Source organism: Saccostrea cucullata, unplaced genomic scaffold, assembly GCF_032062105.1.
Source record: "Saccostrea cucullata isolate Sc308-1 unplaced genomic scaffold, CSIRO_AGI_Scuc_v1 ctg3985, whole genome shotgun sequence".
Classification (NCBI taxonomy): Eukaryota; Metazoa; Mollusca; class Bivalvia; order Ostreida; family Ostreidae; genus Saccostrea; species Saccostrea cuccullata.
Window position 1 is genome coordinate 1 of NW_026932231.1, and position 50812 is coordinate 50812.

The window sequence follows — 50812 nt, forward strand, 5'->3', positions numbered from 1 at the left end:
TGAACTCGAATCTGCACTACCTGGAGATGCTTGCATAAAATATGAACTAATGACCTTGGTTTTATAGGGCTATGAATAAACTGCCCACTTGAAACATTGCTTTTACTCACCAGAATATCAAGAAACTCCACAATCAACGCTGTCCACCCTGTTTGATGGCTAAAATAGAAACAGACATTAAAATTCAAAACTGGGAATGATGTGAACCCAAGTATGTTTCAAAAATTAAGTATTGAATAAAATTATTTTAAAAAGAAAAACTAATTCCTACCTGGCACCACATCCTCTACCTGTTTCGCTGTCAAAGTATTCATAGAACAACACCAAGTCACGCCAAGATTCTTCATGTTTGTACTTCTCATAGCTCCCTGTAAATCAATGAATTTTTACTGTAAAAATAAGGACAGTCAAACCTCATTATCTCAAGCAAGATGGGATCAAGAGAAAAACATATCCAAGAGTTCAAGATATCGTGGGTAAAAGAAAGAGTGTTATGGACTTCCAAATCACTTCTACATTTTCATGGTATGTGAGATATTGATGTTCAAGATACCAAAGTTCAAAAGTAATTTTTTTTCCTTGTCTTTCAAAACAGTGAGCATATCTTGTCTTTGGTATGTTGCTCTGTCTGCCATAAAGTGAATATGAGGTCCTTACTTTGTTTACTTTCAATTTGCGTATTTTTTGGTGCAGGGTCATATCAAAAAGACAGTTAACAGAAAATGAAATATTGAATAAGTGTATAGATCCAGAACCATACCAATTGAGTCAAACATTATTATTTTCCCCTGCCCATTACCAAATTTTGTGCCAGATCTTGAATATTGTGATTACATGTAAATATGGAGTCAATCTATTAAATTCATACTGGGAAACTAAAATATGTGAGTTGTGATAATCATAAATGATTATTGTTTGCATATTTAAGCTTATAATCTATTCTTTCCATCCAAAGTTTCCTAAGTGAATTATGCCTTATATTTAATATATTATACTGAAAGGAAAAAGAAACGCCTAATAGCATAATAGCAAAAAATATTTAACTATGTGGCCGAAAATTATGAAAGTTGGTCAGATGTGCATTTTGGTTACTGTGCACTAAAATCGCTGGTCAAAATTACTCAACCATGAAATGTATGGTGTCACGTAGGGGAAGAGATAAAAAGCCAAATACACGTGCATTTTGATGATGACAATTTTGTGATCACATTTTGTAGTGCCAAGAGATGCATTAGAGTTATAGACATCGTTTTCCGATATTTGCAGTCAGTATAAATTTCTTGCAATCATGGTATGGCTGACGAAAGTTACATTGGGTCTAGTAATTGAATTGCATAAATGAATAAAAAGACAACATGTTGCTGTGCAGTTTGTTTTTAACTTTTTTGGTTGTCAGAGAGTAATTTAAAAGGTTTCTAACCAACCATGAGGGTGACACTGGTGCGTAACAACGTCACATCAAGATAAGGCTTTTCATCATGTTACCTCGATTATTGCCAAGTCATTATCACTGTAACCGATATTTTTACAGTAGGCAATCCTACTCATATTTTCACCCTAATACTGAAAGAAACTCTCTGCTCTAATTTGTTACGCAAGCTTGGCAACTTTACATCGATTTTACTCTCACACGCGCGCGTATGCGTAATGTCTTTAGCATGTTCACATTGGGAAAATGTAGCTAGTGTTTGTCGATACTTTCTTAAAACATTCACGTGTACCAAATCAGCTAGATTCTGTAAATTCTATCCTAAATCGAAAATTTGTGGGATTCATTGGGCGAGGGGATTTGTTGGCTTTGGAATAATACAGCTACTCTCAACCATTAAGACTACCGTCGGGAGACTTGAATGATAATCCTATGAGAAAGATAAATGCTCTGATGAACTCAATGCACAAGAAAATCAAGGCTGTTACTGATGCGCAAGGGAGATGATAAGAATTTTTATTTTAATTTTGGGGGGTATTGACATATCAATTTCAATATCTCAGGAATTATCAGTCAAAGTAACACAAGATTTCGGTTACTTGTTGTTTAAAGTTGAATTAAAATGTTTGATAACAATACTGGAAAACATTTTAGAAATAAAAGTTTCAATTTTATTCAAAAGTTTATTATGCGTTTCTATTTCTTTTATACATGTAGTACATACCATGACAAGGTCTAGACTGTGTTTTACTATTTACAGTGAAGAGACTGGACACTCTACTACAGATGTCCCCAGCCATTTCTCCTAGTCTCATGGCAGTACCAGATAAAGAGGGGTGGATCATTCTGAATTTATCTCCATAGAAACTGTCCATCTTCATCAACATCTCCACAATCATAAAGTTCACTGAAAAGATATCTTATGTTTAGACACAATTCAAATTCTGTCTTTGGTTTATCCAAAAATGTATCAATACTAATAGGTATATTTTTCATCAATTATACTATACATGTAGTTCAATGTCAATTTAAAGGTACATGTACTGTGGATGAGCTCACAAAATGATATTCCATTGCTGCAGTTTTCTTTTCAATTGCTGTATTCATGAGCACTTCCCTCAAGTAATGGATCACTCATCAATTTCAACTGGTATAACCTTGAAATGACCTTAGGTCAAGTTCATGACACATCCTCAGGTCAGTCTTTGTACCAGGTGTGAGCTTCCACTGCTTTTCAGGACATGATTACACAAACAGACAGTCAGCATGTAAGACAGCCAAATGGAAATGGTTCCTATATATAACCACTTCACAGGATAAAAGACAATTTCTCCACTGTCTTGGTCATTTACATGCCATGGTCAAACAGTGCCTCTTCAGTGACTGTTTGACTTGCTGTATAGCCAGACAGGCCTCTCAAATGACTAACTTACTACCAAACCTGAAGTTTCTGTTTGTATGACTTACTACATAGCCAGATGGGGCCTCTCCAATTACTGTTTCCACCCATCAAGCCAGTGTCAGATTCAGCAGGGGCATATGTCACCTTCAGTTCTGTCTTATCATCCAGATCCAAGTATTCTTGCACCTCTTTGCTAACTTTAAGACTGTATGGATCCATTTCATAAACCTAAAATATACATGTACCAAGTACATAAGTGTACATAAACTTACTAATTATATCTCAAAATGACTAGACAGTGATTCCTTATATTTCCATTTCCTTGTGAAATAAAATTGTAGATATAGACTTTAAAAATGTAGACATAGACTTAAATTACAAGAGGACTTCCATGCCAATTTCTATAGTCCTCGACCAATGACGTCAAACACCTAGGCAGTCGCACGAGATTTACATGCATATTTGGCCTCCTTAACGTCAGTCACAGAGATAGATGCGCACGAGATTTGCATGCATACTAGTATTAGGCCTCCTTAGCTCCCGACCTATCGACCTGCCTAATTTACATTCCGGCAGAATTATCAAGAAATAAACTACCCCTAACTTTCAAAGAGTTATCACAGAGAAAACTAATCGAAATGGTAATATCAAGAAATCAATTCAAGTAACTTTCAAAGAGTTATCACAGAGAAAAAAATTAGAAAAGGAAATATTACCGTATAAGTAGAATTTTTAGCGAGGATTTAATTTTGGCATTATTAGCGAGGGTGCCAGGATCGCTAAAATTGAATATAGCTAGAAATTAATTGCGTTTTATTTGTAATAGCTTCTTCAATATGCATTTTAAAATCGCTAAAATATCATCTCGCTAAAAATAAATTACTATTTTTTAAAAATAAATTTGCGTCTCGCTAAAATTTCCACTTATATGGTATATAGTATTAATTCTTAGCACTAGTATCCTTAAGAATGTCTTATATTGTAAAACCAGCTAGAATATATAAATGGTATGATGGAAACAAGTACTTTATGCTGTACAAGTAGGATTTTTAGTGAGAGACAAATTTGGCAATTTAGCCTTAAAAATCAGGGTATAACTTTAGTGAGGAGTAATTTTAGCATCATGCAAAATGTCTCCTCTATTAATAGTGCTGAATGAACTGATAATGATACCCTTTTTCAGCAATTTCAATATGCTTAATTATAATGCCAAAATTACTGTAAACATACTATATTTGGCTGCCCATACAAAAAAAAGGTACATATAGGCATACCTTTTTAGTGCCTTTTCTGTGCCTAATGTGTACCTACTATTATAGGTACAGAAAAGGCATACCTATTCTGTACCAAAAATGAACTTAATTTTTTTCTAGTGTACCTAAAATGTACCTAATTTGGACTTTGTCATTTTACAGTGTGCCTGAAATGTGCCTACTTTAGACTTTGTCATTTTTCAGTGTACCTAAAATGTACCTAATTTGGACTTTGTCATTTTACAGTGTGCCTGAAATGTGCCTATTTTAAACTTTGTTATTTTTCAGTGTGCCTAGAATGTACCTATTTTGAACTTAGATATTTTCCATCTTACCTACTATGAACTTTGTCATTTTTCAGTGTGCCAGAAATGTACCTATGTTGAACTTAAATATTTTCCAGTGTGCATAAAATGTACCTACTTTGGACTCAGTCATTTTTCAAAGTGCCTGAATTTAAATACTTTTTTAGATGACTGGTTCTTTGTAGCTGGGTGTGGGTGGGGTGGGTTGTAGGGGGCTGGGGTTGAATTATCATTCAACATTTTGTGCATTTAATTTTTAATAACATTATACTTCAGATTTCACATCATTATTTCAAGTCCTCAGTATAATATATAGCGGTGTTGTGGAAAGAAAAAATGGGGAGGGGTGATAACATTGTTACTCTCAAATGCCAAATATGTAATTATCATTTATTCAATTAATCTTCTTACGGAAAATAAAAGGTAAAGATCCATTTCTGTTCTTAAAATATGCACTAGTTTGTCTTAAAGAGTGTCAGTTCTTAGTAACTTTGATTAACATTCTCTAAGACATAGGGGATTGTCTTATAAACACTATACAATTATATTGACCTTTAACACCCACCCCCCCCCCCCCCCCCCCACTACACACGCACTTGCTAAATTATTATTATTTTTTTTTTACATGTCATGTTATCAAGTTTTTGCATTTATAAAACTAATTCTGCAATACTGTGAAATATGTCAATTAGAGACAGGAAATCACTTTCCGCTTGAACGCATACAATACACAGGTAATCCACAGAGAGATCAGGTTTAGTCCATGCACCTAGTGAAGTGGACACAAAGTCATGTAACCAACAGCCAAATCTGCTTAGTTACGATGCTTCTCTGTATTATTCTTGCAGTATAATTCTATAATTTCTTTTGCTCTTAAATAATTTAATGATAAATGAATGTTTTAACTATGTGAATAAACTGATAAACTATTAAGATATAAAACGTTTTAAAAACTAAATACATTTTTTTTTCAAAACCATGTTTGCTAGCAAACCCCTCTAGTTGTAACAGATACAACTTTTTATGATAAATTATCATTAATAAAATTTATATACACATCTCTATGTCCAGTAGAGGTCCCATTACGCGATCACTGCATCTCTATCTCTATCTCTCTCTCTCTCTCTCTCTCTCTCTCTCTCTCTCTCTCTCTCTCTCGTACATTTTGTAACTACAAAAATGTTTGGGATGTTTAGATTAATTTTATAGGGTGAGAATTTATATCCATTAGACCAGTTACTGGTGTATTTTGAAATGGACTTTGTTTATCTTTGAATGCAAAACGATGTCGATTTCCTCAGTATTCGGTGTTAATACCGGATGACCTTCACCCTGCAGAAATTGTTAGTGTATCACATGTAGTTCTCCAGAAACCACAAACATGACAAAACGGTGATTTCATTAGATTTTTCAGCTCAACATGAATGGGTAAAATACAGAAGAATAAATTACAGAATGAAATAAATAGAGATGCTTTAACTTTTACCGGTAGCAGGGACCTATATACTGGTAGTATATAGGTCTCTGCCGGTAGTTAGGCAGTAGCAGTAAAAAAAAGTGCACATTTACAGAATTTTCATACAAATAATAGCCCCCAAGATGCACAAAATACAGGTGCTTATCATTTATAATTATTCACCATGTTCACATACTAGGCATTTATGGATTGTATACTGTAATAATTTACATACATGTATTTCGATGTTTGTATCACTCTCTGGTGTTAGTTACATTAATTAAGATTTTATAGTTGAAATCTAACATGAAAGAAAATTATGAATAATTAAAAAAAATAGGGGGCCTAATCAATTTGAGGGTGATTTGTTATGTAAACAAACACAAAATAGTAATGGCGGTCAAGATGGCGGTTCAATTGTTTGCCCAAAATAGCCACGCTAAATTTCAAGGATTTCTTCGCAATCGGCTTTCAGTTTAAGTTGGGGCTTCATTAAATAATTGTTAAATGTTCATTGTTATAATTATAAATTGTTTACACGAAATATTTTATGAATAATTTAATAAATTTTAATAAAATCACGTGACTCCAGCGAAGTCTACGATTGGTCAGTGGAGAGCGCGGACATTTCTGAGACGTTTTGAAAATTTGCCGAGATGAAAGCCTAAAAAAGAAATCGGAGAATTATAGTTCGGTAAGTCTTTATTTTCATGCTGCTTGTTGTTAGTGTATTTGTGCACGTAAAGAATGCATTAGAATGTGAATATCAAGTGTAAATTTTACGAAGTTCTAGGTAATTGTACCGTAGATTTTTGGTTTGTTTTGATTCAAGATGGCCGTGTAGCCAGTGCTACAGCCTACACATGAATAGAAGACATATAAATAATAATTATTTTGTTTAACCTGATGTGTAACTAGACATAAAAAGTGTTTCACAGTTTCAGAGTCTTTTAAAAAAAATAATACCAGTAATTAACGTGTCAATATCGCGGGAACAGGTTATGTACAGTAGCCTCTGCATGAGCATGGCGATAATAACAAACAGAAATTCAAATGATCAGTGTGAAAATTTAATCATTGGCATATTAAATTTGAAATATAAAGTAAAGGCACTATTTAAAAAAAGGGGGGGGGGGTTCTTACATGTAATAGTTTTAATTTAAAGTATCAAAATTACAGCATTTATAAAACATAGTATAACAAAATTAACTGATTTGAATTTATGTTATAAGTTTACATAAAATCATTTAAACCCCATCTCTCCACTTGGTTCATGCCAGGGAAAATGAGGGGGGGGGGGGGTATGACACACATAATTTATTTAAGAGTGACAATGTTTCAGTATTATATTTAAAAAATATTATGTATACAAATTAGTGTAAACTTTGTTAATAATAATGTCAGATAATTTCATGAACAAACTTTCTTTTTCAGCAAAATTCTTGTCCCCTGTAGTCATTGTAAACTTGGGGGAAATGCATAAAGACTTTAACTCTGTCAGTAAGTATGAAATCTAATCTGATTTTGAAAAAAAATATAAATATAGTAATATAGTAAAATTAATCACCACTTTTCAAACTCCATTGTAAATTTTAGGAATTTTAGATGCAGATCGTAACAGGGTAAAGGGGGGGGGGAGTGTCCAAATCACTTTTAATTGATTAAGTATATATATACATTTAATTACATAATATATACATAATGCAAGTAGGAAGGAAGTTCCAGACTCCCTGGACCCCTTCCCTATAGATTCACACATTGGATTTAATATTTTTGAAAATAATTTCAAAGTGAAGACTCAAGAGCAACAACTTTTTCAGAATTGAAGGGAATGGCATGAAAGAAGGAATTGCGTGGTACATTCAAATGGAGGATCAATTTTTATAAGGAGTCCAGATGAAAATCGCAACTGTACAGAAATGAGTATTTACCCTGGTAAAAGGTCTATTACTGTGCAGAAAATTCTGTGGTGCCAATTGGGTAAAAACTCTATGAAAGTAATGAAGATTACATGAATTGCACATGCAGCAAGTGAATAATGTGTGGCCAAAAAAAGGACATGAAATGGAGTATACTTTCAATACCTTTACGGTGTCTTTGTGTATTTACATTGCATTAATTATGTTTTGTATATGCTGAAAAGGTGTGTTTATTTTTTTCTTGCAAAGAATGATATTACAAATATCATTATTTTGTTAAAGGTAACAATATTAATTTTTTTTAAATATAGGAGATTTGTCATATATAGATTCCGTTTTTAGAGCTCGGATTTAAAATAGTTATTTTTCATATATATTTTCATGTAGCATCATATAATAAATTTTTACTTGTTTTTACTTGAACCTGATAATAATTGTTAAATTCTTCCTTAATATAGTCCTGCCCCATTCACAAGGAATGATAAGTATGTATTTTTCATGTTAGGCCAAAAATTTAAAAATTTTTGTTGGAGAAAGAAATTTTTAACTCCAGGGTTTTGTGGTTGATTTGTCGACAAAAGCCCATTTTTTGATATGCCTAAAATGTACCTTTTTGTTTAGTTATGCGGTGTGCCAATATTGTGCTTTTTTTTAGTACCTAAAATGTGCCTATTAATGATTTTGGTACAATATAGGTACCTTGTAGGTATACTTTTGGTATACCTCTGGCATATTTTTGGCACAGCCTTGAAGGTACCTAATAGATTGATATGTGGGCACTTTTTAGGTATGCCTGGAATGTACCTACTGGTCTAGTTAGATGGTGTGCCAATATTGTGCTTTTTTAGTACCTAAAATGTGCCTATTAATGCTTTTGGTACAATATAGGTACCTTGTAGGTACACTTTTGGTATACCTCTGGCATACTTTTGGCACAGCCTTGAAGGTACCTAATAGATTGATATGTAGGCACCTTTTAGGTATACCTAAAATGTACCTATCTGACTGTTAGAATTATATGCCATACTATGTATAGGCATACTTTAGGTATGCCTCACTGCTCAATCGAATGTTTTATGTGTGCCTAAAATGTACCTATATGTGAAATAGAAAAAAATGAATCATTGAAAAGTATACCTTTAGTATGCCTTTTTTGTACCAATTTGCTACCTATACTTGAAGAAGTGGTTCCAAACTTGTATACTTTAGGTATACCTTTTTTGTGCCTATATTTATCAAGAATAGGCATGCCTAATCTGTACCTTTTTTTGGTATGGGTGAGTATTCTTTTTCGCACTTTCAGGGGAGAGAAAATTCAACTAATTCAAGTACAACGCTAAATGTCTTGCACATGTATACATAAATAACAACATTGAGAAATGGGCTAAATCAAATTGCACAAACTTGTTCAGAAATCCATTTCCACCACTCTAAATATAATACATTTACAGTAATCTCTTGCAAAAAATTTTGCTTATGTGGTAATTTACCTTTGACAAAGATCTTATTCCAAATGGAGAGAGAAACTCTTCCTCATCCGTGAGGTGTTTCAGAATGTTGTGAAATCTGGCCTTGGGCACTGCACAGAGGAGAAAGTCCCCATCCTCATTTCTGTCTATCTACAAATAGGAAATAAAAACAAAAGATAAGTAATGGTAAGTATGGTTAAATTTCAATACCTGAAAACCTTTATGGACTGACAATAAAGTAGAATGAAAAACTTTATGGAGGCTTTGTGAATAGGGTCCCAGGTGTTTTCAGAAACAGAGTTTTACCACATACATTTGTTCTTTCATAAAATCAAACTGATAAAGAGGTGTATGTAAATTGAGCTTTTTTGAAAAAAAATCACAGATGATCTCTTACAAAAGGTGATTTCTTTTCCATCAGATTCTCCAGCTTTTCCAGTATCTTCTTCCCTGGTTTGTTTTTCAGAGAAGACATTTTGATGTTCAGACAGGCCAGTGCTGGAATAATGCCGACTAAAGAACGCAGGGCAACAGGAGTTCTGTCCCCTGATTCTGTTTCTATGACATCATAGTAGAATTTGTCATGGGGATTCCATAAACCTGGAAGTATTAAATAATCATCTGCAATCCTGAAGGAGTAGTGTTGGTAAATCGGACGATTTTTAGTAACCGGTTACTCACTCAATCTTCCGATCGAGTATCCGGTTACTCGGATGATTTGTTCATATGTATCATTTAATATCTCATCTTTTACTCATCGGTTCTAATAAAACACAAAGGTATTGTGAATTAGCTTTATTTATAAACTTAAAAAGAACATGCATGCAATATCTTGAATTTTGAATATAATTATAATCAAAAAATTAATTAAATCAGAAGAAAAATAAATATTCAATGTTTCACGCTATTTTACAATGGCGTTCATCAGTTTAACTTTTCAACCCCCGATATATGTCACGATCAAAGAGAATAATTATTTAGAAATTTGAAGTCACGATAACTCCAATTCACATTAATTACATTTTACAGGTATAGAATCAGCTGTTCTTTAAAAATACTTCCAAGCTATACATGTCTTTGGCGGCATCTTTTTAAATTATTTAATGAGGTAATTATAACTTGGGTCTTCAAAACTTGTATAACCTGCTGGTAATCCAATTAAGCTATCAATTAAGTGTGAAAATCAATCAATCGTATTAGTGAAACCATAGATCATTAAGTCTAATGGTAAAGACAAATAGAGAAATGTTTATTTGTACGCTTATAAACAAATAAACATTTTATTTTTTAGTTATTTACCATATAAGATGCATTTTATCCGAGTAACCGAGTAGCAATTTTACTAACCGATACTCGCATCGTTCGACGGTTAACCGGGTACTCGTTGCCAACACTATGAAGGAGATTTATCTCACCATGATTAAAAGTTAACATACATGTACATGTACTTATATATAAACATGACTTGTATAAATGTACCCCAGTGCTCATGAATTTTAATGGTTTCAATTCTTTGTGAGATGGTCCCTTAACTGTTAGCATTCTATACATTTTATATCTTGATCTCTGCCCTAAAAACTTATTTCACTGAAAATTCTTTACCTTCAGGCTTTCTATTGATGAAGGTATTCGGAATGGGTGGCGGAATGCCCTGAGCAACAACTTAAATAATAGATTTTTTAAGCTAAATTGAGCCAAGTGGAGTGAAACATGTCTGGACAAGTGATATCAGATGGAGGGACATACATGCCTAAAAAATCCCTCTGCAAGACAGGGCATAAATTAATCCTCAAATAAGAACATGCCAGATATTACCTTTGACCCTACCATTAGTATTCTTTCTAAAATGTATTGTATTTATTTCAAGTCATACCTCCATCACTGATGCTTCTGTTCATGGCTTCTGCAATTGATATGAATTTGTCGAGATAATTGACACATGCCCTGTAAAACTTGTGATCCGCCCCAGGTTCTGCAGACAGTGTCAGGGCTATTTCAAACATGGAGAGAGAGAAGAAGGCCATCCAGCCCGTGGCATCTGCCTACAATCAAATACAGTCAAACCACGTCATCTCAAACTTTGAGGCATCTGAGTATTTGTAATACTGAGGTAAAAAAAACGCATAAGACGAGAGGTTCATGGGCCACAATGCTCATCTGAGTAACTTTAGCCATGCTTTTCTTTATACCAACTTTTCCCAAGGATGTTTTGTTACAAGTTTGGGTAAAATTGGCCCAATGATTCTTGAGAAGTTGAAAATTAGTGAAAAGTTTACAGACAGACGGATGGACAAAGGGTGATCAAAAAAGCTCACTTGAGCTTTCAACTTAGGCTAGCTAAAAAAAAAAGTGAATGGAACTTCCAAATCACTTTGACATATTTATGGTTTTTGAAATATCAATATTTTAGACACTTTTCAAAAAATTCAATTAATTTAGTCAAATTAGAAAATCATTTTCAAATCATCAATTTTTTCTTCAATAAGACTATTTGTTCCCAGAATTACACATCCACAAACTATACAGAACAAGAAATGATGGTATGTGTACCTGTATCAGTGGATAGCCCTGCTTAAGGTGGTATGACCTGTCTACAATACTGATGTTGTCCAGTCCCAGGAACCCGCCAGTAAAGAGATATCTGTTGTTTCTAAAGTGCATCGACTTGAGCCACCTAAAATAGAAGTATATTATTTTACCCGGTACTTTTTATTTTCCATCAATTGATTGAGGATATGGCTATTATCTGAGAAAAAAAAATTGGAATTCCATTCATGCAAGAATACGCTGTGTCAAGTTTGGTTCAAATTGACCAAGCGATTCTGGAAAAGAAGATGAAATTGTAAAAAGTTTACAAAGACAATGACACACAATGAACAAAATTTGATAAAAAAAGAAGAGAAAAAGCTCACTTGAGCTATTACCTAATTTGAGCTAAAAAAAAAAATAGGGGTGGGGTGGGGTGGGGCTTAAGCATCTAAGCCCTTTGGGAGACAGGTGATCTTAACACTTTACTTCTCAGAGTGACAGGCAAATTGAATAATTTGAAAATACCACTGATAATTCAGCTGTAATTTCTGGAAACTTTGCTTTAAGAATTCTTTGTCTGCATGCCCAGTTCTGGAGAACACATGGTAACACGACCAAGCATACACTGGTGGGAAGGGTATGTCCATATCCCACTCACAGCCTGGCATCTGAATAGAACAAGCAAATAACTGTATACAATTCTTTGCGTCAACTTTTATTTGCGATGCGTCGTTTGAAATCATTTTGTGATGTTTAATTTTCATGACTGAGATAGGGGTTCCTTCGCGGAGATAAAAATTTGTGAATTAGAGGTCGTGAAGCTCACAAATACTTCTCACACATGAATAAAAGTTAGTTTACAGTATTGAGATACATAACAAAAATGGATAAAAATACAAAGATATTTATTTGAGATAACAAACAATTCACCTGTCCATCGTCCTTCATAAATTTCTCACTCAGAAATAACAGGAGTTGATTTTTGGCAAATCCTGGATCTAGTCTGGCATACGGCACCATCTGAAAAGCTGTATCCCAAGTGGCAAACTAGAAAAAAAAGTAAAATATGAAATTTTACTGCTGCACCACTGAATTACTTTGCTAGTACTGTGTTGAATACTTTTTGGTGTACAAGAATTTTTATGTACATACTGAACCCACATTTCATTAACTTTTGACTTATACTATGGGATCGTTGCAGCCCGGAGGACCGGGCTGCTCTATACATATAAGTTTAAGTGTTGGTATATGGGGATTGGGGTGGGAGTAGTTATTTAGAATTAAAGGTTTTCTAAACATTAAAAAGATTGTTAATCGAATGTTCTTTCCGTTTATAAATTACATGATACTTAATATATTTTCTTCCATAAAGTGAAAATGTAAAAATATATGTTTTTCATATTTAATATATAAAATTGCTTTTCATTTACTATCGAAAAAACGACAGGTCCTTTTTTTTTTAGAACATCGAATTTTACTTCTCGGATAAAAACGTACTCTGTACAGTTCGTGTTTTACATTCTAAAATTGAAAAGTAATACATTTTTAAATATAGGTGATGCGTGTGTCTAACTTCAATTTATATTTTATGCAGCCAATATTTACTCGAGGAATTATTCAAGTTTAAAATGGTATCGTTTTTGATTGATTTTTATCCGACTACAAGTTTTCAAAATATTCGCGACTATCGTCTCCATTAATTAGACGCATGCCTTTTAACACATATCGAAGCGGTTTGATGATCAAGACTCATTTTCATTGTTTACTTTATATATTTCCCGGGCGACAATTGCTGGTTACATCAATGTTTTCTTGTTTTAATTGTGGGGAGTCAACGTTCATGGGCAAGCAAATAAATATGTTAACAAAATGATTGTTCCTGAGCGTATAAATTCATGGATAAAACAGACCCACAAAATTCTTGAAAATTGCTCCCTCACAAATATCAATGATTCCATGGTGATTTTATAAGCAATCATCTTATTTTTTTATTTATCCTTAGACCATCTCTAAGGTTGTATAGCACAAGCTGTATTAAAAAGTTCTGTAAAGACATACCCAAGGGAATTCCCACTTGTCTGGAACAGCTAACACGTCATAGCTGGATAGATGAGTCCAGTCTTTGTTGCGACACAGAACATCCCAGTTTATTTTCTTATCTAAAATAAGCAAATGATAGAGATGATTGAGAGAATAAAGGGAGATAATTTAAAAAATCTCTCAGGAAAATAAAGAAATGCACTCTAAAGAAAATAATTTTCTATTAACATAATAATTAATATCAAGTTTTACATTAAGACTTGGTTATAAATAGAGATTTATAACAATGTGGACTTGTATTTCTATTTTAAACGAGAGGCCCATGGGCCACATAGCTCACCTGAGCACTGTGGCTAGGAAAAAGTAGAAATTGGTTTATTATTGAAAAGTTTAAATCCAAAAGTAGTCCCATGACCAATCATGGCTTTGCTATTCTTGAGAAGATGATTTTTAAAGAATTTTCTTATATATGTCTATGTAAAACTTTGATTGGCCATTGTGGCTCTGCCCTACCCCCGGGGGTCATGATTTGAACAAACTTGAATCTACACCACCTGAGGGTGCTTCCATATAAATATGATCAATTATGGCTTTGCTATTCTTGAGAAGAAGATTTTTAAAGAATTTTCCTAAATATTTCTATGTAAAACTTTGGTTGGCCATTGTTGCCCCGCCCTACCCCTGGGGGTCATGATTTGAACAAACTTGAATCTACACTACCTGAGGATGCTTCCATATTAATATGATCAATTATGGTTTTGTTAATCTTGAGAAGAAGATTTTTAAAGAATTTTCCTATATATTTCTATGTAAAACTTTGGTTGGCCATTTTGGCCCTGCCCTACCCCAGGGGGTCATGATTTGAACAAATTTGAATCTACACTACCTGAGGATGCTTCCAGGTAAATATGATGAATTATGGCTTTGTCATTCATGAGAAGAAGATTTTTAAAGAATTTTCCAATATATTTTTGTTTAACTTTGGTTGGCCATTGTTGCCCCACTTACCCCCGGGGGTCATGATTTGAACAAAATTGAATTTACACTACCTGAGGATGTTTCTCCATAAGTTTCATCTTTCCTGGCACAGTGGTTCTTGAGAAGAAGATTTTTAAAACATACCACCAAATTTTCATTAATTCCCAATTATCTCCCCTTGATTGAAGGCGTGGCCCTTCATTTAAACAAACTTAAATCTCCTTCACCCAAGGATGCTTTGTGGCAAGTCTGGTTGAAATTGGCCGAGCTGTTCTTGAGAAGAAGTCGAAAATGTGAAAAGTTTACAGACAGACAGACGGACAGCTAGACAGACAAACGCCGGACAAAATGTGATCGGAGAAGCTCACTTGAGCCTCCAGCTAAGGTGAGCTAAAAATCCACACAATTGTCATGCATCCCCCCCCCACACACACACACAAATGCATTCTTTCAAAAAAAAAATTAGAATACATGATGTGTCATATTTCTTACTTTCACTTTTCTCTGCCAACTCTTGCTTCAGTATTTTGAATTTATGTTTAGCAACAAAGCCTTTATACTCCTTTTCCTTCATTAAATCACAACATGGGGATTCCATTAGAATTTTTACATCCTCCATAGTAAAGCTGCCGCCATGAGGAAAAAGCCAGCGATATTGGTTTAGATGATACTCATCAAGATTTTTTCGCCAACTCCCAACATCATAACAATACAACTGCTTGTTCCACAGAAGTCCAGCAAATGCTTGTCTTGCCACTAATTTTTGTTCTGGTGAAAAATTCTGTAAAAGCTAATAAGAGAAAAAAAAACATCAAGAATTTGTACTTAAAACTTGTAATTGAAAATTTTTTCTTTGAAACATGAGTCATATCATTTACAGATTTACAAGTTTCAGAGTGAGAATTTTATCGATTTGTGCAATAATGGGACAAAAAAGAACAAGAGGCCCATGGGCCACATCGCTCACCTGAGAAGCTTTGAACATTCCATTCTTTACCAGATTTCCCCTTGTTATACATATTGTGACCCCACCCTACCCAACTGGTCATAATTTAAACAATTTGAAATCTACACTACCATAGGATGCTTTGATACAACATTGTAAAACTTTGATTCCCCATTGTGGCCCCACCCTAGCCCCGGGGGTGATATGATTAGAACAATTTAGAATCTACACTATCCCAGGATGCTTCCACATAAGTTTCAGCTTTTCTGGCCCAGTGGTTCTTGAGAAGAAGATTTTTCCTATATATTTCTATGTAAAACTTTGATTCCCCATTGTGGCCCCGCCCATCCCCCAGGGGTCATGACTTTAACAATTTGGAATCTACACTACCCTGGGATGCTTCCACATAAGTTTCAGCTTTTCTGGCCCAGTGGTAATTCTTGAGAAGAAGATTTTTAAAAATTTTTCCTACATTTTTCTATGTAAAACTTTGATTCCCCATTGTGGCCCCGCCCAACCCCCAGGGTTCATGATTTTTACAATTTAGAATCTACACTACCCCTGGATGCTTCAACATAAGTTTCAGCTTTTCTGGCTCAGTGGTTCTTGAGAAGAAGATTTTCAAAGATTTTTCCTATATATTTCTATGTAAAACTTTGATCCCCCATTATGGCCCTGCCCATCCCCCAGGGGTCATGACTTTAACAATTTAGAATCTACACTACCCTGGGATGCTTCCACATACGTTTCAGCTTTTTTGGCCCAGTGGTTCTTGAGAAGAAGATTTTTAAGGAGGCTGGGGGGTCAACAAATTAACCACAAATTAACCATCAGATTTATCTTATTTTTTTAGATACAGTATCTTAAGCTGTCAACTATCATTTGGCAAAGAAAAATTTTAAAAAATTTAGTTTTAAAATTTGATCTATTTCTATATCTTCATATGGAGCTCTTCTTCTAAAGGAGATAAATATAGCCTAAAAATGGCCACAACCCCCCAGCCCCCTTAAAGATTTTTCCTATATATTTCTATGTAAAACTTTGATTCCCCATTGTGGCCCCGCCCTATCCCCGGGGGTCATGATTTTTACAATTTAGAATTTACACTTCCCCAGGATGCTTCCACATAAGTTTCAGCTTTTCTGGCCCAGTGGTTCTTGAGAAGAAGATTTTAAAAGATTTTTCCTATATATTTCTATGTAAAACTTTGATTCCCCATTGTGGCCCCGCCCTATCCCCGGGGGTCATAATTTTTACAATTTAGAATCTACACTACCCCAGGATGCTTCCACATAAGTTTCAGCTTTCCTGGCCCAGTGGTTCTTGAGAAGAAGATTTTTAAAGATTTTTCCCATATATTTCAATGTAAAACTTTGATTCCCCATTGTGGCCCCGCCCATCCCCCGGGGGTCATGATTTTAACAATTTGGAATCTACACTACCCTGGGATGCTTCCACATAAGTTTCAGCTTTTCTGGCCCAGTGGTTCTTGAGAAGAAGATTTTAAAAGATTTTTCCTATATATTTCTATGTAAAAGTTTGATTCCCCATTGTGGCCCCGCCCTATCCCCGGGGGTCATGATTTTTACAATTTAGAATCTACACTACCCCAGGATGCTTCCACGTAAGTTTCAGCTTTCCTGGCCCAGTGGTTCTTGAGAAGAAGATTTTTTAATGACCCAACCCTATTTTTGTCTTTTCTTGATTATCTCCCCTTGTGAGAGGACTTGGCCCTTTATTTTCGAAATAAATTTAAATTTCCCTTCACCCAAGGATGCTTTGTACCAAGTTTGGTCAAAATTGGCCCAGTGGTTCTTGAGAAGAAGTTGAAAATGTGAAAAGTTTACAGACGGACAGACAGACGGACGGACGACGGACAAAATGTGATCAGAAAAGCTCACTTGAGCCTTTGGCTCAGGTGAGCTAAAAAGGAAAAGAGGCCATGGGGCACAACGCTCACCTGAGCACTTTGGCTATAGGAAAAAAACAGAAATCAGTTCAGTATAAAAAAAGTTTAAATCCATAAGTGTCCCAACCTACGCTTAAAGGGGAGGGAGGTATGATTTGGACAAACTTGAATCTACACTAGCTAAGGATGCTTGGATATTTCTTTGACTAACCATAACATTTTTACCCTTTATATTTGAACTTAAATGAATATCAATATCTGAGGATGCTTCCATACAAATATGACCAGACAGACGCTTGACAAAATGTGATCAGAAAAGCTCAATTGAGCTTTCAGCTCAGGTGAGCTATAACAAAACATATCAAAGATTGTTTATGCAAAACATTTATTTAACTTTGTTCTACATGTATTAATGCTTTACAGTACATATATTTCTTTATCCAAAAGTTTACTTACTTGGTTATAAAACTCCTCTGCATTCTTCTTACAAATGTCTAAAATGCCCTTTGGTGAGGATTTTGACTCTTTCCTTTCTTCGAACATGGACCAAAAGATTTGTGTGGAATTATGAGGTTTGACTGTAACTTTCATCTGACAACCAAACTTCTCTATGTCTTCGCAATTGTTACTGGGATCATCTTTTTCTTGATTACCTATATAGACCAAACAATTATAAAATGCATTCTATAATGTTTAATTCAAATAAATGTGGCAGTCAGCTGGGCTCGATCACCAGTGGCTGGATAGTTCAGTCAGTAGAGCACCTGACTGGAGATCATTTATGGGGCCTCTGTGTTTGAATCCCAGTCTGGTCCGCTACACTTTCCTCATCTCCCATTACACAATAAAATGCTTTGGTGGGGAATTAATCTTACAGCATTAAATGCATAACCCACTTACTCAACATTTCTCCCCATACTATCAAGCCAAAAAACTGATTAATCTGATGTATAAGTTGCACAGAGCCATTACACTGCTGACCTACAAAATTTTTTTTATTCATCTCAAACATTTCGTTCTTCATGCAGATATAAGTGAATCAATTAAAGGCCTGTGGTAGGTAGGTTGTGAATTCTAGATTTTTACCTATCAAGTAAGATGGAGTCCCTTTCAGTAAATTCAATTGTTTAAAATGTCTGATCAGAAGAAAATTGTCCAATCTGATGATTTTCTACTGGACTGTTTTTTAAAAATGTTATGCAAAGATGTTTTAATCCTTTACCAGTGCAAATAACATCTGTAAATTGCTTTCCCTTTCCCAGGAATATCTTATCCTGATAGACTTCTTGGTCACAGTCAACTCGGATTCCAAATTTTCCTGCAAAATAGTGAAAAATGGTCTTTTACTTATATGACAAATATTCATACTCCAGAAAATAGAATTACACACAATATATGAAACTAACTAAGAGCATCTTTAGTTAATATAAATTATATTGTGATGCTTTCTGTATCCTTCTTAAAAATAAATTTCCTCATTTAAAGTTTGTCTGTGATTATAGGCAATTCATTCATCAAAGAAAGGCACTGAATGACTGAAAATATTCATGGAACTATTTTCAATAATGTACATGTTATGAGCCTGTAGTGTAAAACATAGAACAGTTGAAAGAGAGACCTTAAAACCAAGTGTGCATTAATTATTATACTACTTGTGACAAGGTTGATGGGAAGTATAAAGTATTTTAGTTAAAGGTCACTGGAAATTTGAATATATTGGGGGTAGGGAGGAACAAAATAGTTCAATACATGTATAGGTATGTCACAAAATGTGTTTTCTGTTGTTTTTCTGATAACAAAATTAATAAAAAAAAAAATTAACATATAAATCATCAGCACATTTCAAATCTGCATTTTTTTTTAAACTCAAACATAAAAGATGCATTTTTTTCTGTGGTAGATACATATAACAAATATGTTTCTCACCTGTTTACAAGTAAATTAAGCCTAATATATATTTTATTTTTATTGTACAAATGACTTCAAAGATCTTCAAAATCTATCACCTAGTCAAAACATGCAATCCAAACACATGGAATGTAACTCATCTCCACTGGGTTTCCTACTTTATAGTGTATGTTTATACAAGTACCATTTAAGGACAAGTATCAATAAAATTCCAATTTCAAGATTTACATTATAAAAATTAAGATGACAGAGGAATCAAAGGCTGTATCTGATTACCAGTGACCTTTATAGAGGAAGAAATCTTAGACAAACAAAGATAATTGGGTGGATTTTAAATTTTAAATTTAACATTTTGTGAAAAAAAATCATTAGAAGGAAATGTGAGGGAAAACAGCTTGAATAGGTTAAGATCCTCCTATTTTTATTTGAAAAGCTTACTTGCCTCCTTTTGCACAGGTGAGCTAATAATAAGAATTTGAGGAAAAGGGGTGCCAAGGCTCACCTGCTGTTAATCTCATAGTTCTGCATCATACATATATAGGTATAAAATTATTGGATTTTTGTATAATGTTTCATTATAGAACATAAACTTCATAACAAATGATCCACAAAATGTAATGAATCATTAAGTTGGATGTAAAATTATTTTAATTAAGGTCCATAAAACATACATGTATACCTTTAGAATAATCCACTCTAACTGTTTTGCCATCCTGGGCCAATGAAATCCTGGAAAAATAAGCAATTCATTATCTTATTAAAGTCTAGATTCTTTGAAATTGCAGAGCTTACATAAATCTAAGTAAAGGAAGATCCAGGTCATAAAGAAGGTCAAGACCAAAAATACTGATGAATTTGAATAACTCTCACCAATATGTACCTACGTATGAAGAAAAACATGTAATTTTGAATACCAGGTAGTTTCTTCAACTTGAGCTAAGTGCATGTTTAAAAAAGTGAGGTGAAGGTCAAAGGGAGGGTGAAGGTGAAGATAATTTTTTAGGCATTTGAACAGTCCTCACCTATATGTATCAGCATATGAAAATTGATAAAAAAATATCTTGAACAATTTCTTTGAAACTGAGCTAAATACAAAAAAGTAGGGTGAAATGCAGGTCAAGTTGAATAGCCTTCAACAACATATATCAACAAATAAAGTTTGATAAAATAAAAGCTTTGATTTTTTTTTTCAATAACTGCACTAAATGCAAAGTGTTATGATGGATAGATGGATGGAAGAATGGTCAAACAGAAAAATGGAAGGAAGGACTGAAAGATGAAAGACAAACAATTCAAACACTATATATTGTAACGAGACCGAGGGTATCGTGTAATAAACTCGTGGGCCGCTATTGGTTTTCTGGTCACTTGGTCGAGGTTTGATGGTTCCGTTGGTCACAGTTTATATAATGGTTAATAACCAATTTTTGGTCACTTGATTGGTAGACGTAATGACCAACTTTTGGTCACTTATTTGGTTGACGTAGTGACCAACTTTTGGTCACTTATTTGGTTGATGTAATGACCAACTTTTGGTCCCTTCTTTGGTAGACGTAATGACCAACTTTTGGTCACTTAAAATAATGTTTCTTAGGAATAACACTTGTTAAAAGTTTATAACATTTATTAAGACGATCAAATGGTCCACTTATAAACACACAAAATGGTACACTGTAACTTGGTTGGTACAACGTTATTTGGTTAACAAAAAGGTGACCAACCGATGGTCAATACAGGACGTTCCTACTAACTTGGTCTCCTTAATGGTTTCGTATACATAGACTTGGTACCGTCTTATAACCGAAGTATACGGAGTCGTTCCCAAACCAGGGAAGGCTGTGTGCTCCGAGTCGCTCCCCACAGCCGACTGAAGTCTAAACCCAAAACAGCTGGTTTATATAGCCAAAAGTTGTTATGATGACGTAAGAGACAATCAGATATCTAAATTACGTCACAATCAATACAATCAATAAGTTAGCGGGTTTTAACCAACAAAATTACCTACTAAATTAATAACGTTGTACCCATATAAAACATACAAAATACATCACTTTCTCATTAAATTATACATGTTAAATTAATAAAGTCATTAAATCAATTATTGTTCATTTCTTTCGTTAACTGTTCATTGACAATTATTTACGGAGTTTATAAACATCGGGTTCAAGTTCCATATATTCCAAACTTGTAAACAAGAATTAACCCGAATTTCACAGGTACACTTTGTAAAATGTAACAATATGCTCTGAGCTATATTCATGCCCCCCCCCATACAGAAGCACTATAGGAGTCTACACTTGTGTTATATTTGACCTTTATGCTTCCTTATGCCAAGGTCAAGAAGAAATCTCCAACTCAAGTCAAAAGTTGTAAATTGTTTTAAATTTCAATAAAATTTTAAAGTTTTTCCCCTTTTCATGCTGTCAGTTTTAATTTTCAAGAAAGAGTTTCAAAGAAGAAATATTCATTTAATATATAACAAAAAATTTATGACTTTTATTTACAAACAAACTTACGGATGATAATCTTTACAAAGGAACTGAGGGAGAACAGTGAGCTCTGCTGATTGGTCAGAATGGTTTGTGATTGTGTAACAACAAACAAGATTTCTCTCATTCTCAGGATCTTTCCCATACTCCACCATAACATCAAAGTACTCATTGTCATCAAATATACCTACACAAAAGTATTTTATGGTACAGTTCGATCAACATTTTAAATGTGAGATCAATATCAATTATTTATTTTTTAATTTATTGGGAAACAAATCAGTTGCCAGGAATCATCGTCGGAAACCCGCGGTCGGTCTCGCTTCACCAGGAATCTGCTATATCCATAAATTTGCTATATTAATGTACTGAGGAATTTTTCCTGCATGTCCCAAGTACTGTAAACCAACTATTATTCGCGTCATCTTTTATTCGCGAAGCGTCGGTCTGAAATCCATCCGCGACAATTAATTTTCGCGACCGAAGAAAAATTCTCTACAAATAATTATCAAAACTAGAGCCGAGCTCGTTGCAAAGCAACGAGTAGGTCTTCCGTCCTGTTTGACCGGAAGTAGCTTTCATTTTTAACAAAAATGAGAAATAACGCCTAAAAATGGTTTGAATCTTCTAAAGCTATGTTAATTAATGCAAAAATATGCAAAATTTTTGCTACTTCCGGTTTAACCGGAAGTGATGACGACGGACGGAAAATTAATTTTTATGCTCCCAGAGACATATGTTACCCGAAAACTTGACAAGAACGGCAAAAATAAGCGTTTTTGACTACTTCCTGTTTGACCGGAAGTGACGTCGCCGGACTTATTTTGACGACATAAATAGATTAAGCTTGACATTTTGAACAACTTTGCTTCTTTGACGTATTACAAATTCTCAATACTTTTTGAGATATCAATTAAAAATTTCTGGCCCCTTTAAGCCCTTAATTTTAAGGGCCAGCCCCTTTTTCGAGATATCATTTGAAAGGTCTTGGAATTCCACACTTCTTTTGTTCTATATGTTTTAACAAAATGTTTCAAGGTAAAAAGATATGGAAGAAAACGTGTTAGAAATTTTGAAATTCACGATAGGGCTATTTTGGGACCATAGCGAGCGCCGACGTGCGGCGTTTCCGGAAAAAGCAAAATGCGAAAGGCACATCTACAGACCTAGGTCTATCATACCTGAAAGTTTCATATTTCTATCTTAACCCATTTTCCAGAAAAACTCTGGACAACCTGAACCTTTAAAATTCATAAAATCGGCAATATCTCAGACCGGAAGTGACGTCATCAAAAAAGAAAAAAAATGCATAAGGTTCAAGTGATGATACATAAGTCCTGAAAGTTTCATGAAAATTCATCAAGCCGTTTTCGAGAAATCGCGTGCACAAAATCGGTAAGAAAAAAAACAATAATAAAAGTGAAAAAGAAACCTAAGAATAACAGAAAGGTCTTCCGCTGAAGACGGAAGACCTTAATTATTGGTTCGCGGCAATTAATATTCGCGAGCAAAAGTAGGTCGCGGAACTCGCGAATATTTCTCACACGCGAATAAAAGATGGTCCACAGTATTACATGTACACTTTTATCATAAAACAGGTCTAGACTATCTGATTCTGATAAACAAGAAATAGTCAATCCTTCAAAAAATTTCCTTACATTTCACATCAACAGTATTTGGCTCAGGTGAGCTAAATGGAGCTATACATTATAAATATCTTTTTCAAAATGTTAAAAATACCTGTATCAGTGAGTTCAAACTCTGGTTCTTGTTCATTTCTCTCCAGGTTCATCTGTAGGAGTTCATCGTATGGGAACTCATTCTGGGGATATCTGTATAGGGCTTTCATGTACGAGTGATCGGGAAGCCCGTCCAAATAATAAAACACTTCCTTAATGTCTTCACCATGGTTACCCTGTAAATTAGTATATGTGAAATACTCCATAAAAGATAGCTGAAAAACAATTCCTAAAATGAATATGTTGAATATCTATGAGTGGAATCTTAAGTCGGAGAGGCAATTTTGTTAATTTGACCTTAAAGTTAATAAGACGTTAAAATATCCAATCATTAATGTGGTGCATGATGGCAGACGAATACCAGTTTTAATATATCACCTGAGTAACTCAGGTGGCATACAAAAAATATTTGTAGATATTTAAGGTTGAAAGAAAAAACCTGAGGTCCAGATAGTCCAAAGAATCTCTCTTTTAGGAACTCATCCTTGTGGTTCCATAAACTCAGTCTTGTGATTAAAGTGCCTGATGAATCACAGAATCCAAACATGCCATCTTCTCCATGTTTATAACTCCTCTTCCTGGCATCTTCAAACGGAAAACTTTCCCAGCTATCAAAGACATTACAAACACCTATCTTATATACTAGGTACACTATTATCTTCCCATATCTTTTTTTTACCACAATTAATTTAAAAAATTAACTTTTTTAATCAATTTTTCTTCTTAATTCACTTGACCTCTGCCCATAAAGCACTGTGATCGAGTAAGTAGTCATCATGCATACTTAATCTGGAATTATGCTGAATAATTATAAATCAGTGTTCATGTTGACTAGGACAAGTTCTGTCTGCATGAATTTCATTCGGAAAATAACTGTTGGCTGGGCCACAATACAGAACTTGAAGAACTTTAAATTTGATTGCTTTGAAGGAGACACTATAATTGGATAGTGATATATTTTCATAATGCACCTAAGATGTTAGTTAGAATAACTGGTCTGACTGCATGTGGCTCAGGCTAGCCCTCACCGTTAAACCGGGTCCATATGACATTTATCATTTCAACGATAGAACATTTTATCTACTTATACACTGTATGTAAGATTTTTGATTAAAAGCAGTAAAATTCTTGTTTACGAAAAGAATCAAGTTTTTTCTTCTCTTGAGTTGCTTAATAAAGCTTAAAGTGGTAGCTGTACTGGACCTATTCAGTGTTAGTATAGCATCTTATTTATCTAAAATTTCAAACGTTATACGTTTTTTTTTACCTGTGTTAACAAAATACTTTTCACCTGTTTCCATCGGAGCTAGTATCCTCTCTAACAGTTCCCCACTGTCTGTTAGAAAGATAAGGTCCCCAAAAAGGGTTCGTCATGTTTGGTAAAAGAGTGTAACTTTTTTTTCTTCAATATTTGGCGTTGTTAGTGACCAATTTCTATTTTCACTTTTGAGTCTGACAGAATGACAAACCCGACCTATTAAAAAAACAATCCTCATTAATCATTTTTAACGGGTACCTTGCTTTAATTTTACAAGATAATATGAATTACTTTTCGAACGTCTATACGTTAAAATATTGAAGGTTCTAAAATGAATATAATCACTCAATATAATCTGACTTTTAAACATTCAGTAAACCTAACCCGATGTAATTAACTGACGTTTCCTAAGGTTGTGAAATACTTACCGGAGAGAATAAAAACAACTTATCTTTATGGATCTTGTATATTCAAAGTGTGAGTGGAAACTGATAGTTTTGACGAATAAGGTAAATGAACTCTGAGTAAAATATAACAATCTATACATGTATCAAAAACTATAATAGCAAAATAAACAATCTTTAACTGAAATGGCCGGGAAACAGCTGGGAAACTAGCTTATATACTTGTCTATTATTTATTGGGAATTAGATGGCTCGTTTTAACACTCTTGAGAGGGAATACGAGTCGTCAACTTCTCAAAAGAAAATAGTACTTACTTTTTTTGTTGCTTGTCAAGTTTTTTTTCAGGTTTGAAATTGTTTTTCTCTTTTGAATTAACCCCCCCCCCCCATTCTACTTGCTAAAATGTATTCGAACATAGATAATGTTCCCACGTTCGCGCAATGAATCGTTTGCGGATTGATTTCAAACTGCATGACGAATCGCAAATAAAAGATGCTAGAAATACCATGGTAATACTATACATTTATTGACTGTGTTTGACAGCTGTTCAAGTTGAGCAGTTGAGGACATGTGTTTTGTCAGACCCAGGCTGAGCAGGGAAACAGTTTGATTTCAGGTTCGACAAAATGCATTTTATCCGAGAACATGGTCAATAAATGTTTGTTATAGCTTTATATAGCGCATATGAGCTAAAAAAAAAATAATAAATTTTAAAAAAGGAGATTAAGTGATTTATATGATATTTGTTTTTTTACGTCAAATTTTCGCCGATTTGAACTTAAATATCCCCATGTTTCTACAGTAAAAATGACTTTTAAAAACTGTGTCTGATATTTATAAATGCCGAGTCGGAAATAAATCAGTTATTGTTTTTGATGTCTAATATCTATGATTTTAACATTTATTAGACATGGATGATTTAGAATATTTTAAAACGTAATTATAATTATTCCAAAATTGAATTATCTATGGGCAGCAGAAAGGGCAAAAATTACCATAATGAGAAAACAAACAATTATTTTAATTTCAATGACCATAAAAACTTAACAAATGATATACAATGCATCATCAACAGACCTTTTCGCAGAACAAATATACATTAACGCAAAACCAACGACCACGTACGTAACAAACATATACAGTGAGGTTGCCGTTATCGAATCACTTAGTAAAGAATGTTTCCACTTAAGCATAGTGCCGTGGCCCCTTTTTCGGACCCTTCTAACTTTATCTAATTAACTCAAATGTTAATTATTTTACACCTAACTCATACTTTGTTATCTTTGTGGTATATTACTTGCAAAAATTCACACTGAAAACGGCGTCTTAGTTTTATAAATGGTAATTTAAAAAGCCATATACTTCGTGTTAAATCCGGAATGTTGCGCTTGTCCGAGTTGGGTTTTAATTGTGTCACATTAATATTCAGTGTAGGCGGGGCATTTCATCGATCGATTGAAAACATGTAATATTTAGCCAGTTATAATGGCATTTGGAATTTAATACAAAATACAAACTGTATACAGAAAAATTAACACAAAGAATTTTTCAAGAATTACGACATTTTTTTTTTTTACGAAAGATGGTACTGGGGGAGGATCTTTGAGATGTATATGATCCCTATAAACAGAGACCGTGGTTTTATATGTCTCTGCTATAAATCCAGATTCCCCATCTTGTGGTCGTTCCTCGGTGGAAATTTAACACTAAATTAAATAAACTGAGCCTACTTGAATATGAAAACGGAGAAAATCTTATTTAAGAAAAACGTCTATATTTTTTAAAAGATTAGTGCCGTATTGCAATTCTAAACATCTCTCTCTCTCTCTCTCTCCGTACTTTTTAAAGTACAGTAAATACCCCGAACTTCTCACAAATAATGGTGTACAGAATATTTTTTGTGATGCTGCATGTGGTGACATTTTATCACTAAAACAATTTTATTAATTGTATGTGCGATTTTTTTTGTTTTATGATTTTTTTGGGGGGGGGGGGGGTAGCAGTAAGATTTCATGCTAGTGTTAAACAATCTACATATTCTACCCTGTGTCCTTATATTTTTTACAATCAAAAACACTTTGAGGAATGATGCTACTTCGAAGATGGGAGCTAAATCTTTGAAACTCGTTGAGCCTCTAAACGTGCCCCTTAAATCCAAGGACTAAAAATAAAATATCGTTACATTTTTTTCCAATTTAATATTCCAGCACCATATTAAAAAAACACTTGACAAAAGAGAAATAATTCTATATTGATTGATTGAAAATGTACATGTAACGGTCTAAGTTGGACGCCTTTCGACGGAATCTACAACCACTTGGTTTATCGATTTTTTTCACAATGTTACCTGAGTCTACAAATCACGTGGTAAATTGGAATATCAAACAGGTCACAATGAGGTCAATGACATGTAAATACCCGTAAACAGTGAAGAAAACTGTCGGCGTTTTGTACCTTTTTTCAAAAAGTTTACCCCGAGCGCAGGCTGGCCCAAAATTCTCCCCTAAATATGTTGAATTTCCAAAAGTTCTACACCTTCTGTCCTTTTGAGAAATTTGGGCAAGCATGCGCTCACTATGTATTTCAGCTCTTAAAATCGGAATAACTTTGAATAACAATGGAGATTCGTGATTTGCATTGACCCCTCTTACAAAACACAGTCTCGTTCTTCAATATTACTCACTTTTAATTTCTGTAATTTTGCAAAGTTGCGATCTAGACCTTGAAGAATTGTTTTATTAATTTCATAAGGCTACTTTCTACACCTTATTTTTGCGCAATTTACCGGGGGCCACGTTTAGTACACTAAGTGCAATCATTCTTTGCTTGGATATTTCGTACCTGAGTATGAGTTAAATTCATTTTACAACATTGTTTGGTGGTACTATGTTTTACTTATAACATCATATATATTTCCCCAATAACCACTGATTAAATAAAAAAATATCGCTGTACTTGTGTTAACATTGTTTTCTCCTTTACCGGATCATTTTCTCCATTACCGAATCACGTGACATAAAGCTGATTATTCTGGTTCGGGACCGTGTAAATTTAAAAATACCCTTATTACGTAACGTTTTACTATGCCTTAAAATATTTCAAACCCCACCCACCACCCAAAAAAGTAGAAAAGCTAGGAATTTTTTGAGTTAATTGTTTGCATCCGACAATTAATGTAAAAACAACAGCAATGAAATCATAGGGAAAACAAATGACTAGTTGGTATAAGAGGACGTAAAAACTTATATGTGCATGATGAACTGCAAACAGCCGAAGAATTAATTTTTGATTCAAAAATTGTACTCATTGAGCTACCACACCCCCTCCCCATAATTTTGTCGCTATTTAGATAGAAAATATATTGCTAGATATATGATTGTGCCCCCTCAAAAAAAAAAACAACAACAACGTCAGATGACCTTTTTATGCTTGATTAATTAATTGTCAAGGAATTTTGGTGGTTGATAGTGCCTCCTCAACTGAAAATGTATGGCTCTGCACCCCCCCCCCCCCTACCTACCAACTGAAATTGCTTCCTACGAGCCTGGCTTCAGAGATACCTAAAGCTGAAAGGAACAATTATATTTTCAAAATGTCGAGACCCAAGACCTAAATTTCCTCCAATGAGCAGAGACAACTTTACAAATAATGATGTTGGGATTCATTTGCTGGATCTCTCCATTCCAATATCCACAGTAGACTAAATACCAGTATTCCGATTTATTAAATACTGGAGGTTGTCCTTTCACTTTATATGGGTCTACTTCAACTGTCCATCGTCTCTATAGAAATGACTAAGACAGCTCATTCTCCTCAGTCTAGCTGCTTTCATAGTGCTCTTTCTCCCTTTTACGTGAAGACAGTGGTGGCATATATTCCATATAGGCAAAAGGCTGCAGTCTGCATATCATTTTCTCAATATGTAATTTAAATCATATGTTTACTAACTAGTATATGTTGAAAAAAAGGGGGGGGGGGTATCATAATACTCTGTTTATAATTTGTTTAGCTTGATGTTGAATTGAAAAAGTATTGTTAGCAATATGCATTTTATATTATACGAGCTTGATCTTGATCATGACAAGAAATAAAAATTTATTATTGGAAATAATTTTTTAGGGAATAGGAAAACTGCAAACGGGGTATTGTTGGAAATAATGATTTAGTAGGGAAGTTTAAATTGCAAAGGGATAAATAAATAAAATTTCTAAATCTTAATTTTGTTTGGTAATCATGACGATTTTTATTTGGCTATCGTCGATGTCTTCACATTAGCTTACATGCACATATACCACCGGGAGACATTCTCGAATCCACATGCTCTGTACTTCTTACTGATTTTGACTGCTGATTTTGTTTATGTGTATTTTAACCACCTTTATTGTTTGTACGCTTTTTGTAGACATCTTCTGTTGTTGTTTTTTTTTCTTTTACTGTAACTGGTGTGCAAAAAACCGCATACGAAAAATTATAATTTGGACAGGATCCCTGCATCTCATATTTCTTGAAACAGTGATTCGTTATTGGAAACCTAAGTACCCCCAACTTTAAAGCGAATACTATTAATTTCTGATTTAGAAATTGTATGACGCTTTCAGTGCTTTTAGACACATAATTTTATTAAACATCTGCACCAAATTTGTTTACCTAGACTGTACGATTCACATTGGAGCGGTACCGAAAAGTGAAAGTAGTCTGCTTGCATATACGCTTCTGGTCAGCGTCACAAAAAAGCTTGTTCATGTTTATTTAAAAATTAGGACATAAAACGAGTTGAATTTAATAATTTCATGATATATGATAAAAGCAAGAATAATTCAGCATGACAGGGAAGGTTAAGCTAAGTATTGGACTTTGATAAGAAAAATACAGAATCTTCATCTGAAAGTGATTCGTTAACGGGTGCGATTCGTTATTGGCAACCTCACTGTATGAATGTAAAACCAACGATCATCTTTGCAGAACAAACGTACATATAAAAACACAACAAACGAAAAAAACTTAAAAACGTGCACGGGGTAAATCTAGTCTTCCCGACACCTGGCTCCCGATCGACGGTCCCGGATTTTTTTTTTTTTTTTTTTTTTTTTTTGGGCGATTTCTTTTTTGTCGGTGCACAGAAACTCTTCAAACTTCTCAGGCACATTTTCTTTTTAAATAAATTCAATGATATGTAAAAAAAAAAATTAAACCAATTTGCGTATTCATTACTGAACCAGCAGTATCACCTGTAAATGTAGTACTCGGTTATAAAACGGACATCGATACAGAGAGACGTAAGGTGTCGTAGATATTAAAGGTGCATGGACACAGATTTGAAGTTAATATTTTCTGCATAATAATACGACTTTAATATATATTCTAATAGCATTTCACACAAAAATATATTAAAAATCTTATTTCATATAAAAGTTATTGAAACTTCAAATTTTTAGACGGGTTTGATTGACACATCCTTGCACTCTCACAAATTTCAATTTTATTCTTAATACTTAGAAAAAGTGGCAATCTTGTTTCAATAACTTTAAGATGAAATAAAATTAACTTCAAATCTGTGTCCATGTATGTTTAAAGATATTAAAAATATTGTTATTGAGAAAATATTTCCTTTCAAAAAGATGGAATTAGTAATTCAGTAGAAATTGATGGTGTTAATAATAAAAAATGAACATTTGAATTCTATAAAAATTCATAACATCAAAATGATTTGATTTCAAAAAAGATTTTTATCAAAATTTTCATAAAAATAGCTAAATCTAACATTGTACTTATGGTAAAACCATGCAAATTGAAAGTATTGCATTGTTATACATTGACGTAGCATCGTTTTTTAAAGGAGGGGCCAACCAGAGAAAAAAATTCAATCTAGCCGAAAAAAAGATTTTAAAAACTTGACAAGTAAAAACAAAAAGGAAACTAAAATGATATAGCCCACACTCGAAAATCCTATTTCGTTTGTGTGAGTGAGGGTGTGTGTGTTGGGGGGGAGGGGCTGTTAAATTCAACTTCTTTCAGTACCAATTTTTTCCTAATATACATACTACATAACCCTTTTTCGACCTTACTCTTAAATTTGGGAAATGTTGCTGCGGGCCTGTCATATGATATGTCACTGTAATTAAAAGTTATCATAATAGATTCTAGATAATAGATTATATATTGATGAATTTTTTTTAACCCAGAAATGTGCCTGAGAAGTGTGAAGAGTTTCTGTGCACCGACAAAAAAGAAATCGCAAAAAAAAAAAAAAAAAAAAAAAAAATCCGGGACCGTCGATCGGGAGCCGGGTGTCGGGAAGACTAGATTTACCCCGTGCACGTTTGTTAAGTTTTTTTCGTTTGTTGTGTTTTTATGTACGTTTGTTCTGCAAAGATGATCGTTGGTTTTACATTCATATATGTTTGTTACGTACGTGGTCGTTGGTTTTGCGTTAATGTATATTTGTTCTGCGAAAAGGTCTGTTGATGATGCATTGTATATCATTTGTTAAGTTTTTATGGTCATTGAAATTAAAATAATTGTTTTCTCATTATGGTAATTTTTGCCCTTTCCGCTGCCCATAATTATCCTCATCATTAGAGTTTGTTTAATACTGCTTTCTATCTCTTTCCTCTGATAAGCAAGGATGGCGCAACAAATGAATCAAGAGAAAGGAAAGACATCTGTTGTAAACATCAGAAAGTTCAGTCTGAAGAAAATGGGGTACAAAGACTTGGAGGATTGGCTGAGGAATCCTGATCACGTGTACATAGGGAGGGACATGACACATTACGTGCCCGGGGCAAAGGGCAGCAAATGGGGGAACCCCCTTAAATCAAAGCAGTGTGGGAGAGAAGAAAGTGTTCGTAAATACAAAGAGTACATAGAAACTGACAGGGAAATTCGTGACAACGGCAGAACGCTGTACGATTCGCTGGAGGAACTGAGGGGCAAAACTCTGGGGTGCTGGTGTTACCCGGAACGATGTCACGGCAACGCTCTAATGGAATTATTGGAGGAGACGTCCAAGTGACATTTTATACATTTGTCCATGTTGAATGGAATGAAGAGACATGGAGGGGGGGGGGGGGCTGAGTGTTTTTGTTCGACGTTAAGGGGACGACTATTTTGATTCGATCGGGGGGGGGGGGGGGGGGGGGGGGGGCAGATTATTTATTTTCGTTTCAGACGACAGAGAAAGACATTTCTGTAACTGAAAGAAAAATAATCCATTAATTTCTTCACTGAGAAAATGATGAGAGGGGGAGCAAATGTTTGTCTCCAGAACACTAACAAAGTGCAGCTATTAAGATTGAACTTTTTCAACTGTGATAAAGATTCTCTGTTATAGTGTAAAATATAAGTATGCACTAATATCGTCAGCAAAATGTTTATGAATGGTATTTATTGACTTTATCTTGACTTTACAGACGAACCTTGGTGGCACATTGTATATCGGTATACCTGCTATTCGCAGATAAAATAGGTTGTGAAAACATTTTCATAGTTTAATTGCTGTTCATCGTTAAACGATTAAAAATTTCTTAAAACCATACTGTCCTAAGAATTTTTTTAATGAAAATATGAATTTAAAAAAATGAAAGTATTGATAGTTATAGTAAAATACCTCAATGGAGAGCTACAGTCCTGGGAGTTTCGACGTTACCCTGTTAAGAGCAGAAGAGACGGATTTCCGGGAGGAAGCGCAATATGTTGCTTTATTAAATTACAATGTACATTTATAATTATTATGTACTAGTATTAATAACAATATGACGAACTTTTATGAGCTCATTATTTTTTTTACAACAAAAATAGTTCATTTGTCAAACATGGCTAAATCTCGGCAATAGTATTGGGGGATAAGGATATCCTTTTCCAGAATGAGCATAACCCGAGGCTTAACTGCTTAAAATCAAGTAAATGTAGTTATTTTCCCCAAATCACTTCAAAAAAACTTCTAAGAGATTAAAAAAAGACAATTAAAACAAACAGCAACGTTTTTACGAACACTCGCAATACTGTATTTGTATGACAGTACATATTTTAAACATTAATATTTCTAAATTACATATATGAACACACATTTATCCTACCTTCCTTCTAACTTCTTTGCATGCCCATTACATACTTTGCTCTGGGTCCTTACTTATTCTTCGTGTATTCCCATTTCTTCAACTGTTCTCCTTGTCAATGCTTTTTGTATCTTTCCCATTTTATCAATGCACCTTTAGCTCCTCTTTACTCTTTGGTTATTCAAAAGCGTACGCTGGACGAATGAAGTCGACATTCCCAGGATTCCTTTCTGCCGCTGCACGAAAAACACCCTTCTTTACTTCTTTCGATTTGACGTCTTAGATCGGTTTATTCTCACTTAGCCAAAATTCTGAATTTCTTATTCCCATCGAGCCAAAATTGGGATTTTCATACCTGAGTCGTGGCTAGGAAAAGCAGAAATTGGTTTATTATTGATGATTTTTAAAGAATTTTCCTATATATTTCTATGTAAAACTTTGGTCGGCCATTGTGGCCCCGCTACCCCCGGAGGTCATGATTTGAACAAACTTGAATCTACACTACCTGAAGATGTTTCCCCATACGTTTCATCTTTCCTGGCACAGTGGTTCTTGAGAAGAAGATTTTTTAAACATGCCACCAAATTTTCATTAATTCCCAATTATCTCCCCTTGAATGAGGACGTGGCCCTTCATTTGAACAAACTTGAATCCCCTTCACCCAAGGATGCTTTGTGGTAAGTTTGGTTGAAAGTGACCCAGCGGTTCTTGAGAAGAAGTCGAAAATGTGAAAAGTTTACAGACAGACGGACAGCTAGACAGACAGACGGACGCCGGACAAAATGTAATCAGAAAAGCTCACTTGAGCCTTCGGCTCAGGTGAGCTAAAAAAGGAATTGAATTAAATTTACTTTGCAGAAATGTACTAAATAGGAATTACATGTATTGAAAAATCAATTGATGGTTAATTGAAATAAAGAAACAAGTGGTTGTGATTGTATACTTATGCATATACTTATGCAATTACATTTTGTAAAAATATCATATAATCTGATTCATATAGTTTAATACTGGAAATGCATCAAGTTTCCATGCAAACCTGATATTAAGTCCTTAATGTACAAATTTAAGTTTATAGTTTAAGAACTAGGATTTTTAGAAAAATGTTCATATCACTTCATGTAAGTTAGAAAAGTTTGTCAATAATCTTTAAAACTTTCAGTATGCATCTTATGCATCAAAGAAGAATTGGTTTCTTAAAATACCTATAATGAAAAAAATGTTTTAATGATAATATTGTATATTTATCAGATTTTTTCATAGGCATATCTATTTGTATTTGAAAATGCAGTCATTTTAATTTTTCATTTTTTTTTCTATTGATATGATATAACGTCGTAAAAAAAAATAGGTCACCTGTAATTAATTTCTTTTGTTCTCTCCCTCCCCTTACCTGTACCCCATTCCCAACAAACCACCAAAACCAGTCACCTGTATAAATTTTAGAATTTTGGCTAAGTGGGAAGACACCCTTAGATCATGGGTAATGATCTTTTGACATACCGTGGAAAAATATTACTCTGGGTGTCTCTCAAGATAATCACCCTGAGAAAAAGATTTTTTATTCTAAAATTCGGCAAACTGAAAAAAGAAATATTGTTTTTCTTATTTGAATTAGAAGCTGCGCATATTGTCACTGGCCTTCCTATTTATATATGCCCCTCGTAAGTCTCTATATTATGAAACAGGATGGGAAACACTAGCCTATAGACGGGAAAAGAGAAAATTATGTTTATGTATGAAATATGGTATCGCGCCAGAGTATCTCTTAAATCTATTACCTCCTGATGTCTCAGAAACTACCCATTATGATTTACGTAATTGCAATAATATTACTATTCCCCATTATTACTGACTTATTGAAAAATTCATTCTTTCAATCCACGGGCACCTGACGTTACTTATTTTTCTTTTAAGAAAATAATACACTCCTACCTTATTAGGTAGGGGGTATATATTTTTTTTATTAAACAGGCGCGTAACCAGGCGTATGTTTGTACGAAAAAACTTCCACATCATTTTAGGGAAAAAAGGAGAGAGGGAGAGGCAGGCGAAATTTTTATGCTCTTAAATCATTTTGCAATAAATAAATACTTTTAAAAATAAAAGAAATGTTTAGAAACAATTTAATAAACGATAAATAATAACTGAAAATTAACAGAATCAGTTTTAGGGGAGAATGTGAAAGTAGACATCTCTATTTCTGAAATCATGGTTTACGTATTGCTGATTTTTTTTCTAAGTGCATTACATTCTTATATACATGTACCACTCGAACCAATTACTTTATCATAAGTATTTTGTCTCTTCAAAAGTCTAAAATTGTTTAAGTGGGCTCTTCATATTACATAAACAACAATACAATGTATTGGGCATATCCTTTCTCATTTTAGAGTGTTTGTCCATATTTTGTACAAAAAAAGACCTCGAAAACATGGGTGCGTAACAAACTTAAAAGTGTAAGAAAAATGCGATCAGGAGGGTCGAACATGCTCATCGAAATTCAAAAGCTGTCGGGGGCATCGCCCTCTGGATCCTGACCAGGGCTTAACCACGGTCCCATAGGGGACATTAGGCCCCCAAACCCCCTGCCTACTCCTGCGTCCACACCAAAAGTGGCCTTGCTACGACACTGAAAATAAGTAACGCGTCAGGTGCCTGTGGTTGCGATTAACTAAGTACCAGTGGGGGTACAAAGTAAACAAACCGGAGTGGCATACCTTTCTCTCATACAAGTAACAGCTTTCCAAAAAGCTTGCCTGACTTAATCAATCAATATCTGTAAGAGAAGTGATAAACCTTTTGAGCAATACTTTTTTTGTGTTTGAAATATGTCTTTTTATTTGAGAACCTTGTAAAAATATTTAATTATTTAACGTGTAGAAGAACGATGCCTTTCCTGCATTCTGAAGAGTTGTTAACAGAATGGTTAATGTGTGGGTTTTCTGCCAATCGCAACTCCCCGGTCCCACTCCTCGGGCCTTATCTAGGGAAGAAGACCACAAATGTATTGTTAATTTATACGCCATGACACCCCCCCCCCCTTTCACAAACTTCACAAAAATAAAAGCATGGGTGATGTATATAAACCTATTATCTGTGGAATATGGAGTTAACTTTATTCAATGTAATGATATTATCTAAAATATACTATAGAAGGGACTTCTAACTCCGTTTTTACTATGAACAGGAAATGTAGAAACTTTTAACATCCGATGATGTCGATACATTCGAGTTTGCTTTTCGACCTCTGACGAAAAGACCCGAGATGATGCGATTGACTTTTCTGCAAGTAGATTGATCTACCCCTTGATCTAAATTTAAAGCTACACCTATTCTGAAATCTGTTGTCAAATCATTCATTGTGAACTTTTTAGAGAATGGATATAACTAAATACATAATTGTAGGAAGCTATTTTCGCCAATGAAGTAAACAGTAGTAGTTTGTGTTCATTGATCTTTTTTTCTGAAAGGTGGGTACTATAATTTTTTGAGAACGAAATAGGTAAAACCAACATTTAGGCCTTTGTGGAAAAGAAATCCAAGATTTCGCACAGGTAATTTCTTTCGTAAAATCGTCTGGAATCTGGTTGAACTGCGTCGATCGTTTGTGGTGATTGGACTAGTCCATTAAAATTTGGAATAAACCAACAGAGGGGAAACAAATTAGAGAAATCATTTCTTTTGTTTTGCATGTCTATATTCTGATACATACGATTCATATGTTGTTTTAAGGAATAAGATAAAATTTGTAGACCGAATTCCTGAATCATAAGAAGATAGAGGTTACAACTAGAGCAAAGCTCGTTGCAAAGCAACGAGTAGGTCTTCCGTCCTGTTTGACCGGAAGTAGCTTTCATTTTTAACAAAAATGAGAAATAACGCTTAAAAATGCTTTGAATCCTCTAAAGCTATGTTGATTAATGCAAAAATAAGCCATTTTTTTATACTTCCGGTTTGACCGGAAGTGCCGACAACGCACAAAAAATTAATTTTTAAGCTCCCAGAGACATATGTTGCCCAAAAACTTGTCAAAAACGGCAAAAATAAGCGTTTTCCAACTACTTCCGATTTGGCAAGAAGTAACGACGCTGAACGTATTTTGACGACTCCATTAGATTAAGCTTGACATTTTCAACAACTTTGCCTCTTTGATGTATAACTAATTCTCAATACTTTTTGAGATATCTGGAAAAAACTTTCGGCCCCTCTAGATCCCTTAATTTAGGGGTCAGCCCTTTTTCCGACATATCATTTGAAAGATCCTCTAATTCTGCACAAATTATGTTCTATATATTTTAACAAAATATTTTTAGTTTAGAAGATAAGAAGCAAAATATATGTAATTTTTGGTTCTTTTAAGCGTTCTAATTTTTGACCCCTATATAGCGCCATTTTGAATAGAGAAATCGAAAAACAAAAACCAATGTGCACAACTTCAATCCTTCTATTATCTAAAATCAGTAGAATTTCTGCTCCAGCTTTAGCCGTCTCTGAGCCTTTGTCTGGAAACGAAAGCCTGTAAATTTCCGTTTAAAGGAAAATAACTCAAAACCGGAAGTGACTTTTTGAAATTTTAGTCAGAATTCTGATAGAGTTTATGAACGTCTATAACCTCTGAAAATTTGAGCGAAATCCGTTGAGAAATGAGTGAGATATGAGGCCTCAAAGATGCGGTCTAGGAAGCAGAAGAAAAAAAAAGAATAACTAGAGCAAAGCTCGTTGCAAAGCAACGAGTAGGTCTTCCATCATGTTTGACCGGAAGTGGCTTTTATTTTTAACAGAAATGAGAAATAACGTCCAAAAAATGGTTTGATTCCTCTAAATCCATGTTAATTATTGCATAAATAAGCCACTTTCTGTTACTTCCGGTTTGACCGGAAATGACGACGACGGACGGAAAATTAATATTAATGCTCCCAGAGACATATGTTACCAGAAAACTTGTCAAGAACGGCAAAAATACGCGTTTTCCGACTACTTCCGGTTTGACCGGAAGTGACGACGCCGGACGTATTTTGACGACTTCAATAGATTAAACTTGACATTTTGAACAATTTTGCTTCTTTGACGTATCACAAATTCTCAATACTTTTTGAGATATAAAGGAAAAATTTTCGGCCCCTCCTGGGCCCTGATTTTAGGGGCCAGCCCTTTTTTCGAGATGTCATTTGAAAGATCTTGAAATTCTACACCTTTTTTGTTCTACATGCTTTAACAAAATATTTCTAGGTAAAAAGTTATCGTTGAAAAAGTGCTTTAAATTTTGAAATTCTTGATAGGACTATTTTTGGGCCATAGCGAGCGTCGGCGCTTCGTACTTCCGGTAGTTGTGATATACATAGTGCACTTCTCCAAAAGTTGCTCTAGCATCACTGAAAATTTCAAGCTTCTGTGTTTAGTGGTTTTTGAGAAAACTGCCGGACAAAGTGACCCTCTAAACATCACTAAATCGCAGAAAACTCCGAACCGGAAGTGACGTCATCAAAATAAAAAAAAATATATCTAGATTTTTTTATGTTCTGTCAGACCTGAAAGTTTCATGAAAATCGATCGAGCCGTTCTCGAGAAATCGCGCGTACAAAATCGGTAAGAAAAAAAAACAATAATAATAAAAATAGTGGAAAAGAAACCTAAGAAAAACAATAAGGTCTTCCGTTGAAGACGGAAGACCTTAATAATCTTTACCAACAGAATCAGTAGAAGGTCTTCCGTTGGAAACGGAAGACCTTAATAACAAACTTTATTTAATTCCATGGAAGTTAGCACCCCCATTCATACAATAGAACAATCCAAGAAAAGGCGCGAAGATCGCTTACTCGTGACATTTGGCGCGAAAAGAGCGATTCACCCCTTTCGTAGAATATAAATGGACTGATCCAGTAGTATAGAAATGCAGAAAAAAAGATACACGGACACGTTGAAACGGTAAATCACATGGAATAATCTGTTTCATGCAAACAGAGTAAACAAAGTAAATACTGCATTATTTTGCATCAGTAAAATCATTGTTTCCCTGAAAAATGTTTCTTTTAAAATGCAGGTAAAAGATTTCCAGCAGGCGCGTAGCTGCCTATACGCAAGTACGCGAGTGCGTACACATCATTTTCAAAAAAAAAGAAAGAAATAAAGAAAGAATAAAAAAGAAAGAGAGATTCTCCTTTATTCGGAGAAAAAGAGGCACTATCTGTCTTTCAAATTATTTTACGTCTTATTGTTTCTATTCAAATTTTGTTCAGAATATTGTTAAAATCCAGTCTTTTATAAAATGAATTTCAAAACTCTTTCAGTAAGAAAATATTGTTGAACCAAAATTTTCAACCATTAACCTGCGTACTCCTGATTACTAGTATCCGGACAAATACACGTTTATATTTGATAAAGAAAAGCGATCTAAGTGACATATTGATCTAAAGAAAAAGTTACAAGGGTTTTGGACAAAGTATGTACAAGAAATTCCGTTGAAGTAATGAATAAATATCGATAAACAAAAAAAATATGGCAAAGTTCAAATTACTGAACAAAGTAAATAAAAATATAAACATTGTTTAGGCTATCAGAATACAAAGGTTATCAAAAGACCCACATCCTCGTTTATATTTTGAAATACTTTAACTCCAATGATAACTTATTAAATTACACCTCTGTTTTATCCTGTCACACTTGGAAACATTTTTTATATATTCGTTAATTAATTTGATCAAATTATCCTTCTCTTCCTGAAGTATCCATGGAGGTATAACTTAGCTAAGTGTTTGCATGAGATGTAGCATGATTTCTTTTAAAGGAAAATGACTGAATGATTTCATAAAATCCAGGAGCTTCCAGGGGCCCCTGGCCCCACACCAGGGCTTCGCCCTGGACCCACTTGGGGCCTCAGGGCGGCCCCCAGACCCCCGACCATTTTCTGCGTACACTTCATGTCAATGCTGGCTACGCACCTGTCCAGTGTAAATCAGCTTGCACAAAATCTAGCTCTCTGGGTATGATCTATTAGTTTCGGATCAAGCAATTATCAATCCTTATACAGCCTGACGCCGTGACGTCAGGTAATAATGTATAGTGGGGTATTTTTTATATAGCGATTGTTTTGGGGGTTTGACGATTTTTTCATATGATGAATAAGTGTAATAACTAGAGCCGAGCTCGTTGCAAAGCAACGAGTAGGTCTTCCGTCAGAGCTGCGGACAGGGAGAAATGACCTTGGGTCAAGGTCATGCCACGTTCTAATGTTAAAGCAATCTTTGAAGGGTAGATCTCATCTTATTTAAGTTTTTACTATTTTTACTATTAAAAAAGATAGTAAAGGAATGTTTGCTACCTTGATCTTGTTAAAATGACCTTAAGTCACACCATGACACACGCTGGTGATAAGCAAAGCCCATTTGTGTGCTACCGTATTGACGAATTCTTAAGCTATACTTTTTTCGATAGGCCTTGTCACAGCTAATACGTGTATAAATGTGTAAATCTAGGTATGAACGCGTTAACCTTCCTTTATCGAAAGTCATGGTCAATTTTAAGCAATGTTTAAATTTTGGAAAAGCCGGTTAAACTTCAAGGTCAAAGTTCATTATATGCTAGTATTTGAAAGTTTTTATCACAGGTTACATACATTTGATTTTTGTGTAATACGAAAACCCTATCTCTTCTCATTCAAAAGTTATGATCAAGATTGAAATTGTGAAAAGTAAGTCAAGCGTCAAGGTCACGTTGTCAAAATCAGTGCATCGGTATTTACAAAAATGTTGTTACAGGTAATACACAGTGGTAAAATAAAAGCCCTTATCGATCTCGATCTCTTTTCGTTTAAAAGGTATGACTACAGTTAATGTTTTTGAAAAGCGGGTCAAACTTCAAGGTCAAAGGGTCAAAATCATAATGAATTTTCAAAGGCGTTGACACAGGTTATACAAGTACATGTTTATAAAATGAAAGCTTTCAATAGTTATGGTCAAATTAAAGTATTGTTATTTTTTAAGTAGGTCAAGCTCCAAGATCAAGGTCACGGAGTTAAAAATCACAGTATATTTGAAAATCACATGTCACAAATAATGTACATGTGAAATATGAAAGTCCTATTTTAGCTCATTCAATAGTTATTATCAAGTTTAAAGTTCTCGTGACAGATGGACACTGTCAGACTGGTTGACATATAAGGTTTAATGTGCCCTAATAAAAATAAAGACACGTTATTTGAACATGATAAATTGAGAAATACGAATAATAAAAAATTAGAAAATATTAGAAAAAATTGCGCTGAAGCTATATTCAATATCCGTGTTTTTCAACTGCTTGAATCTAAAAAATATAATTTACCGTGTGTCTCTAGCAAATTCCTTCAATTTTTCTACAGTTAAACATTCCTTACAACCGTTTTTAATAGTCCTTCTGAGCCTGAATTTGAGATAATATGGGCGGCACTGTAGCTCTCTGGTGATCCATCTCAATTTTTTTAGAACAGCTAGCGAGCTACAGATCTGCAGCTAGACAATCGTCATAAAGTTAATTTTACAAATTCAATTGAAATGTAACAGAATTGAATTTTATGAAAAGAATTATTTCTAATGCTTATTTTTAACATATGCTAAAATTATTTTCCTATCAAGTTAAGTTAAGACAGTAAAAAGGAATTTGTCACTCCGTATTTATCTAAGGAATTAGTGTCAATCCTCAACCTCAAAGAGCGTTCGACTTGTATGATAATTGCGTATGTGTGATAAAACTGCCGTGGATTATCCCGGACGTGAACATTAGATGTACTGGACATTCCGTCATCAAGAAAATATATTTTTGCTCTGGACTATTCCGAGTTACCAAAACGTTTGTGTGTATGTCCATGTGTGAGCGTTTCAACCTGTCTTTGTTTTATGTGACTTGACTTGATTTATTTTTCAGAATACAAACTTTAACTTTTTATTGCTTGACTTTCGTTTTATAGATCACTTGTGTTACTTTCACCAATTATAATCTATTAACTTTGTTAACGTTGAACTGCTAAAAACAATAGTGTAAAAATCCAGAATTAAAACAATGAATGTAACAAATAAAATTATTAATTGTCGGAAATGCAATGCAAAATTCGGGAAATCAAATGCAGCGAAAACTGGTAACAACTAGTACATGTACACACTTCGGTGCTCGATTGTACACTCTAATCGGCACAAGTTTTAGAAATTAAAAAGTTTGTGAAAAAGAAAGTTTAGTAACGCATACTAATCTTTGCCGACCTTTTTTTTTAAATTTATTTGATAACCTGCGAATTAAAAACAATATCGCATATGATTATTGGTTAATATTATAATAGGTTATGGATTAATCATCATGGATTTCAACACCTGCCCTGACCTGCCATTCTCCACTCTGAAGGAAAGCATTGTATCATTTCAGGGGGGTTACGTATCGCAATGAGAGGAAATTTAATAATTTAATCTCTTTTAGTCCAATAAACACGAAAGAATGGCTTGGAACATTTGTGTGAAATTACAGGAACCAATTTTGCATTTGTTAGAAAAAATTCTAATTATCATTTTTTTTCACGTATTCTTAAAGCTCATGTTGGGTACTCTTCTGTGTAAAACAGCATATACTTAGTTAATATCATGTACATGCACATAAAATTGTGTCATTGTGATATTCTAGCTTTTTATTCGAGGAAATAAAATAAATTTATGAGCATTTCATTTCGGAAAAATACAATTATAAGTTATGCAGCTAATTATGCAAAACTCAAAGTTATATAATACTTAATTTAATTTTCGATTTTCATGAGAATTGAATACGTCCCCAAACGGAAAAGATTTTTAACAAACTACTATCAAACCATCAACAAACTACCAACAAACTATACTTTTGTGGTTTGTTAAAGTAGTTTGATAGTATAGCATTTAATGAACCACTAACAAACCACTTTTTCTAAAAATAGCTGCAGTGGTTTGTTAGTCTTTCATTTCTGGTGATTGTGATTTCTTTATAGTTTGTTAGACTTGGTATCTTGCAACAGTGTTTTATTAGTATAGCATTTGCATCTAACCACATGGGAAATTACTTTACAGATGTGTTTAGGGTTGAATTATCTAGAATTGTTGAAGTTTCCAAGAACAGCTTATCTCTTTACATCCGGTGTTATAGCTATTTGCGCCAATTTTCAAACCACCAAGCAGGTCAGAAACAAAGGAACTGGTGAAGGGACATTCAAATTGTTATAGTATCATTTTATATGATCCCTGACTGGAAAAAGCAGCAATTAACATTATTAAAAGATGGATCTGGATACAGAAGAGGTATTTAATGCATGTCATGAAGTAATTAACCTTCTGTGAATGTGGATGCATATGCTTTTTACTAGCTTTGGATTTTTATTCATTTTCAGATTGACCTATAATTCCTATCCTAGTTTAGATCAGTTATGCATTGGATTATGGGAAGTATACTTGAAAATAAGACAATAAAGATGTCTTTCAAAGTTGCAATGAGGTCAGAAACAAGGAAAAATTGCAGCTTTTTCCATGCCAGAGGAAGCAGGGAAATATTTAAATGTCAATCATCAGCTTGAAGAACATATACTATGAAGATGTACACAACATGAAGGAGAATATGTGATAAGTACATGGACATTGACTAGGAATTGCATCTCCTAAACAAAAGGAAACATGTTGGATGTTGCACTTGCATTGGCTAAACTTGTGAATCCTGGAATTTAAATACCCTGAAACAAGACTTGTTGAATATTTCAAAATGTGATTGTTTTAGGTGTTTTCAATGAAGACTTGTGGATTTGTAAAGGAAAATTCAAATCTACAGTGTTTTGGTGATGGATTTGTTCCCAGTGATTTGTTAGTAGTTTGTTAGAGTGGTTTGATAGTAGTTTGTTAGAGTGGTTTGATAGTAGTTTGTTAGAATGGTTTGATAGTAGTTTGTTAGAGTGGTTTGATAGTAGTTTGTTAGAGTGGTTTGATAGTAGTTTGTTAAGTGTGGTTTGATAGTAGTTTGTTAGAGTATAGTTTGTTAGCTCATTTGCATGTGATTTGCTATACTATTAAACTACTTTCAAACCATAGTGGTTTGTTAGTAATTTGTTATAGTAGTTTGTTTGCCCTTTTTTTCCGTATGGGTCACTTCCACTTACAATTTACTGTGTGCATTTGTCATGTTTATTTGTAATTGCTAATATAAACAACATCGCAATTTTTTCTGAAATAAATTAAGCAATTAGAATAACTTGATATAGGCCCGTATACATGTAACGATTCTATTACTTCAAAGTGGAGAGGGAGACGACGGCGCCAAAAAATTTGTACCTTTCCAATAATAGAATCATCCGTTCAAATTAAAAACAATTAAGTTGCAGTTGTGATATCCCCGATTCTTTAAATAACGAAACTATAATGGACTTCACAAGGGTAGAAATCAACATTAATTTATGTACATGTGCAATTACAATCACTATCGAAATTGGCAGAGTTATCGATAGGTCATCCTGCGTCACCTTTCAGTGTAACCGATGGACTCGTCCAGAGAAATCATCTGTACCTGAGCAACGCAGCGCCTTTTATTCGTTCGTCAAAGAATAGAATCAGACATTTAACGCCTTTAAATCTTTTAATACTCATACATGTTCAAGAAAACCTTGATATTTGTGTCTAGAAATATTCTTATATGCAAATAACAAATTCTTGATTTTAAACCGAATAAATCGATGACTAGCATCGTTTTAGATAAACTCTGAGACTCGCGTAAAAATCAAAGAGCGGTAATGTTGACCTCCGGAATGTATATAGGTCAATGCGCGATCGATAAACGGGTTGCACAACTATAAACAAAAACAGCCAAGGTCCGAGGAAAATTCAGGATGCATGAATTAAATGACAGTGAATTATTTTAAGCTTGATTTTTTTTTCGTTTAAATAATGCTACATTGAGTATCAATCGAATGAAAGATGATAAGTATTTTCCCTATCTCCCGTCTTGTAATTTAAACTAAATACAATGAGAAAGTTGTCTCTGAATAATCTGTATGACATCCAGCTAGAGAATACGTTAAAAACTTTATTTCAACAAAGTTTAACATTCAATTTAGTTAAGTATATTATTCTTATCCAGTTTATTTCATTAATACGTGTTATACGCGTACGCATAAAGAATTCTTCACTTGCCGTATAAAATTAATCAGTTACCTGTACATGGATTATAAAGTTTGCTGCTCATTTAATAACACAAGATTCAAACAAAAGAACGTTTTCATGAGATCAATAAGATGTTAAAGACCCATTTCGAATCGATAACCATATCGAAAATATTTACCGTTTTTGAGTTATACTGCAAAAACTTTCATGCTCCCTTGACCCCTAATTTTAGGGGCCAGCCCCTTTTTAATGATGTCAAATGAAAGATCTTAAAATTATGCACAATATTTGTGAAATATGTCTTAACAAATTATTTTTAGTTTAAAAGATACACAAGGAAATATATGTAAAATTTGGCGCTTTTAGGCATTCTCATTTTTGACCCCTATCTAGCACCGTTTGGAGCGCAGAAATCGAAAAAGAAAAACCGATGTGCACAACTTCAATTCTTCTAGTATTTAAATGCAGTAGACATTCTGCTCCAGCTTTTGTCGTTTCTGAGCCTTTGTCTGGAAACAAACAGTACCAAATTTTCACTTAAAGGGAAATAACTCGAAAGCGGAAGGGAATTTTTGAAATGTATGAAAACATTTTAATTGAGTTTTGTAACGTTCAAAAATTCTGAAAATTGGAGCGAAATCCGTTAAGAAATGAGAGAGTTACGAGGTCTCAAAGTTGGCGTCTAGAAAAAAAAGAATAATAGGGAATAATCTTAAGCATCAGAATCAGTAGAAGGTCTTCCGACTGAGCGGAAGACCTTAAATATATTTTGTGAAAAAAATTTCATATAAGCCCAGTGGTTGAATATCGGGGGGGGGGGGGGGGGGGGTCCACACCACAAGTACCTGTGGTTTTTTGGAGACCAGGTCTTCCAGCAAAATATTGCAATTCCCTTGGGTACCAATTGCGCCCTGTTATCAGCAGAACTATTTTTATTATATTCATACGAAGCAGAATTTGTTCAAAAGCTTATACATGAATAGAAGAAAACACTTGCTGTTCCCTTCAACCTGACATTTACATATAGAATAGTATAATATTTATTATTCCAGATCAGGGCCCTTGCGGGCATATTACATACATGATTATTAAACAAAGCATATAATAAATAGATATTAACAAAATGTGATGTAATACTTAGTGTTCAGCATATTCTTAGGGGAGATCAACATTACCGCTACATCACCAAAAATTTCAGCTCATTACGTCTACATTTTTTCAAAATTTCGACCGATCAATACCGCTACATATCGAATCGGCCAGGTATAACACGGAATATGACTTCCAATCATGGATCATTTTACAAGACAGCAGTATATCAAGCAAATGGCATACAAACCTTTAGCGATTGCATAAAGGCATTGTGAAGACTGTGAGTTATCTATGGACAGTGCTTGATTTTAAAATTGTTAAAGTGTTTTGTGAAATAAAATTTTTTTTGAATTAAAAAAAAAAAAAAAAAAAAAAAAAAAAAACACCCTGCTCAGTCCTACTTTCACCTCCTAGAGGTGAGCAGGGGAAATATGACTTACACTTGTATATGTTGTATTTTAAATCAATCTGTCCTCTCAAAAGTAGCTGGCTAACAAAAAAGACAATATAGAGGTAATGTATGCATGTATATTTAGCGGTAATGTAACGTTTTTTGTAGCGGTAATGACTATGTAGCGGTAATGAAAATTTCGAAAATGTAGCGGTAATGATACGCGCCCATTCTTAGTACATGTACATACTTAATCAATTTACACATGGTTCATAATTTGAGATAAATATATGATTGAACTACGTATTGTAAATTTTGGCACAAATGCAGTAGAAGTTAGGCAATATTAGGTTTTGTACTTTTATCATAAATGTATACAAGACACTGCTACATGAATTGCCCGACCAATAATGACTCGGCTGTAGGAAGCAAAGGGAAACGGTATAACAAAACGATTAAATCGAACCTTACGTTCCTTGCTAAGATCTATAGAAAATCTTATAAGAGTAATTAGAAAAGCCATATATCAACTTCCTAATTCGTAAATACATAGCTAGCTGCAGATCTGTAGCGTTATGGTTTTATATATTTGACTTTGACCATAACGCTACAGATTCCGTAATGCAAAAAAGGTGCAATTTACGGCGCAATATTTTTGCGCACTTTTGGGGAGAATTTCTCCACTTTCTAGCATTGGTCAATCAACTACCTTTCACTCACTAATTCTAGACAATTTCTGTAGCCAATATGTATATTTTATCCACCTCCCAACCATTTGAAGTGAATTTTCAGCAATCTAACAAATAATTTTGATCAAGCGAGTTTATCACTTGTATAGACGACTGGTTGGGAGATGGATAAAATATACAGATTAGTTAAATCAAAGGCCTGAAGGGCCTGCGAGTTGACTCGCTCGTGTTAATTTAGCTTTTTCATACATCTGGACACCATACCTTATATTCAGTTTATTTTGCATCTTAAACGATTGAATATCATAAGTCTCCATGTTCCGTTCAAAAATAAAGTGTATTTTGCTTTTCCTTTATATATGCAGGTTGGCACTAATGGGCTTCCGTACATATTACTGTGAAAAGCAGCACTGCAAACCTGGATTCTGTAATGAATTTAAGCACACTAGCTGCAGTGGTCAGTGTTATGGAGTAATTAGTTTAAAGATTCCCACAGCAAATCTGGATTCTAAAAATAGATTTTTCAACCACTACTGCAGCTAATGAGAGCAGCAGGTGTTTGTGTTAGGGAGTATTCTAGGTCAATTATAAATAAACTTCAGATGGGAAGATTAGATCCGCCTAACATGCTTGAACATATATTCATACGCAGTAATTGTACATCGTACAGATATTTAATCAAAAATGTCTTTAAAGGCATGAAGACATAAATAATGTAACAGTATGAAATTTTATACAGCTTTTACATCCTAAGTTTATACAATCACTCAAGCAAAAGCAATTTTTGCTAGAACTATAATATTTGGCGTATGGATCACCTTGATGAATGCGTGAGAAATTTTACAGCTCTGAAACGGCTATGTCAACAGGGAGTAGCTCGCTACGCGAGCCAACTCAAAAATGTGCCTAGAATTAGGGAGTGAAAGGTAGTTAATTGACCGATGCTGAAAATGGAGAAATTCTCCCCAAAAGTGCTAAAAAAATATTGCGCCGTAAATTGCACCTTTTTGCATTACGGGATCTGTAGCGTTATGGTCAAAGACAAATATACAAAACCATAACGCTACAGATCTGCAGCTAATACATAGCCAGAACAAATGTTGAAACAGGCTTGACACCATATTATTGATGTTTTGGAGTCCGAGAGATGTAATATTTTTCATTGAAAATTTATTACTTTTTAATAGGTCTAAGTTCTCCATTATTATCATCTAGATGTCAAAGAAGACAATACAAAGAAAATTATTATATAGGCCTACAGTACTTTCTCTTTCAGATCCAGACTGTTAATTTTCTTCTGTATATAGGGTATCCTGTAATGTATACATATGATTCAAATCAACGTATTCCTAGTAAAAATGAATCATTTTTTGGCTGAAGAAGCTTCAGTATTTGTGTCCAGTGAATAGCTTGACATCAAATTTTCTGTATTCCCATTCTGCACTTTTTTTGTGGGTGCTTTATGCTATGGTATTTTGAAAAGGCTAATTTAATTCATTGTTGTCAATCATCAAATGTTGTTTCCATGCTAGATTTAGTATAATTTACATGGTGTTTAATTCCTGGAGACTTTTAAGGCACACTTGTGTCAAGACATAATTTGGCCTCCAGACAGGTGCAATCAAAATAGGAGGAAGAAGCAATGTGCAACTTTAATCAATTAATTAGTCTATGGTGGATCCAGAAATTTCATAATGGGTGGGGGTGGGTGGGTGTACAATGCAGGGGGTCTGCATTGAAGCCCCCCGCATGTCCAGGGCAAAACCCTGGTGTGGGTCCAAGGGCAAAAGCCCCCAGAATCTAAGGAATTCTAACAAACAAGAGGTGTTTTTCCCTTTGATTTTAGGATAATACAAACAAAATTTAAATAAAAAAAAATTCAAACAGGGGGTGAACATCCAGCTCTGGAGCCCTTGGTTTTAGCCAGATGAAATAATGGACAAGTCATGCTTTTATAAGACTTTATAGCTTCCAATCTCTACAATACAAGTTTCTGAAAAAAATTACCCAACGTTTCATTTCAGAGACATCTCCTTTCTAATCTTAATATTTCACTGACTAGGCATGCGTAATAAATACAAAAATAAATATCGTAGATAGAAAGAGAATTAACTGTGACTATTAGTGCCAAAAAAATGTATTCATTGTGTATACAATTACAGAATAAAACTACATACAAATCTAAGTGCAAAGAAAATGTTCAGAAAATAAATGTCCCCGTTTCTTTTTATAGTTGCTTGATCACATTGAGTTATGCTGGTTAGTTGTTTCACTTTTGTTGAAGAAATTTTTTTTTTCCTCTTTAAAGAGTCTTTATACAATTAAAAAGATGAAAAAATCTATCTCCATGTGATGAAAAAGCAGATTTCACTGAGTTTTAAGGAAGTTGTCCATAGTGATCTAACCATGGTCTGGAAGGTCAAAAGCAAACACTAGTATTGTAATGAATTTAACACACATGGATTTATGTCTAAAAATGACTGCATTCAAAAATAATCTATTGGTGTTCAAAACAGGTAGCATAGTTTCTGAATATAAACTGTGTAATATAAAAAGATACTTGTTGATTCTAACATCAGCATATTTAATTACAATACACTAAAGTAGTGTAAACAAGCTAATTCAGAGAATTCGTGTCCCCCGCTTAGGGAAAAAGTCGGCTCCCCCTGACTGAATTTGTAGAATTATTAAATGTATACATGTATACTGAAGGAAATAAAATACATGTATGTCAATATGCATATAAAGATTTGATTGCTTATTTTTTATTATGTGTATAGAAGATTTTTTTATATGGAATATTTATCACACTGTAATGATGATTTTATAACCTCATAAATTTTTCATTTCACATGCTGAATACTATCATTTAGTAAAAAAAAAAGTATTTAAAAAAAAAAAAAAAAAAAAAAAGAAAGGTTCGACCGAGATTCGATCCCGGGACCTCTCACATTTGAAGCGAGAGACATAACCACTAGACCACGGAGTCGCTTTACATGAACTGAAGTATATGCAGAACTAAAGTCA

At 34.1% G+C, this 50812-nt stretch overlaps 2 protein-coding genes and 1 long non-coding RNA gene across 3 annotated transcripts; 2 read left to right on the forward strand and 1 right to left on the reverse strand.

Moving 5' to 3' along the window:
* Positions 1-110: 110 nt before the first annotated feature.
* On the reverse strand, positions 111-25226 carry LOC134234672 (uncharacterized; the record flags this gene model as incomplete). The annotated part of the gene is made up of 19 exons (XM_062716733.1): positions 25063-25226; positions 24211-24379; positions 23773-23947; positions 22060-22219; positions 20223-20272; positions 18858-18953; positions 18092-18288; positions 15273-15570; positions 13821-13921; positions 12693-12809; positions 12288-12430; positions 11784-11907; positions 11107-11275; positions 9631-9833; positions 9255-9383; positions 2897-3059; positions 2154-2336; positions 272-368; positions 111-159 (listed from the first exon to the last, which is right to left on the reverse strand). Coding segments are annotated over exons 1-19 (2706 nt in total), but the record flags the coding sequence as incomplete, so codon positions are not given.
* LOC134234671 (uncharacterized) lies at positions 6353-8053 on the forward strand. Its single transcript, XR_009985225.1, has 3 exons — positions 6353-6539; positions 7280-7345; positions 7666-8053. It is a non-coding gene; the product is annotated as an uncharacterized LOC134234671 (long non-coding RNA).
* A 267-nt stretch (positions 25227-25493) lies between the features above and the next one.
* LOC134234673 (uncharacterized) lies at positions 25494-32484 on the forward strand. Its single transcript, XM_062716734.1, has 2 exons — positions 25494-25538; positions 32055-32484. The coding sequence occupies exon 2, from the start codon at positions 32060-32062 to the stop codon at positions 32444-32446; it is 387 nt and encodes a 128-aa protein (XP_062572718.1). The 5' UTR covers positions 25494-25538; positions 32055-32059; the 3' UTR covers positions 32447-32484.
* The last annotated feature ends 18328 nt before the right edge of the window (positions 32485-50812 follow it).

Bases quoted from the DNA above. Each gene is read 5' to 3' on its own strand.
- LOC134234673 (XM_062716734.1), top strand. From the start codon at position 32,060: ATGGCGCAACAAATGAATCAAGAGAAAGGAAAGACATCTGTTGTAAAC.